The sequence below is a fragment of the Emys orbicularis genome, chromosome 7 (assembly GCF_028017835.1).
Source record: "Emys orbicularis isolate rEmyOrb1 chromosome 7, rEmyOrb1.hap1, whole genome shotgun sequence".
Lineage (NCBI taxonomy): Eukaryota > Metazoa > Chordata > Testudines > Emydidae > Emys > Emys orbicularis.
Window position 1 is genome coordinate 59,413,232 of NC_088689.1, and position 72,089 is coordinate 59,485,320.

Consider the following 72,089-nt stretch of genomic DNA (forward strand, 5'->3'; position numbering starts at 1 on the left):
TCAGGATCCTGACAAAAGGAAGAAAGGAGAGTAGCAAAATACAGACCCTGGACTTCAGAAAAGCAGACTTTGACTCTCTTAGGGAACTGATGGGCAGGATCCCCTAGGAAGCTACTATGAGGGGGTAAAGAGTCCAGGAGAGCTGGCTGTATTTTAAAGAAGCCTTATTGAGGGCGCAGGAACAAACCATCCCGAAGTGCAGAAAGAATAGCAAATATGGCAGGTGACCAGCTTGGCTTAATAGTGAAATCTTCGGTGAGCTTAAACTCAAAAAGGAAGCTTACAAGAAGTGGAAATTTGGACAAATGACTAGGGAAGAGTATAAAAATATTGCTCGAGCATGCAGGGGTGTAATCAGGAAGGCCAAGGCACAATTGGAGTTGTAGCTAGCAAGGGATGTGAAGAGTAACAAGAAGGGTTTCTACAGGTATGTTAGGAACAAGAAGAGGGTCAGGGAAAGTGTGGGACCCTTACTGAATGGGGGAGGCAACCTAGTGACAGATGATGTGGAAAAAGCTGAAGTACTCAATGCTTTTTTGCCTTGGTCTTCACAGAGAAGGTCAACTCCCAGACTGCTGCACTGGGCAACACAGTAGGGGGAGGAGGTAAGCAGCCCTCCGTGGTGAAAGAACAGGTTAAGGACTATTTAGAAAAGCTGGACATGCACAAGTCCAGATCTAATGCATCCAAGGGTGCTGAGGGAGTTGGCTGATATGATTGCAGAGCCATTGGCCATTATCTTTGAAAATTCGTGGTGATCAGGGGAGGTCCTGGACGATTGGAAAAAGGCAAATATAGTGCCCATATTTAAAAAAGAGAAGAAAGAGAACCCAGGGAACAACAGACCGATCAGCCTCACTTCAGTCCCCGGCAAAATTATGGAGCCGGTCCTCAAAGAATCCATTTTGAAGCACGTGGAGGAGAGGAAGGTGATCAGGAACAGTCAACATGGATTCACCAAGGGCAAATCATGCCTGACCAACCTGATTGCCTTCTATGATGAGATAACTGGCTCTGTGGATATGGGGAAAGCGGTGGACGTGATATATCTTGACTTTAGCAAAGCTTTTGATACGGTCTCCCACAGTATTCTTGCCAGCAAGTTAAAAAAGTATGGATTGGATGAATGGATTATAAGGTGTATAGAAAGCTGGCTAGATTGTTCGGCTCAACGGGTACTGATCAACAACTCGATGTCTAGTTGGCAGCCAATATCAAGCGGAGTGCCCCAGGGGTTGGGCCTGGGGCTGGTTTTGTTCAACATCTTTATTAATGATCTGGATGATGGGATTAATTGCATCCACAGCAAGTTCGCAGATGACACTAAATTGGGGGGAGAGGTAGATAAGAGGTAGATAAGCTGGAGGGTAGGGAAAGGGTCCAGAGTGACCTAGACAAATTGGAGGATTGGGCCAAAAGAAATCTGATGAGGTTCAACAAGGACAAGTACAGAGTCCTACACTTAGGAAGGAAGAATTTCATGCACTGCTACAGGCTGGGGACTGACTGGCTAAGCAGCAGTTCTGCAAAAAAGGACCTGGGGATTACAGTGGACAAGAAGCTGGTTTTGAGTCAGCAGTGTGCCCTCATTGCCAAGAAGGGCTGTATTAGTAGAAGCATTGCCAGCAGATCGAGGGAAGTGATTATTCCCCTCTATTCGACACTGGTGAGGCCACACCTGGAATATTGCGTCCTGTTTTGGTCCCCCGACTACAGAATGGATGTGGACAAATTGGGAGAGAGTCCAGCGGAGGGCAGCGAAAATGATTAGGGGGCTGGGGCACATGACTTACAAGGAGAGGCTGAGGGAACTGGGGTTATTTAGTCTGCAGAAGAGAAGAGTGAGGGGGGATTTGATAGCAGCCTTCAACTACCTGAAAGGGGGTTACAAAGAGGAGGGAGCTAGGCTGTTCTCAGTGGTGGCAGATGACAGAACAAGAAGCAATGGCTTCAAGTTGCAGTGGGGGAGGTCTAGGTTGGATATTAGGAAACACTATTTCACTAGGAGGGTGGTGAAGCACTGGAATGGGTTACCGAGGGAGGTGGTGGAATCTCCATCCTTAGAGGTTTTTAAGGCCCGGCTTGATAAAGCCTTGGCTGGGATGATTTAGTTGGTGTTGGTCCTGCTTTGAGCAGGGGATTGGACTAGATGACCTTCTGAGATCTCGTCCAACCCTAATCTTCTATGATTCTATGGTGGGGATAGGCACTGAGAGCACAAGAGAGTCTACAGGCTTTCAGTTCAGTTGCCCAGTGCCACAGCATCTCAGAGCAGCAACTTCAGGGAAAGTCCTGCTCAGACCCTGAAGCCCAGGATGGGGTATGCTCAGTTGCTCTCGGGGGATGCGGCATGTGCACTCTGGTCACATGTAGGAACTGTGAGCAGATGACACATGCCCAGAACTGACATAACCATCAAAGAATTAAGCAGGCATACACTAATCAGTTGCTCTACTGAGCATGTGCAAACAGTGGAGATTTCAAAGGCTCAAAACTTAGCCAAATTTGGGTGTCTTATCATGGGAACAGCAAATGGCCCTTCCCTGACACCAGGGCAATACTCCTACCAAATTTGAAGTTCCTATTCCACAGCACAGAGGTGCCAGAATGTCTAAAACGTTTCTTAAAAATAATTTGTTAGACTGAGGCAGACATACCTGAATAATTAAAGTTTGACAAAGTTATAAGCAACTGAAAACTGGTTCCTAGGTTGTAATGGGAAGTGTTGGGTAACCTTACCTACAGGTATCACTACCTGCACCAGCAGTAACACACACACACACACACACACACACACATGAAATTATGTCAATTGTGATGCTGTGTATAAGAAAGATAACCATTTGAATCATTGTTGCTACCACTGTTATAAAATTGCAGCATATCTTGAACAAAGTATATCATGGAAGGCGTCAATGGAACAGTTATGATTTGCTAAGTATGTAAAAAGCAACAGAGGGTCCCAGGGGGTGCTGGGGCAAAAAGAGAGTCCCCGAGATAGGACAGACTCTTCTGCTGGGTTGAATACCAAATTCTACAGGCCACTTTCCTCAGATATCAGGAATGGCAATATACAAAAACCTGTAGGAGAACACTTCAACCTCCCTGGACACACAATAGCAGATGTAAAGGTAGCCATCTTACAGCAAAAAAACTGCAGGACCAGACTCCAAAGAGAAACTGCTGAGCTCCAGTTCATTTGCAAATTTGACACCATCAGATCAGGATTAAACAAAGACTGTGAATGGCTATCCAACTACAGAAGCAGTTTCTCCTCCCTTGGTGTTCACACCTCAACTGCTAGCAGAGCACCTCACCCTCCCTGATTGAACTAACCTCATTATCTCCATACTGATTTATACCTGCCTCTGGAGATTTCCATTACTTGCATCTGAAGAAGTGAGGTTCTTACCCACGAAAGCTTATGCTCCCAATACTTCTGTTAGTCTTAAAGGTGCCACAGGACCCTCTGTTGCTTTTTACAGATTCAGACTAACACGGCTACCCCTCTGATACTTGCTAAGTATGATTACCCTGTTCATATGTGTGTATTACCTTTGTATCTGAAGTTATGAATATTGTGTATGTATCTTAAACATGTGGCGTATTCCTGAGTGACACCCCCCAGCTAGAGTTACATGTGGACCAGACAGCTGTGTGTTGATGGCCTATCAGGGACACTCCACTCTCACAATGGGCCATTGACAAACCCTCATCCTGTCCAGCTAACTCTTCCTGAGGATGTCTCAGACAGCAAGAAGCCAATGGCCAACCCCCATGATTCAGCAAACCATGTAAGGGCATGTGATATGATCAGGTGAACCTGGACTCCATCTTGGGCCAGTAACTTTCCACATACAGGGGCTGTTGGCTTTGTTTGGGACAGTAATTTTCCATGCATATGGCAGAGGATATAAAAAGACACCTAAAACAGCTCCATGTTGCCTTTGTCCTGCTCTGGACTGTGACTTACAACTAAAAGAAGCATCTTGAACTACGGCTTGAGGACCTTCCAATCTTTTGGAAGTTATCAGACAGACTTTACAAGCCAGCAGCCTGTGACATCAGTGTTACAGACCTGATATAAGGACTTCACAATCATTTGCATGTATATGATCTATTTATGACTCTCTTCTTTTATTATTCAATCTTTAGTTAGTTTACTAAGGATTGGCTGACAGCATGATATTTGGGTAAGATCTGTGCTATATATTGACCTGGGGATATGGGTCTGATCCTTTGGGCTTAGAAAGAACCTCACATATGGTGAAATGGGTTTTCAATAACCTCTTAATATATTAGATTGGGATGCCTGGATGGGAGCCAAGGGCTGGAATGCCTAAAGGGATTGTGTTTGGTTTCACAATGTGGTTCTGCAGAAGCTGTTTTGTTACTTGTTTGGTGAATCTAATTAAAGAATAAACCACCATTTTTGGGGGGATTGTCTGCCCTGAATGTGGCATTCTCAGAGTGGCCTGCGTGAGTCAACCCATCACATCAATGATAGGTTGTTTACACCAAGGAGGAAAATGAGTTGTTTAGAGCTGGTCAAACTTGGAATAATTGGATGAAGTCTAGCACAGGGGAAAAGTTAGGCTAAATAGCAGGAAACATTCCTTAATCATGACATCTATTTGAATGTGTATGGTCTCCCAAGGGAAGTGGTGGAGGCCCCATTGGTTTAGATATTTCAAATTGGATTGGAGATCAGTGGAGAAAACACTATAGGGGATAACCCTGTCCTGATACCCTAAACAACAGACTAGTTACCTATTTGGTTACTATTTATCATAGTGTATGAAAGCTTCAGAAACTGAGCTCGCTATATATAGGCACAAATTGAAATTCAAAGATCACTGTGGAATTAAGTCTTTTACAACTATTGGTTCATAATAGAGGTCTCTCATTAAAGGTAACAAGAGCAAGACAGGTTCCCAACTAGAAGTCAAATACACTTAATTTCCTGATTCTCAAATGTTTCTCTGAAAAAAATCTTTTTCTGAATACATACTTAATCACTGCTTGCTGATACTTCTTGGAACATTTAATTAACTTTACACAGCTGAGTACAGATACCAAGCTTTATGTGCTTTTGTCTCAAAAATTATAGGGCAAATGTCAGTTTTTATAATCTTTAATACATCAGTTCACGTAACAGCCACTCCTGCAGGGGTCAGGAGAATGTAATAATCTTATTAATGATAGTTGAACCCGAAAAAGGTTTAGAAAAGGCCTCCGAACTTCAGGTGTTTATCCAAATTGGTTTTGATGCATTCTAGGAATTAAGAAACTGCACATTTGGGGAGGTTCAAAAAGGAACAGTACAAGAAACCTTGTCCATCTCAGATATAGACAGTCGGGCCTCTGAAATCTAGAGTGTCCTTCATTTTTTCTTATTACTATTTTTGCATTACAGTAGTACCGAGAGGCACGGTGCATACACATATTAAGAGACAACCCTTGTGCCCAATAGCTTTCATTCCAAACAGACAGGAAAGGCAAAGAATGGGAGGGCAAACAGACCCAGAGAAGGGAAACAACTCACCCAAGGTCACACAGCTTGTCAGCAGCAGAACAAGAAACAGAACCAGGGTTTTGGTATTGACTTCAGTGGCACCAAGATTTCACCCAAGCTCTCAAGTCCCAGTCCAGTCTAGTGAACCACACTGTCTCCCTAGGTGTTTTTCAGCACCTGAATGAGCAGGTTACTTTGCACACCAGTAGCTGCATCATTAAAAAGCACCACAAAACATTGCTCCTTTCATGGCCTCTAAGAGAAGAGAACCCACTCATCCAGATGCTGTAAAACAAGAGGAGAAAATAAGCGAAACTCTAGACAGCAGACAGGTCCTGCTGCCTGGTATCCCATGTATCCACATAAAAGAAAAGAGATCACTGGGGAGATGCAGGTACTCAGGCTGAACCCTATGTTAAGTCACCCACAGCGGCCTCAGCATCAGACTTTGGTTTTGGTACAATGTTGAAGTCTGACAAAAGGGGCAGATTTCCTGCTGTTTCCAGGTCTGTGTTTGATTTTGGAAGTATAACCCCTCCTAAATCTGTTTATCACAAGGACGGGTGTTATCCAGCAATCTTCATATAAGGCCTGGTCTACACTAGGAGTTTATGTCGAATTTAGCGCCGTTACATCGAATTAACCCTGCACCCGTCCACACCAGGAAGCTATTTAGTTCGACATAGAGCTCTCTTAAATTCGACTTCTGTACTCCTCGAAAACGAGAGGAGTAGCGCTAAATTCGAAATGGCAATATCGAATTAGGCTAGGTGTGGATGGAAATCGACGGTAATAGCTCCGGGAGCTATCCCACAGTGCACCACTCTGTTGACGCTCTGGACAGCACTTCGAGCTCGGATGCTCTGACCAGCCACACAGGAAAAGCCCCGGGAAAATTTGAATTCCTTTTCCTGTCTGGGCAGTTTGAATCTCATTTTCTGTTTGGACAGCGTGGAGAGCTCAGCAGCATTGGCAACGATGCAGAGCTCTCCAGCAGAGATGGCCGTGCAATCTAATAGAAAGAGGGCCCCAGCATGGACTGATCGGGAAGTCTTGGATCTCATCGCTGTGTGGGGCGATGAGTCCGTGCTTTCAGAGCTGCGCTCCAAAAGAAGGAATGCAAAGATCTACGAGAAGATCTCTAAAGCCATGGCAGAGAGAGGATACAGCCGGGATGCAACGCAGTGCCGCGTGAAAATCAAGGAGCTGAGACAAGGCTACCAAAAAACCAAAGAGGCAAACCGACGCTCCGGATCCCAGCCCCACACATCACGTTTCTACGAGGCACTGCATTCCATCCTAGGTGCGGCCGCCACCACTACCCCACCAGTGACCGTGGACTCTGAGGATGGGATATTGTCCACGGCCGGTTCCTCGTCGGAAATGTTAGCGGACGGGGAAGATGAGGAAGGAGATGAGGAGGACGAGGCAGTCGACAGCGCTTGCACCGCTGATTTCCCCGACAGCCAGGAGCTCTTCATCACCCTTACCGAGATCCCCTACCAACCGTCCACAGCCGTTACCCCGGACACCGAATCAGGGGAAGGATCAAGCAGTGAGTGCTTTAAACATCTAAACATTTAATTTTAACATAACTGGAATATTTATATTGTTAAGAATGGGCTTTTCATTCACTCATTTAAACATAGAAACTTTTATTTATAACAAAACAGGAATATTAACTATATCAGCAATTGGGTGTTCATGATTTCTTTGGCTTACTCAACTATTTAGTCCCAACTATGTATAAAAAATCAAATAATGTCCGGATTTTCATGATTAGTCCACCACAGGACGCTCCACTCTGTAGTCCCTTCTAGTGCAGTTAAACGAAAAGACGGTCAATATGCCCGGGAATTGACAGAGAGTCCTCCTGGGATAGCTCAGCATAGCTCTCCTGGAGGTACCGCTCAAGCATGCGCATCAGGTTCCGTGGCAGGGCGATCTTGTTCGGTCCACCGTGGTAACACACGTTCCCACGCCATGAGTCTATTAAGTAGTCGGGGATCATGGCACGGCAGAGCATGGCGGCATACGGCCCTGGCCTCTGCATGCTCTCCCGCAGCATCCGTCCCCTCTCGCTCTCCGAGATCCTCATTAGCGTTATGTCGCACATGACGCCCTGCTTTAAATGAGGGAGGGGAATGTTAGTATTGGGACTGCTTTACAGCCACGCGGTGGAGGCGGCAGAGGGGCAGCATAAAGGGATCTTTCCCTGGGACAGCCGCGAGGTGGTGGGACAGGGGCAGAGCTCATGCTTCCCTGATTGCTGCCAGCAGAGAGTGGCCTTGCTTTCAGTGCGAAAGGAGCCCAGTGCTACTATTAAATTTTTAAGCTGCCACAAGTCTACGGCTTACCATGTTTTCCTGCAACAAAAGTAGAGGTGTCCTGCCACGCTTCTCTGATCGCAACTGCAAGACCCCAGGCACTGAAGGCGAGGGCCGAAAATTCGACCTTGTCCTGAGTGCGCATGTGAAAGGTGCAGTGCATGGTGTTGTTCACAGAGAAAGACTATGTTCTTTGTTAGCAACTTCATTTATCTGTCTCAGGAATTCACTCCCTTTTTCCCATTCCCACAGACACATCTGCGACTGTCTCCCAACCCAGCCTGGCATCACACTCCCAGAGGCTAGCGCAGATTAGGAGAAGGAAGAAGAAGACGCGTGAGGACATGTTCTATGAACTTATGGACTGCTCACGAGAGCAGGCAGCCCAGACGACACAGTGGAGGGAGAACTTGTCACAAATGCACCGAGCAGTCATGGAACGGGAGGAGAGGTGGCGCCAGGAGGACCAGCAGGCTACTCAAACCCTGCTTGGACTAATGAGGGAACAAACGGAGACGTTCCGGCGCCTAGTGGATGTTCTGCAAGACCGGAGGCAGGAGGACAGAGCCCTGCTGCTGTCTATCTCTAACCGCCCTCCCCCGCCACCAAGTCCCACACCCCCCTCACCAAAAGTCCAAAGAAGGAGGGGCGGCAAGGGCCGTTAAAACTTTCAGTCAGCCCCTGCACACTGCTTCAGCAATAGAAGGCTCTCGTTCCACAAAGTTTGAAAAGTCCTTTCCTACCCATCTCACACAAGCCCCCGTCCAAGTTTCCTCCCCCCCCCCCTTTTCATGTGCGGTTCATAATAAAAAAACAGTTTCTGTTAAGTACTGTTTCCGAGAGTGTCTTTTAGAGGGGATTCTGTCTGAAGGGGGGGAAGGGGTTTGTTACTTGGACAGGACAGTCACCTTTAGCAGGCTACAGAGGCGGGGGCAGGTCCAGCATCAGGACACATACACAGTGCAGTCACCAGTTACCCTGGTCAGTCTGGGAGGCGGTTTTCATGTTCTGGGGTGCGGGGAGGTTGATCTGTGACTTTGTGGCGGGGGAGGGCAGTTAGAGATCTTATGCCGCGGTCCTTATCCTGGATCACAGAGCCACGCAGCAGGGGGTCTGTAACCCTCCACCCCCTGCCAGAAAGTCACTTGGCCGACACATACACGCAGTCCCGCCCAGGACTGCTGGCAGGCTCCGTTGAAACAACCAATCCAGCACTGCAGAGCCTGTCATTCCAGGAGTTTAGAAGCATCATTTGCATCAAAACACTAAACCCGCCCCCCGCCACAGTCTGCGTCCCCGGTTTAAAACATTCCCGCGAAAACAGTAAGAAAGAGAACCTTGTTCATTAACAAAACAGAACAGATTTTATTTGTTGGGAAGGTGGTGAAGGGGGTATGTAACTTGGAAGGATAGTGAACAGTAACTGGGTAAAGAAACGGGGGCAGGTTCAGCATCTGTGTCCACAAACTACACAGTCACTGGAGACCCTGCTCAGTCAGGAACCTGGCTTTCAAAGCCTCCCTGATGCACAGCGCGTCCCGCTGGGATCTTCTAATCGCCCGGCTGTCTGGCTGGGCGTAATCAGAAGCCAGGCTATTTGCCTCAACCTCCCACCCGGCCATAAAGGTCTCCCCCTTGCTCTCACACAGATTGTGGAGCACACAGCAAGCAGCTATCACAATGGGGATATTGGTTTCGCTGAGATCACAGCGAGTGAGTAAGCTTCTCCATCTCCCCTTGAGACGGCCAAAAGCACACTCCACCACCATTCTGCACTTGCTGAGCCGGTAGTTGAAGAGTTCTTTCCCTGAGTCCAGTGTGCCAGTGTAGGGCTTCATGAGCCAGGGCATTAGCAGGTATGCAGGGTCCCCGAGGATCACTGTAGGCATCTCCACATCCCCAACAGTTAATTTGTGGTCCGGGAAGTAAAGACCTTCCTGCAGCCGTCTAAACAGACCAGAGTTCCTGAAAACCCGAGCGTCATGAACCTTGCCCGGCCATCCAACGTTGATATTTGTAAAACGTCCCCGATGGTCCACCAGTGCTTGCAGCACCATGGAAAAGTATTCCTTTCTGTTTATGTACTGGCTGGCCTGGTGGTCCGGTCCCAGGATAGGGATGTGAGTCCCATCTATAGCCCCACCACAGTTTGGGAATCCCATCTCGGCAAAGCCATCTATGATGAGCTCCACGTTTCCCAGGGTCACTACCTTTGATAGCAGTACCTTGACGATTGCCTTGGCTACTTGCATGACAGCAACCCCCACGGTAGACTTGCCCACACCAAAGTGGTTAGCAACTGACCGGTAGCTGTCTGGCGTTGCAAGCTTCCAGAGGGCTATGGCCACTCGCTTCTGGACAGTCAGGGCTGCTCGCATCCGGGTGTCCTTTCGCTTCAGGGCAGGGGACAGCAACTCACACAGTTCGAGGAAAGTCCCCTTCCGCATGCGAAAGTTGCGCAGCCACTGGGATTCATCCCAGACCTGCAGCACTATGCGGTCCCACCAGTCCGTGCTTGTTTCCAGGGCCCAGAATCGCCGTTCCACAGTATCCACAAGACCCAGTGACACCGAGATGTCCTGGGCGCTGGGTCTCATGTTTTCTGAGAGGTCGGAGCTAGTGTCCGACTTCATGCCCTCACGGTGGTGCCGTAGCCTCCTCTCCTGATTTATCTGCAGCTGCCTCTGGTAAAGGTGGATGAGAAGCTGCGAGGCGTTGAGAACTGCCACAACTGCAGCGATGGTCGCAGCGGGATCCATGCTCGCACTGCTGTGGCGTCCGCGCTGTCAGTAATCAGAAAAGTGCGTGAACTGATTTCCCGCCGGCGCTTTCAGGGAGGGAGGGAGGGAGGGAGGGCGGGCGTGACGGACGGATGACGACAGGCACCCAAAAGCACCCTCAACACATTTTTTTACCCAGAAGGCATTTGGGGCTCGACCCAGAATTCCAATGGGCAGCGGGGACTGCGGGAACTGTGGGATAGCTGCCCACAGTGCACCGCTTCCAATGTCGACGCTTGCCCCGGTAGTGTGGACTCACAAAGTCTCACAAAGTCGAATTACTGTCCTTAGTGTGGACACACACGTTCGACTTTGTAATATCGATTCCACATAGTCGAATTAACTAAAATCGAAGTACTCTCGTAGTGTAGACATACCCTAAGAAAAGAAAGTCCTTCCAGCTGTGTAATGAAAAGATAAAATGAACTAAGTGGCTACACTGTGATAATCAAAGATAGATAAAGCCAAGAGAGTTTTGTTTGTAGAATAATAAATCTTCCTTCTTCACAAAATCTATGCCATTCTAGTTGGCATATTTTTGGCCAAGACAAATTTCCAACAATAAGACTTTAAAGAGGTTATTTTGCAAGTGAAGATTCAACATTTTGAAGCACATATAATGGACATTATATCAAGAGTTGCTATTCTATGCCAATTTTGAAGTAGCAGTCATGTTGCACATTCTTAGACTGGCTGGAGACCTTTGTTGTGTATTGGCCTGTACAAGGGACCCCTCCTTTACTGCCAAAAAAATACCCCATTCCCTAATATTGGAACTCAAAGTTTTGCTGAAGCACAGTGTATGAATTGGCCATACAGAGGAGTCCCTACAGTGTAGGATAGGAAAAAGATCACTCCCCGGGATGGTGTAGAGTCCAACATTATGCAGGCTCCCTGGGTAGCAACATCTAGGAAGATCTTGGGAACAGAAGAAGATAGGAGTGGACCAGAGTGTCTATTGCTCTATATACCCTGTGGTATCTCCTTTTCTCCCTGCATTGGTGAGAGAATGGTTTGAGGACACTCCTGGGAAGCTGCTCCACTCGTTGGGGAAGTGTGTGAGAAATTTCTTACCCCCTTCTGCTTATGAGGATTCCCAATGCCCAGCCCAGTTACACAAGCTGAATGCCAAGTAGTAGTAGTGATGGTGTGGGTGTGAGCCAAGGCTCTTTGAAATCAATGGCTAGACTCTCATTGACTTCAGTGGGCTTTGGATCAGGACCTAAGTCACTGCTGGCAGCCCTTTTCTCAAACCTTGCCTTTGCTGGTTTGATGACAGTGATCAGATGTGCGTGTGGTTTGTGTGGGTGTGTAAAATCTATTCAGTTTACACATCAGAATGATATTGTTTGTCTAGTGGTTAGTATGATATAGAAGAGTCATGATAGAATTGTAAAATACTGTAAATGACTCTTTCTATAGTGCTATAGGGGAACATGGTATTTGACACACAAAAACAACATGAGCAGCTTGCAGTATAGCTAAATGATCTATGATTTCCAGGGTTTTCGTTGTGGTCTCCCTTTATAATAACTGAGTTGAATTTTATTGCAGGGTTTCATAGTACACAGTATGGCCTTGGTTCTGCAAAGAGATGCATATAAGCAGGGCTTTGGAACGGAGCCTGGAGCTGGAGCGCGGAGCAGCTCCGGAGCAGTGGAGCTGCAGGTTTTTGCCTGGAGCTGGAGCGGAGCCGGAGCACAGCTCCAAAGCCCTGCATATAAGAGGATACATCACGTATTTCTTCCCTGAAGTATACGTGTGTGCATTTCCTTCCAGGATTGAGACCTGTTCCTCTAATGTTGTTGCATAGTATATGCTGCATTATCCAGGCATGTAACTACAATGGAATGTACAAAGTTCTCTTAGCATGGGACTCCTCAAACACACTAAGCCAAACCCTGAAATCCTTACCTGGAGCTTAATCAGCCACAGTGAGACAAGGCAGAGTTTGGTTACTATAATTAACCCCCGTCTCAAATTAGGGATAGTTCTAGTTACAAATCAATCACCTTCAATAGTTACTATTTCCTTAGTAAGCATCAGGAAGGAAAATATTACACCATGATTTTGTTTCTCTCAGATAAAATAATCACAGAAGACATTAGCTATATTGCTGAGAGAACAGGCTCCTGTTTATGTCTGAGACACAGAATATTGCATGGACTCTGCACTATGAAATTACTGAGAGGATATGCTTTAAAATTCACAAATAGTGAGGCGGTACTGGTCGCATTTTCTGTCATTCCAGCTGCCATCAGTGTACATCTCCACACAGTTTTCCCCTCCTTTGCTATTTGGCTCAGAAGTGTACCAGTTGGTATAAATCAGAGGTTTCCCATCCAGATAATGGAATTCACCTGGAACATCACTCTCTCTTATACCCAGATAAGCATATCTGTTAAACTGTTTCACAATATCCAAAATAGCATTGTTCTCCTCCTTGTTCCTGGGGTGGCGATGGAGCCACCAGCATGTTCGCACGCTTTTAATGTGGTTTCAAAATTGACTTCTTTCCCATTGGTAGCGAGAATTTTCCCGCCCACTTCTGTTATTTTTCCTTCCAAAATAAGGACTGCAAAGGAAAGAGAAAAGATATGGTTGATTTTTTTTGTCTTATTTTATACTATATTTATACTGTCCATGTTGCTACTATACTCCTGGCTTCAAGACTAAGATTGATAAGTTTATGGAGGGGATGGTATGATGGGATAGCCTAATTTTGGCAATTAATTGATCTTTGAATATTAGCGGTAAATATGCCCAATGGCCTGTGATGGGATGTTAGATGGGGTGGGATCTGAGTTACTACAGAGAATTCTTTCCTGGGTGTCTAGCTGGTGAGTGTTTCCCACATGCTCAGGGTTTAGCTGATCGCCATATTTGGGGTTGGAAAGGAATTTTCCTCCAGGGCAGATTGGCAGTGGCCCTGGGGTTTTTTTGCCTTCCTCTGCAGCGTGGGGCACGGGTCACTTGCTGGAAGATTCTCTGCACCTTGAAGTCTTTAAACCATGATTTGAGGACTTCAATAGCTCAGACATAGGTTAGGGGTTTATTACAGGAGTGGGTGGGTGAGATTCTGTGGCCTGTGTTGTGCAGGAGGTCAGACTAGACAATCATAATGGTCCCTTCTGACCTTAAAGTCTATGAATCTATGAGAAACTGCAACAGCCTGTTTGATGTTTATCTTCACGTGCTGCCCAACATGCTGGACATGTACATCACAGTCCTTCGCACTATGCTGTGCCTAGTCCCTTTTGATTCTAGTCTATGTAAGTTCTTCTACTCCGTTCATACATATAGTATGCAGAATGCTCAGTATGTTGTATAGCCCTAAGCACCCGTCTATGTCCCATCTTATGGACAGTCTTTTGCATTGCCCTATATACCGAATAGACACACACACTGACCAATCTTTCTTGGGTACTTATGTGGCCTCCATTACTGCAGTATCTGAGCGCCTCACAAATTATCTTTACAACACCCTTGTGAGGTAGGGCGGTGCTATTATCCCCATGTTATGGTACAGACAGACTGAGTGACTTGCCTAGGGTCATGCAAGATGTTTGTGGCAGAGCAGGAATTGAACCCTGGTCTTCCACATCTGAGGCTGGGCTGCTGGATCACCTTTCCTCTTCTTCCAATGTGCAACAAACACCTCAGCATACTTAATTGGTGTTTGGAAGTAAGTTTTGGTGAGGAAAGTTTTAAAATTGAATAAAGTTTTTGAAATGCAACTTACTTTAAGTTGGGCCATCATGGTTCATTTTGTACATTGCATTTTACACAAGTTGTGAGGAAAAGCAGAAATATTACCTCCTTCCAGTCTGGTAATTCGATGTTTTAAAACCTGGAGGCTTTCTTGCAATTCAGGATCAACAGAAGCAGGCAGGCCTAGAGATAATAATAATTATACAATTGATTTAAACTGGACTTCACTGATATGAAAAATGCATCATATACAATTAATAACAATTTTCCAAAATTGTCTTGTACTTGATGTGTGTCAGTTTCATTTTCTGTGGTGGAAAATTCTATTTCCCTGCATTTATATATTTTCAAAGAAACCCTATCACATATTGATTGTTCTTATACATAATACATAAACTATATGCCTGTTGAAACTCCAGAGAGTTTCAACTACTGGAGAATAGTTACTTAAAGCACATTACATGTGAAATAAATTCAATTTTTCTAATCTGAAGTCTTTTGTGCATGTGAAATCCATGAAAGGGTTAATATTTTAGAAACTGTATCCTGCGTAGGCTGAGCCAATTAGAACTGGCTGTGATTTAAATTTGCAACTTGACAGCCACAATGGAAAACTTTAGTGGGTTTGGAGTTCCTGTGATATTGAACAGAACTGGAATTCTCTTCTCTGATTCCTTTATGGTCAGTTAAACTCTTATAGTTTTATAGTATCTGAATAGTGACTGCAAAAATGTCATTGTAGGGTTCCATGTAGGTTCTCTCCAAAATGACATATGAAATATCTATAGTTTATAGATACAACGATTTTAAAAACAAAAACAAAAAACTCCCAGCATGCAAGTTTTTCATGGGATCTGAGAATCAAGCTGGCAATTTTTGTCATACAAAATCATCACCAGTAATAAAACGTCTGCAGATGAAATTATGCCATCAGTGACACCTGTACAGTCCCAGTGCCATCAGTGGAGTAGCATAACTGTAACTGATTGAAACTCAGTACAAGATTCTGTTGCTGCTGCACAAGGAGGAATAGATTCCTTCTCAGTGTCTCGGAGCTGTGCTGGCTTTGCATTTGTAAGACGAGTAAAAGGTAGTAAAACGTATTTTAGTCAGTACAGTCAGCAGATCTGATAGATACAGGAAGCAGATCAGTTGAATAACAAAGGCACCATTTTTACATAGTCACTTCTAATAGCAGAACTGCACTTTAATAGACTCAGTTACTTTTCCCTGGACTGCTTTATACACAGCACAAGTATCCAGTAATTTGGACTAAACAAAGATTTGTCTTATTCACCTTGTGGTCCAGGCTCCCCTCTCTCCCCCTTGTTGCCTTTTTCACCCTGGGACCCTTTCACCCCAGGAAGCCCATCTCTTCCGGGACGACCTGGCATGCCCTGTGGCTCTGGAGGACCTGGCGAAGAGAAGCACACAAATGAAAAATGTACAAATTTTTTTTTCAACTGATGCATTTTATGGGAAATTCAGAATAAACATGGGTTTAACAGATGCTGGCCAGCAAAGCAACAAACTGCATTGTGCTTCTGAATAACTTCATTAATGCACAAGCCTCAGGTGTCTGTTGGCTTCATAACAGAGGCAAAACACTGACTCCCTGGAATGAGCAACCAAATACATATTAGGAGCCCAACTACTTGAACCTTCTCTTGCATCTGAAGAAGTGAGGTTCTTACCCACGAAAGCTTATGCTCCCAATACTTCTGTTAGTCTCAAAGGTGCCACAGGACCCTCTGTTGCTTTTTACAGATTCAGACTAACACGGCTACCCCTCTGATACCACTGCTGTACAGCCAAAATGCTTCTGAAATAAATGTAGTCAAACTTTACTAATTCTGGGTCACTGAGAACGAAAATGATGCTTAAAATTGTTGATTGGCTCTAGTTTTCAAGATATGCTACTGGGTCAGTATATACGACCCTTGACTTGGGAATGGCGGAGGATAAGTGAGTTATAAAGGGAAGGGATCTCAATTTAAACCAGAAATGACTAAAATACATCTTTGACTGGATCTATGAATAAATCTATGACTGGGTTTGGACAGTACTTGCTTTTTAGGCAAAACAATGAATGATGCAATCTGAAGCTGGTATTGCGTCATACATGATATGAATTGCATCATGTTATTCCTAGAAGTCATGGATGATGTAATCATAACGAAGCTTACATCACTCTGCTGAACAAATTGCCCTATATCAGCTCTAGAAATCATACGGTGTCGTGCTCTCTTATTTGTCAGTGTTTGATTTTGCAAAGGGACACGTTTCTGTTTAGCCAAAGTGAGCAGAGATGCCTCGTACTTGTGTGAACAGTGCAGATAACTTCTGCTATGTTTGTGGTGAAGTGACTTTTGCATCACAAAAGCGCAGTATAACCACTATGGTTAAGAAAGCCTATCACCTTTCTTTTGGCTGCAAAATTGGAGATCAGGACAAGAGGTGGCCCCACACATATGCTGCAACACTTGTGCAACAAATCTTTGCCAGTGGTTGAACAGGAAAAGGAAATCTATGCCTTTTGCAGTGCCAATGATTTGGAGAGAGCCAGCAGATCATACCAGCAATTGTTACTTCTGCATGGTGCCTCCAGTTGGGAAAGGTGTGTCAAAGAAGAAAAAGTGGACTGTGCATTCTCCAAACATTCCATCAGCTATACGCCCAGTACCCCACGGAGAAGGACTGCCGGTTCCTGATGCACCAGAATCATTCTCACTTGAGTCAGATGAGGAAGAGGAAGAGGATGAAACTTCTGGTCCTGAACCATCAATGTCACAGGACCCACATTTTCTCCCATCCTCCTCCTCTGAACCACACCTCATAACACAAGGTGAACTGAATGACCTTGTCAGGGATATGGAACTACCCAAGAGTAAGGCAGAGCTGTTGGGCTCCAGACTACAGCAGTGGAATCTCCTGGCAGGTGATGTTAGGGTTTCCATGTTCCGTGACCGTCAAAAGGATCTTGTCCCATTCTTCTTCATGGAAGGTGATCTTGTAGCCTGCAACAACATCGATGGTGTGATGGCAGCCCTCAACATCGTTCACGATCCAGATGAGTGGAGACTGTTCATTGATTCATCGAAGACGAGTCTTAAAGCTGTTCTACTGCATAATGGCAATGTTTTGCCATCAATTCCAGTTGGTCATGCAGTCCATATGAAGGAAACCTATGACAACATGAAACAACTTTTGAGGTGCATAAACTATGCCCAACATCAGTGGCAGCTTTGTGGCGATTTGAAGGTTGTTGCTCTCTTGCTTGGTCTGCAGACTGGATACACAAAGTACTGCTGTTTTCTCTGCGAATGGGATAGTCGTGCAAGAGATTCCCACTACATCAAGAAAGATTGGCCACTCTGACAGTCATTGGTGCCTGGGAGGAAAAGTGTTCAGCATCCACCACTTGTTGAATCAAGGAAGATTTTGTTACCACCCTTACACATCAAGCTGGGTCTGATGAAGAACTTTGTCAAGGCCATTGACAAAACACAAGCAGCTTTCAAGTACCTCCGTGGAAAATTTCCAAGGTTAAGTGAAGCTAAGATAAAGGAAGGTGTCTTTTTTGGTCCTCAGATTCGTGAATTTCTTCGAGATGATGCATTTGACCATGCGCTGCGTGGCAAGGAAAAGACGGCATGGAAAGCCTTCCAGTTAGTGGCAATAAATTTTGTCGGATACAACAAGGCAGACAACTACAGGTTGTTGGTGGAAAACCTCCTCAAGGCATACAAAAGCCTTGGTTGCATCATGTCACTAAAGATACATTTTTTGCCCTCTCATCTAGATTTTTTTCCACCGAACTGCGGAGCAGTGAGCGACGAGCACGGCGAGCGATTTCACCAGGACATTGCAACAATGGAGAAACGCTATCAGGGCAAATGGAGCCCATCAATGCTTGCAGACTATTGCTGGACAGTGACAAGAGATGCTCCATTTAATGAATACAAGAGACAAGCCAAGAAGCGCCGAGTAGACACTGAATAGGACTAAACTATGTACATAATAGTTTTTTGCCTTTTGTTTCATAATAAATTTTATTTATATAACCCTTTTGCTGATTTTTAAAGTGTTACATAAACAGGACAGGTGAAATATTATCATGTAAAGCAACCATAAACGCATGAAAAGACCTAGGTTTACAATTTATGATTAAAACTCTACTATCTACACAATATACATAGACATAAAATGTAAAAACTTAAATATCTTAGAAACAGTAGCCAATCAGTTGTTTTAATTGTCATATTTGAATTCAGCACATCAAAATACATAATAAATAGCACATTTTATCTCTGAAGCAGACGACTTCTCAAAAATTGTAGACCAGTGCACTGCTCTACAGCCAAAATGCTTCTGAAATAAATGTAGTCAAACTTTACTAATTCTGGGTCACTGAGAATGAAAATGATGCTTAAAATTGTTGATTGGTTCTAGTTTTCAAGATATGCTATTGGGTCAGTATATACGACCCTTGACTTGGGAATGGCGGAGGATAAGTGAGTTATAAAGGGAAGGGATCTCAATTTAAACCAGAAATGACTCAAATACATCTTTGACTGGATCTATGAATAAATCTATGACTGGGTTTGGACAGTACTTGCTTTTTAGGCAAAACAATGAATGATGCAATTTGAAGCTGGTATTGCATCATACATGATATGAATTGCATCATGTTATTCCTAGAAGTCATGGATGATGCAATCATAATGAAGCTTACATCACTCTGCTGAACAAATTGCCCTATATCAGCTCTAGAAATCATACAGTGTCGTGCTCTCTTATTTGTCAGTGTTTGATTTTGCAAAGGGACACATTTCTGTTTAGCCAAAGTGAGCAGAGATGCCTCGTACTTGTGTGAACAGTGCAGATAACTTCTGCTATGTTTGTGGTGAAGTGACTTTTGCATCACAAAAGCGCAGTATAACCACTATGGTTAAGAAAGCCTATCACCTTTATTTTGGCTGTGCATTATCCAAACATTCCATCAGCTATTCGCCCAGTACCCCACGGAGAAGGACTACCAGTTCCTGATGCACCAGAATCATTCTCACTTGAGTCAGACGAGGAAGAGGATGAAACTTCTGGTCCTGAACCATCAATGTCACAGGACCCACATTTTCTCCCATCCTCCTCCTCTGAACCACATCTCATAACACAAGGTGAACTGAATGACCTTGTCAGGGATTTGGAACTACCCAAGAGTAAGGCAGAGCTGTTGGGCTCCAGACTACAGCAGTGGAATCTCCTGGCAGGTGATGTTAGGGTTTCCATGTTCCGTGACTGTCAAAAGGATCTTGTCCCATTCTTCTTCATGGAGGGTGATCTTGTAGCCTGCAACAACATCGATGGTGTGATGGCAGCCCTCAACATCGTTCACGATCCAGATGAGTGGATACTGTTCATTGATTCATCGAAGACGAGTCTTAAAGCTGTTCTACTGCATAATGGCAATGTTTTGCCATCAATTCCAGTTGGTCATGCAGTCCATATGAAGGAAACCTATGACAACATGAAACAACTTTTGAGGTGCATAAACTATGCCCAACATCAGTGGCAGCTTTGTGGCGATTTGAAGGTTGTTGCTCTCTTGCTTGGTCTGCAGACTGGATACACAAAGTACTGCTGTTTTCTCTGCGAATGGGATAGTCGTGCAAGAGATTCCCACTACATCAAGAAAGATTGGCCACTCTGACAGTCATTGGAGCCTGGGAGGAAAAGTGTTCAGCATCCACCACTTGTTGAATCAATGGAGAAACGCTATCAGGGCAAATGGAGCCCATCAATGCTTGCAGACTATTGCTGGACAGTGACAAGAGATGCTCCATTTAATGAATACAAAAGACAAGCCAAGAAGCGCCGAGTAGACACTGAATAGGACTAAACTATGTACATAATAGTTTTTTGCCTTTTGTTTCATAATAAATTTTATTTATATAACCCTTTTGCTGATTTTTAAAGTGTTACATAAACAGGACAGGTGAAATATTGTCATGTAAAGCAACCATAAACACATGAAAAGACCTAGGTTTACAATTTATGATTAAAACTCTACTATCTACACAATATACATAGACATAAAATGTAAAAACTTAAATATCTTAGAAACAGTAGCCGATCAGTTGTTTTAATTGTCATATTTGAATTCAGCACATCAAAATACATAATAAATAGCACATTTTATCCCTGAAGCAGACGACTTCTCAAAAATTGTAGACCAGTGTAATTGTAACCTTGTAACTCTGATTATTTTACCATTTACCATTTTACCATTTAATTACTACTTCATTTATTTTAATAAAAAGTCTTTAAGGCTATATCTGTCTCAGTGTGAGCTTCCTGTGGAGCCTGATTCGGGACAAGAATTTTTATCTTCTAATCAAACATATTGGCGAGCCAAAAACCCATATTATCCAAATTAATATTATTAACACCCTAAATAAGGCAACAGGCTGTTTTAGCAGTTAATATATGCTGCTTCTGTTGCAGAGCCTACGTACAGTCAGTTTATGGATTGTGACGAATATACAAATGAAAGCCTTGACTCTATCTTGTATTCGATGCTGACAGGCTTTGCCATGACAATTCATGTTGGCCTGAGTGGCTAACCAAAAATTCAGGGTCTTGCAGGTTGTTTCAGTTACTAGGAGAAACTGATTATGGAATCTGGCACCTTTGATACGATCTTGTTTACTTACGAGGAATGTGCAAAGCCTCGTTTCCCTGAACACAGGAGGAGCCAAACAGGGGCTCACAGCTCCAAACCTCTTTTTGCCAGCCCCAGCCCCAGCCCCAGCCCCAACAGCCCTTTCTCTAGGTTTTTGCAGGACCACACACTCAATACTTGGTCAGTCTGTGTCTGGCTTTCTGCTCCTTCTGTGTCTGTTTCTGTGCTTACTCTCCCTACCCCACCTCTACACAAAGACAATAACTAGCCAAGTCCTCCACCCACATAGTTCTATTTTCTGGGCAGACTTGCATATATCTTAGTTTGGGGCTGTGACATGCGCTTGTGTTTTGGGTTTAGGCCCCCTTGAGTTTCTTTCATTTAACCTGAATGAAGTGCAGCTGTTAACCTCACCAGTTTCAAAAAGGTTTAACCCAACCTATAATGTTATTCTCCATGGAAAATACAACTCCAGATGGCACTGTGATTAAAACTGTAAGTGCAGATATTGACTCAGTTCCTTGAGTGCAGTGTGGCCACTGCACCACTGCTGGATTCTAGCCCTAACCCTGACCTAACCGGCTATGAAAAGATGACCCTACTAGAGGGGTGTAACAGACTTTAAAGCATTCAATCTCTTTTGAGGTGACAGAGCCCCTTAGCCCCAAAACAATATCAAAACAAGAGAGTTTTCAGCCCCGCTGGGCTCAACTGTTTTCCCCCTGTCCTTATTGGCAGGCTCCCAGGAGCAACATGGTCTATTCACTGGTTCTTGGGCTCCAATCAACCCAACCGTCCAGGTCAGGTCTACCATCCTATCAAGGTCCTCTGGCAGGCCATAGCCCTCAGCCAGTTCCTAGCTTGAGGCCAGCTTCTTGCCTCACATTGGAGCAACCTGTCTGCTCTCCTCACAACCAGCCCTTAATTGCTGGACTTTCCTCCCTCAGTCCTCCTCCCTGGTTCTAGTCCAGCCCACAAGCCTCTTGGGCTCAAGTCATTATACATCTCCCCAAACCTGGCCTCACCAGCTTCCTCCTGGCTAGGCTTCCTCCTGGCTTCAGGCTTTGGCTTCCCAGGTGTGTCTACGCTGCACACTAAGCCCAGGCTTGTGGACTCGGTGGTTCCAAGCCCATGCTTGAGAGTCTACACTGCATTATAAACCTGGGTTTACAATTGCTGGAGCTGGCTCTTACAGCTGTGCTAATGCATCTGTACTGTACAAGGCAGACCTTCTGACTTGAGTCTGCGGTTTGAGCTGCAGCCACACCACAAAATGACAGGGCTTGGACCTGAGTCACAGCAGGACTCAGTCTCTGACGCAACCTTCTAGCAGAGTCCTAGGACCCAAGTCAGACTGATTTGTGTGTGAACAGAAGGGGGACTTTGGGCTTATACCTGAGTCAGATCCTGGATGTAGTGTAGAGTGTAGACATACCCACAGATTTCTCTGTTCCTCAGGCTAGCACAAACCCAGCTTCTTATCTCACATTGGATAGCCTGTCTACTCTTCTCCCCAGTCAGAACCCAACCTCTTTTTAAGTCTCACACCCTGCAAAGATGTAGCAGGGCAGGGCCAAATGAACAGGGGCTGACTGGTCTAGGTCCTCCCAGCTCTTAAAGTGGCAGGCCACCCTGTTACAGGAGGGCTCCAGCAACAGCATAGAGCTGGCATAAGGGTTGTGGCCAGGGTTTCCCTCTTACTGATCCCCAGCTGCTGTACCGGCCCTTGGGGGATATGGGCAGCTGGAGTAACTTACAAGGTTCCTCTAAGTTGTTACTTAGGAGTGACCCGTCATGCAGCCAGCCCAGAGGATTGGGGGAGTGCAAAAGCCAGCATTTTTTACACATGCACACACATCCTTCGCATGGATTTCACTGAGCGCTCGCTGGCCACAGCTGAGAATCCCGGCCGCATACAAACAAGTGCATCATATGAATGTTGCCAAAGTAAATGATTTTCTAGCTTTTGCACAGTCAGCCAACTGTGAAACATTGACTTTTCAGTGGCTTCTGAAAAAATGGACCATATCGTTTTGTGAAACGCAATTTTCAGTGTTCACAGTTTTATCACTTAATTGCCTTGCCTCCAGCTGCTCCCCCTGCCATGCCCTTCGAAAGGATTACCATGCAGAGGTTTGTATGCAAATTCCCACCAGAGGCAAAACTACTTGTATTTCCATTGATGGTTGATTGAGTGTTTTAGTCTAAGTTAGTGATCTCCTAACTGAGACAATACACAAGGGGCAGTTAAAACAAAAATAAAGCTAGCTTCATTTCATAGTTGGAAAGGGGGTATATTAATAGGTTAAAAATAATTAAGGGAATCCTTTCAAAAGAAATATGGCCCATCCTAAATAGAAGTAGATTTGTTTGCAATGCTTATTGTACCAGGTCTCCTTAGCCCCTCACGAAACATTACTTCATCATTTTGCTAATTGTTATTGCAAGGTCATCCATCCAGATAATAAAATGTGGTAATTGAGAATCAGAATCCCAGAGTCGGGAAAATTAGTGCCAAATAACCATATATTTAGGCTCATTTCTTGGAGCTGCAATTTTGCCACTACCTAATTGAAGCGTTTCTTTTTCATGCCTCTCAAACCACTGCATTTCAAATGGTGCTTGCTGTAGCAACTATTTTTTATCATCTACTTGCTTTTTTTTTTTTCCTTTCAGAAGGAAATATCCACAGAAACTACAGAGAACAAAGTCCTGGCTTATTTTCTAAAACGTTCCCTATTTTTGATAGACAGTTATTGTGCTGAATACAAAATGATTCAGGAAATAATATGACAGTAGGCTAGGAAAGCATAAGTAACATTTCATTTGGATTCGTAAACAATCCTAATTTTATGTCAGGGTCATTTTTGGCTTTTTACCATTCAGAAGTGTTAGATGCGAAAAGAAAGACACATTGTAAGTGATGTCAGCAAATTTATCATCAAATTATCATAAAGTCCTCTTCAGGTGGTAAATAGAGTTTAAATTCCCATCTGTGAATCTGGACAGTAGAAAAGGATCAAGGTAAAATTTTCAAAGTCACAAGGCACAAATAAGAGTTCGGTTCCAAACTTTCAGTGGGAGCTGGGTGCCTAAACTGCCATTTGTGCCTTTGAAAGTCTCCCCTTATATCTATGAAGAGGAAGGTGAAAAGCAAATGGAGGGGTAACTGAAAAGAGGAAGACATGAAGCATAGGTAGAAGGATTTTTTTAAAAAAATAATATATTTGGATGTTGGGAGGGAAAAAAAAGAAAAAGATCTAGCAGCATCCCTAAAGAAAGGGTCCATTCCTATTGTCCTTTAAAGTCACTGGTAAAACTTCCTGGACATTATCCTGGCTCCACTGAAGTCAATGCGAATTTTGTCATTGACTTCTGTCAAGGCTGCTTCCCCACTTTGAACTTTAGGGTACAAATGTGGGGGCCTGCATGAAGACTTCTAAGCTTAACTACCAGCTTAGATCTGGTCCGCTGCCACCATTCCCAAAGCTAATTCCCTTCCCTGGGAAGCCTTGAGAAACCTTTCACCAATTCCCTGGTGAATACAGATCCAAACCTCTTGGATCTTAAGACAAGGAGAAATTAATCATCCCCCTCCTTTCTCCCACCAACTCCTGGTGAATACAGTTCCAACCCCCCTGGGATCTTAAAACAAGGAGAAATTAACCATCCCCCCTCCTTCCTTCCACCAACTCCTGGTGAGTACAGATCCAACCCCCTTGGATCTAAAACAAGGAAAAATCAATCAGGTTCTTAAAAAGAAGGCTTTTAATTAAAGAAAAAGGTAAAAATCATCTCTGTAAAATCAGGATGGAAAATAACTTTACAGGGTAATCAAACTTAAAGAGCTCAGAGGACCTCCCTCTAGCCTCAGGTTCAAAGTATAGCAAACAGAGATAAACACTCTAGTAAAAGGTACATTTACAAGTTGAGAAAACAAAGATAAAAACTAACACACCTTGCCTGGCTGTTTACTTACAAGTTTGAAATATGAGAGACTTGTTCAGAAAGATGTGGAGAACCTGGATTGATGTCTGGTCCCTCTCAGTCCCAAGAGCGAACAACCCCCTAAACAAAGAGCACAAACAAAAAGCCTTTCCCCCCCCCCAAGATTTGAAAGTATCTTGTCCCCTTATTGGTCCTTTGGGTCAGATGTCAGCCAGGTTACCCGAGCTTCTTAACCCTTTACAGGTAAAAGGATTTTGGAGTCTCTGGCCAGGAGGGATTTTATAGTACTGTACACAGGAGAGCTGTTACCCTTCCCTTTATAGTTATGACAACTTCAAAGGGTCCGAAATTTTGCCCCACATTGGCATCATCTGGAGCAGAAGGCCCAATGACTGAATATTGCTCTTATGGTTTATGGTGCCACAAGGATCCATTAATAGAATGACAGATGATGTGTAGCTGGTACATTTTTCCTTATATTGCTGCACGGGGGATGCTGTAGCGTAGGCTGTGTCAGCTACAGCTATAAAAATTAGCTCTGGGGTATTTTATTTTAACTCTGCAGAATGTTTTCTTTGTAAGTTAACTGATTAAAATGCCCCAGAGCTCATCTACCAGATAAAGACAAGATGAAGATTCAGAGAAACAGAAAGAAAACAAAAGGGAATGGATAGAGCCATAGAACTTCACAAATCCCTTCACAGAGAATTAGGGTATCTTGGTTATTGCATGAGGCCAGTGCATCATTTATACTGATTTCATTTGTAGTTTTGAAGCTTATGATGTTTTCATAATCAGGAAAGAGACATTTTAAATGATTATTAATACCATTAGCTGCCAATAGAATATGATCCCTCATATTTCAATTCAGTGCTTAATATTCCACACACTAAATTGCAGCACATGTACTGAGAATGCATATACAAATCAACCACTTGTATGTACGAGTGGCCAATTATGTGTCTAACTGGCCATTGTTTACATGTTATGGATAAGTACATGGATTGCAGTAGCATCTATTGACTTCAGCCCTATTGTGCTAATTAGGCAATCATCTTCCTTTGCAAAAACAAGAATGATAGCTGTCAAGTTTGCAGCAGCATGTGTAAGTCCGTGTCCCTTGTAGTTTTTACAGTAGAAATAAGGCTAAGACCAGCTTTCTGTTTAAAACTCAACTCTTCTAAGTGCTCCAAAATCTGTGCAGTTACTCGGACTGCCTTGAAATTTAGTGAGCCTTATGGGGGCATGAGATACAGCCAGTGATCCAAATTTGGGGTCATTTGTCCAGGGTTTCCCATGATATAGCCATCTGGAAAAAGAAAAGCTTTTCTTAAGATGGACACATTTTGGCAATGCGTTTTTGCTCCCAGGTAGAGATCAAACCAGGGCTCAGATCCTCACACCAGAATATCAAACATTCGAGGGTTACCCCACCAGTGCGCATGGCACCCAATAGCCTTTTAGGGGAAATCAAATTAAAATGCTATTTTTAAAAGATTTTGCTTTTCCACGTAGGCACACTCAGGCTATGTCTACACTAGAGACCTGACAGCAGCACCGCTGTACTGCTACAGCTGCGCCGCTTTAAGGTCTCCCATGTAGCCGCTCTATGACAGTGGGAGAGAGCTCTCCCAGCATAATTCAACCACCCGCAACGAGTGGCAGTAGCTATGCTGGTGGGAGAGTGTCTCCCGCTAACATAGCGCTGTCCACACCGGCACTTCTGTTGGTGTAACTTATGTTGGTCAGGGGGATGTTTTTTCACACCCCTGAGTGACATAAGTTTTACTGACAAAAGTGGTATTGTAGATACAGCCTTATGCTCATGAGCCTGTTCTAGTGCCTAATGGATTATTGTGAGCTTCCGAGGACAGAGGAGTTAACAGGATTGTTAGCCTTCAAGGTTTCACACCAGCTGGATAACTCAAGAGGATAAGCAGTAGTCCTTTGAGCCTGACCCCCTCCAGGATATGAAGGCAACTCCCTCCTGGGGACCGTGGTGGAGGGGAGCAGGGCTGGATGTGGGGCACAGAGGTAGGGTGAATGACTATTTAGGTATTATAAACTATCCAACCTTTTTTGGTTCAGACCTTCAAGAAAATTACACTCAAACATTCCCCTTTATTAACTGTGAGAAACCAACTTTGCCAAATTAGTTGTTCATGAGGTCATAATCGCATTCATTCTGAGAAATGCAGCCACCTATGTTCAGGGGGCGAGACAAGGCTGCCTAATAGCTAGTGCTGCAGTATGTATTCTTTCAAATCGCTATCTGGACCTCTTCGTGTTGGCATAATTACCAGGCCCATTAAAGGCAAGATAAATGGGTCTCCAAAATTCCTTACAGCATAAGAATCAAAGCTATTCTGCAGCAGTATATTTTGTTAATTATAATCACACAGACTTTTCTTTCTGTTTGCTAGGGGCAGGAAAGAATAAACCTCCCAGAGAAACACAGAACACTAGCATATGGTGGCATGAATAAGAAATGTAATACATACCCATTTTTCTATTATATATAACTCTATGTCACTCTGTACCACAATGCTAAACACCAATGCAGCAGGTCATGAAGCAACAAATTAACATTGGTTAGTGAACGTAAAGGAATGCCATACTGCAGGCAGTAAAATCAATATAGGCCTGTTCAAAACCAAAGTAGACAAGCACTTAGCATTATAGAACACCATTGCACAGATTATCAACTGTACAGCTGTCACCCTCGTCACGTAGCTGTGAGCTCAAAGGGCTCTCCAGCCCTCCTTCTGACCTATGACATTACTGTTTTTGTATGCTAAGCATGTACCAAATATCAGCCCATTTCTTTATTTTAATTTTTCTTTTTCAGTGCAAGTCTCCTGCCTCACCCATATGTGATTAAGACAGTTGATCATCCTGGTGACTCACTGTTTTTTTTTTTTTTTTTTTTTGGTAGGTGACCTGTATTTGAGGCAGCTACAGCCTAGACCAAACATTTTAGCATTAGGTGAGTACATTTCCTGCATCACTGAGAATCCTGCAGTGTTGCTATTCCTATATAAAATATATTTTTTACCTAATATACAGGAGATTTAGTCCCAGTATTAGTCACCAAAGTGGATTGAGCTTTAGGTTTTCAGTCTGCTTTAGAGAACTCTGATTTCTTTGTTATCTTATTATTGTTTGTTTTCTATGGCTATCAGGCTGCTTGAATACTGTGCTATTTTTTGTAGCAGATTTGATAGGACTTGCATACGAAAAGAGAGTTCAAATCTTTTATCTTTCTTTTAGACTAGTTTGATAAGGTGCACGTAGTGCCTTTGCTAGTTTTGCTCAGCTGTGTGACAGTTTACAATTAACTTTTATCTTCTGTCCCTATTTTTTAAAACATTCAATGAGTGCAGCTAACTTGCCTCGTAATTCTGCTAAATTCTATGGAAAACACATACTTCTCTACAAATAATGAATCGTGTTTGTGGTGTGAGATTGGCGGATCAGACCTTCCTTCATATCAGTTGTAATTTCGAGCATCTTTAAATTGTTTGATAACTGCAAATAGTCTTCTTTGTTAAAAGTCACTTTTGCAACTGTAATTTGATGTGTTAAGTATTTGTAAAAACATAAAAACGGAAATTAGCAAGAAGGTAAAAACTCTATTGACGTTTATATCTAGGAAAATGTATACTGCTCCTTTTTGAGTAACTGCTATATTAAGCATGTTTTATTTGTACCATTCCTACTTGTTTTCTGTCATTATGTACACTATTTATGTCTTATTTAATTATGTTTCATTAAAGCAATCACTGAGAGGAAGGGATTGAAAAAAAAGCTAAAATGCAGTTTGACTATAAAAAATAAACAGCCTTGAAATTACTAAGGTCTGTTATTTATAGCTAGGAAAACACCAGTGTAATGATGCTTTTTGTGCTTCTTACACTTTTTTTTACTGTGGTCTGTAAATTAAACTGCTTAATTGTTCAGGGATCCTATGATATCAGTAGTACTTGTGGCACCTTAGAGACTAACAAATTTATTAGAGCATAAGCTTTCGTGGGCTACAACCCACTTCTTCGGATGAGGTTGTAGCCCACGAAAGCTTATGCTCTAATAAATTTGTTAGTCTCTAAGGTGCCACAAGTACTCCTGTTATTTTTGAGGATACAGACTAACACGGCTGCTACTCTGAAACCTATGATATCAGTGTATATGTAGATATTAAATTCACCATGTCACAATAAAGCATCTAGTTTCTTTTATAGATCCTCCATTCCCTTCCCTGTTTCTATAAATTTAAAACAGTTTTTTCTTAGTCACATAGTGCCACATTTGTATGTAAATCTATCACAAGAAGTTATACCTAAAATAACCTCAAGCCCGTCTCAGAACAATGTCCACATTCCCAGCACTCAGATCTCCTGATATAGGATTCTACTATCAAGTTTCCTCAAAGGCGTTAATAAAGAACACACCTTTAGTGAATAAGATTTAAATACAGACCAGTATACAGAAAGCTGTAACAATAGAAGGTCACTCTGTATAACTATTTTCAGTGCAACATAAATGGAAAAAACAGGTATGTACTTGACTTTGACATTTCCCATGCTGATGCTATTCAATCTGAAGACATGGCAAGCTAAGGTGACGCATTCAAATAGGTGAGTAGAAAACGTTACTATTGTATGTTGTTGTATACTGTTTCACAGATGCTAACATTTTGAGACTGAAATGCTGTGCAGTATTGAACAGATGACTGACACGTTTGATGTGTATATTTGTTACCCTCATTAACATTTGAGGGAGGTAGTACAGAATTAAAACCTGAACTGGGACTCATCTTTCTGGTCCTCCGCCAGTGCCAGTGGAGCATTCAATAGCCACTAGGGGTTATCCACATGCATGGCAGCTGCATTCAATGTGTGAGTGGCAGCTGTATTGCATGGTTTAGGCAGGCGGTGGGCCACACTGGCAGAGGTGTGTTGGTGAGCTGAGGAGATGGCAATTAGTTTCAAGAGTCTCACAGAATGATTGTGATCTGAGGGTAGGTCTACACTACGAAATTAGGTCAATTTTATAGAAGTCGATCTTTAGAAAGCGATTTTATACAGTTGATTGTGTATGTCCCCACTAAGCACATTAAGTCGGCGGAGTGCGTCCTCAATACCGTGGCTAGCATTGACTCACGGAGCAGTGCACTGTGGGTAGCTATCCCACTGTCCCCACAGTCTCCGCTGCCCATTGGAATGATGGGTTAAGCTTCCAATGCCTGATGGGGCAAAAACATTGTTGTGGGTGGTTTTGGGTACATGTCATCAGTCTCCCTTCCCTCCCTCCCTCCATGAAAGCAATGTCAGACAATCATTTCGCGCCTTTTTTCCTGGGCTACCGGTGCAGACACCATAGCATGACAAGCATGGAGCCCGCTCAGCTCACTGCTGCTCTTGTGAGCATTGTAAACACCTCACGCATTATCCTGCAGTATTTGCATGGCCGTTCTTAGTTGGTGGAGCGATTTGTCTGGATTTGCAGAACCTGGCTAGGATCCACCAGCATGAGGATGATTGTGAGGAGGACATGGACACAGACGTTTCTGAAAGCACGGGATGTGACAATTGGGATATCATGGTGGCAGTGGGGCTGGTTGATACAGTGGAACGCCGATTCTGGGCCCGGCAAACAAGCACAGACTGATGGGACCACACAGTGTTGCAGGTCGGGGATGATTCACAGTGGCTGCGAAACTTTTGCATGCGTAAGGCCACTTTCCTGGAACTTTGTGAGTTGCTTTCCCCAACCCTGAAGCGCAGGAATACCAAGATGAGAGCTTCCCTGACAGTTGAGAAGCGAATAGCGATAGCCCTGTGGAAGCTTGCAATGCCTGACTACTACCCGTCAGTCGGGAATCAATTTGGAGTGGGCAAATCTACTGGGAGGGGCTGCTGTGATCCAAGTAGCCAATGCAATCACTGACCTTCTGCTATCAAGGGTAGTGACTCTGGGAAATGTGCAGATCATACTGGATGGCTTTGCTGCAATGGGGTTCCCTAACTGTGGTGGGGCGATAGACGGAACGCATATCCCTATCTTGGCACCGGACCACCTTGCCAACCAGTACATAAACCACAAGGGGTACTTCTCAATGGTGCTGCAAGCACTGGTGGATCACAAGGGACATTTCACCGACATCAACATGGGGTGGCCGGGAAAGGTGCATGACGCTCGTATCTTTAGGAACTCCGGGCTGTTCGAGCAGCTGCAAGAAGGGACTTACTTCCCAGACCAAAAAATTACCATAGGGGATATTGAAAAGCCAATAGTTATCTTTGGGAACCCAGCCTACCCCTTGCTCCCATGGCTCATGAAGCTGTACACAGGCAGCCTGGACAGTAGTAAGGAGCAGTTCATCTATAGGCTGAGCAAGTGTAGAATGATGGTAGAATGTGCCTTTGGATGTTTAAAAGCTCGCTGGCACTGTTTGATGACTAGGTTAGACCTCAGAGCAACCAATATTCCCACTGTTATTACTGCTTGCTGTGTGCTCCATAATATCTGTGAGAGTAAGGGGGAGACGTTTATGGCGGGATGGGAGGTTGAGGCAAATCACCTGGTGGCCGATTTTGAGCAGCCAGATACCAGGGCGATTAGAAGAGCACAGCAAGGCACGCTGCACATCAGAGAGGCTTTGAAAACCAGTTTCATGACTGGCCAGGCTACGGTGTGACAGTTGTGTGTGTTTCTCCTTGATGCAAATCCACCCCCTTTGTTGATTTTAATTCCCTGTAAGCCAACCACCCTCCCCACTTCGATCACAGCTGGCAAAGGAAATAAAGTCACTATTGTTTTGAAACCATGCATTCTTTCTTTATTAATTAAAAAATAAGTGAGCTAACTGACAAGCTAGCCCGGGTAGGGTGGGGAAGAAGTGTAGGAGGGAAGGACAAGGCCACATTGCTTATTGTAGCCACACTACAAATCAAAACTGTTTGAATTACAGCCTTCTGTTGCTTGGGCCATCCTCTGGAGTGGAGTGGCTGCGTGCCCAGAGCCTCCCCTCCCACGTTCTTGGGCATCTGGGTGAGGAGGATATGGAACTTGGGGAGGAGGGCATGCGGTCACACAGGGCTGCAGCGGCGGTCTGTGCTCTTGTTGCTTTTCTTGCAGCTCCACCAGATGCCTGATTGTGTCCGTTTGCTTCCCCATTAGCCTCAGCATCGCCTCCTGCCTCTTCTCATCACGCTCACTTAATTCTTTCCTGGCCTCTGTCACTGAATGCCTCCATGCATTCAGCTGTGCCCTATCAGTGCGGGAGGACTGCATGAGCTCAGAAAACATGTCATCGCAGTGCGTTTTTTTTGCCTTCTAATCTGTGATAACCTCTGGGACGGAGATGATAGGGGAGCATAGAAACATTTGTACCTGCGGGGGGATAAAAAGGAAGAGTAGAATTTAAGAAGATACATTTCTGAGAACAAAAGGGAGACTCTTTCACAGTGAACCAAGCAATTCATAGCAGACAGCACATGTGCTTTAGGTACAAGGTCACCTTTTACCTTTTATATTGAGCGCCTGCCGGTATGGTGACACATCACACACGGCTGGGCAACAGAATTCGGTTTCCAGGCAGCCATGGTAGGCCAAAGGGTATGCGGGGTTGGCTTCTAACGCCTTCATAACATGTGGGAATGGTTTCAAACTGCAGCACCCTCCTTTCCCATAGCAAGCAATGCCGGTTGGGTGTGCCATTTAAAGGGAGGGGCTGCGGTTTTCGGGTGGATGTGCAGCACACCCCTCCCCCTACCCCACTGTGTGGCTATTCTCTGGGATGATCCCTTCACCCCTCCCCCCAATGCGTGGCTATTCTCAGGGATGATCCCTTTTAGCCAAGCGCAAACAGCCCAGCATGAACGGGGTCCTTTTACTGTTCCCTTACAAAAATTCCCCTATTTCAACCAGGTGACCATGAATGATATCACTCTCCTGAGGTTAACACAGAAAGATATAGACTGAATGTTGCTTAAATGTGACCAAACCCAAGACCATTCGCTGCCATGCTTTGTGTTGCAATGATTCCAGACTACTTGCTACTGGCTTGGCGTGGTAAGTGTCTTACCGCGGAGGACGAAATAAGGCAGCCCTCCCCAGAAACCTTCTGCAAAGGCTTTCAGAGTACCTCCAGGAGCGCTTCATGGAGATGTCCCTGGAGGATTCCCGCTCCATCCCCAGACACGTTTACAGACTTTTCCAGTAACTGTACTGGCCACAAATGCATCCCGATTCTTCTGGGCAAATGAAACATTAAACTCAATTGATTTTAACCCCTGCAGTATAGTTACAAATGTGCACTCACCAGAGGTGCCTTCTCCGGCTTCAGGATCTGGGAACCCGCCTTGGGAGGATATTGGCTCCAGGGTGATGAAAAGGTCCTGGCTGCCGGGGAGAACAGATTTTCCACTTCCCTGCTGCACATTCTCCTCCTCCTCTTCCTCATCTACAAAATCCTCCTCCCTGTTACGTGAGACGTCCCCCTTGCAGGTGTCCACGGACAGTGGTGGGATAGTGGTAGGGTCCCCCCCTAGAATGCCATGCAGCTGATCATAGAAGCGGCATGTATGGGGCTCTGACCCGGAGCGACCATTTGCCTCCTTTGTCTTTTGGTAAGCTTGCCTGAGCTCCTTAACTTTCACGGGGCACTGCTGTGTGTCCCTGTTGTAGCCTCTCTCCACCATGTCCTGGGCGATTTTGGCATATATATTAGCATTTCTTTTTTTGATCGGCGTTCGGCCTGCACAGATTCTCCTCATACAGCAATCAGATCCAGTGTCTCCTGTTCGGTCCATGCTGGAGCTCGTTTGCGATTCTGGGACTGCATGGTCACCTGTCCTGCTGAGCTCGCCACGCTGACCAAACAGGAAATGAAATTCAAAATTTCCCGGGGCTTTTCCTGTGTACCTGGCTAGTGCATCAGAGTTCAAAGTGCTGAGCATTTGAACATTGGAGCACTCTGGGTTAGCTCCCGGAGGGCCAATACCATTGAATTGCATCTGCACTACCCCAAATTCGACCCAACAAGGTTGATTTTAGCACTACTCCCCTCACCGGGGAGGAGTACAGCAGTTGATTTTAAGAGCCCGTTAGGTTGACAGAACGGGGTTGGTTGTGTAGATGATTTGCTTATAAAATCAGAGCCGTAACTAGCTATTTTTGCGCATGAGGCAAGAATATAAATTTGCGCCCCCCCCACAGCGCCACCCAGCCCCCCCGAAACACCCCCTCCCCGAAACACACACCCCCCCCAGCGCCTCCCGCCCCGCGGAAACAAACCCTCCTTCCCCAGCGCTGCCTCCCCCGAAACAGCTGTGGGCCAAAAAGGAAGGTTTGGGGAGGGGGGGGGGAGAAACGGCACGCATAGGGTGACCAGATCACAGCAGTAAAATAGGACCCGCCCCCTCCCCACCATCACACCCCTCTTCACCTCTTATCCCCCCGCTGGCTTGCTGCGTCCCTCCTAGTCAGTCCCCCACCCACCACTTGCCTCCTTTCACCTTCTCCCTCCCCTGCCAGAAATCCCCATGCCCGCCCCTAGGATCCCTGCTGGCTCACCGCTCGCCTCTTTGCCCACCCGCTCGCCCCCGACTCGCCGCTCGCCCCCCCCAAGTATAAAGTCTCATACAAAGACCCAGGGGTCACTATGTTACTGCACACAGCAGTCAATCAATGCAGTTGTAGATAAATCTCTGCATTATGCATTTTTGTATAACTTTTATATGACTTTATATTGAACCTTGGTAATATGTTATAGCAGGCCCCTAAGGTAGTATAATTAAGGTAAAAGAAAAATGTCTTTTTGCTAGAAGTAGAATAAGATCTTCCCCCCACTTTGTAATCAATTGCCCTGTTGAATGAATGAGGTGTGAATGAGGAAGGTGTGGAAGGCAGGCACCTCCAGACAGCTGCAACCCTTGGAGAGGGGCTGGGAGCCAGACCAAGGACAATCAAACTTGTCAAGTGGTCTGACTAGAGAAGAGCAGACATAATGACGGCCAAGGGGGTTAGAAGCAAGCACCTTCCTTTGGGAACACCCTCTTTGCAGCATTGGGACAACCCCCACCCCAGAGAAAAGCAGCAAAAAGGACCAATAGACACAGTCCCAGATTTTGAATCTGGGAGATTTGCCCCCCTCCAGCCACCGACTCACTGCTCGCCTCCTCCCCCTCGCCCCCAAAGTATAAAGCCTCATTCAAAGACCCAGGGGGTCACTATATTAATGCACACAGCAGACAATCAATGCAGTACCAAAAATTAAAATACTGAAAATGGATGGTTTGTAAAAATTTTGGTGGTGTCCAGAACACTCAGAGCCCACCCCACCCCCAAACTCTGTCCCCCACCTGCCTAAGGCTCTGCGAGGGGGTTTGGGTGGGGGGAAGAGGTCTGGGATGCAGGCCCTGGGTTGAGGCAGGGGATTGGGGTGTAGGACGGTTGAGAGGTTGGGCTCTGGGATGGAGTCTGGGGTGCAGGCTCTGGGAGGAAGTTTGGGGGCAGGAGAGGGTGTGTGGGAAGAGGTGGGGGTGCAGGCTCTGGGACGGAGTTTGGGTTCTAGGTGCAGGCTCTGGGTTGGGGCAGGGCCTCTGGGTGCAGACTCTGGGACAGAGTTTGGGGGCAGGAGAGGGTGTGTGGGAAGAGGTGGGGGTGTAGGCTCTGGGATGGAGTTTGGGTGCTGGATGCAGGCTCTGGACTGGGGCAGGGCCTCTGGGTGCAGGAGGGGGGGAGGGGTGCAGGCTCTGGGACAGAGTTTGGGTGCAGGAGGGGGTGTGTGGGGAGGGGGTGAGGGGTGCAGGCTCTGGGACAGAGTTTGGGTGCAGGCTCTGGGACAGAGTTTGGGTGCAGGAGGGGATGTGTGGGGAGGGGGGAGGGGTACAGGCTCTGGGACAGAGTTTGGGTGCAGGAGGGGATGTGTGGGGAGGGGGTGAGGGGTACAGGCTCTGGGACAGAGTTTGGGTGCAGGCTCTGGGACAGAGTTTGGGTGCTGGGTGCAGGCTTCGGGCTGGGGCAGGGCCTCTGGGTGCAGGATGGGGTGGGGGTGCAGGCTCTGGGACAGAGTTTGGGTGCAGGAGGGGGTGTGTGGGAAGAGGTGGGGGTTCAGGCTCTGGGACGGAGTTTGGGTGCTGGGTGCAGGCTCTGGGTTGGGGCAGGGCCTCTGGGTGCAGGCTCTGGGACAGAGTTTGGGGGCAGAAGGGGGTGTGTGGGGAGGGGGGAGGGGTGCAGGCTCTGGGACAGAGTTTGGGTGCTGGGTGCAGGCTCAGGGCTGGGGCACGGGGTGGGGTGCAGGATGGGTGGAGGGGTGCAGGCTCTGGGAGGGAGTGCAGAGGGCTGGGTGCAGGCTCTGGGACAGAGTTTGGGGGCCGGAGAGGGGGTGTGGGCTCTGGGAGGGGGTGGTGGGTGCTGGTGGGGAGGAGACTGCCATCACATGTGGCTTCCTTCCTCCCATGCTGCCCCTCGCCATAGCCTCACTGGGGGTGGGGCATGGGGCTGCCCCTTGCCCAGTTTGCAGGAGTGGTGGCTGGGGGGAGGGGTGTTTACAGGGTCAAACACTCACCGAAGCCCCAGCAGCTGCTCAGGTGAGTGAGGTCCACTGCCGATGATCCTGTCTCCCACCGGAAGCCCCCTCAGCATCTCCTCCAGGTGGGTGCCGGGGGAGGGGAGGGCTGCGAAGGACGTGTGTGCCGCCTCCTCCTCCCTCCCCCTCCTGACGTGCAGCAGCTGGCTGCTCGCCCTCAGCCGGCCAGCATCTCTTGTTGCCATAGAGGCAGCAGCAGCCGGGAGAGCCACGCAGCTTTCCTTTCGGCAGGGACACTCCGGCTTTTCTGTGCTCCTGGGCTTTGCGTGCCCGAGGCAAGTGCCTCACTCGCCTCGCCCTTGTTATGGCACTGTATAAAATCAACCTAACGTGGCTAAATTCGACCTAACCTCATAGTGAAGACCAAGGCTGAGATCAGGGCTTGTGCCCCACCCCCATGTGTGTGGAAAGGGGAGCACGTGTACCTGGAGGAGCTCGTCTGCATCATTTATTGCAAAAAGGTGTGGTTGTTGCACTAGCAAGGCACTGGGTGGGAGGGGAAGCAGCCTGAGAGTTTAGTGATGGGTAAGGGAAAGTGTAGGTTCAGGAGTGCAAGGACAAGGCTTCCCTGACCCACTGCTAGGGTGACCAGATGTCCCGATTTTATAGGGACAGTCCCGATTTTTGGGGCTTTTTCTTATATAGGCTCCTATTACCACCCACCCCCTGTCCCGATTTTTCACATTTGCTGTCTGGTCACCCTACCCACTGCAGCTCCCTGCCAGGCCAGATGAGACCAGCCTGGCTTGCTCCCACAGCCCTACCTAAATCCTAAACCCTCCCTGCTGGCTCAACACTTCCTGTCAGGCCCTGGCACTGAGAGGAGCTGCTGGGGGCAGTATCTATAGGTGAAAAGAAGCACAGCTGTTCCTAAAACGAATACTGAAACAATCAGCCCTTCTAGCTGATCGTGTTAGTCCCCATGAAGTCCCCCAAAGTCTGTGCTAGAGCAATAGCCACATATTAGCCTGTAAAGTGATCAGGTACCTACTTTCCCAGCTAATAATCTGGTATGCCGCTTTCCCCTCTCTTCTCTATCTCTGGTCTGCATGAGTCCTCAGAGTCCTTCCACACCTGCAGCCCGGCATGCCAGCCTCTCTCTCCGAGGCTGATCCTCCATATTACTCAAAGCGAAAGAGATCTCTGTGTTCAGTCTACGCAACAGGCTATAATCTTTGACTGCCTGGATTTGTTACAGGGAAGGAAACATGAAAAAAGAGACATGTCTCACCAGGGGACATCAACAAGGGGAAACTCGGAACATGGCATTGTTAGATATTGCTGTGGAAGGATGTTTCTTGTAGGGAGCGTTACACTTATGATTAAATCCACCTCATGATCGCTTAGCTTTACTCTAGCCCAGAGGTGGGCAACCTATGGCCCGCAGGCCACATCCGGCCCACGGGACCCTCTGGCCCGGCCCCTGAGCTCAGGGCCCGGGAGGCTAGCCTCTGGCCCCACCCTTCTGTCCCTCCTCCCCCGCAGCCTCAGCTCACTGTGCCGCCGGCGCAATGCTCTGGGCTGCGGGGCTGAGAGCTCCTGGGGCAGCGCAGCTGCTGAGCCGTGGCCTGACCCGGTGCTCTGTGCTGCGTGGTGGCACGGCTGTAACGCCACCGGTGCTCCAGGCAGTGCGGTAAGGGGGCAGGGAGCGGGGGTGGGTTGGATAGAGGGCAGGAGTTCGGGGGGGATGGTGGTCGGGGGTGGAGGTGTGGATAGGGGTCGGGGCAGTCAGAAGACGGGGAACAGGAGGGTTGAATGGGGGCAGGAGTCCCGGGGGGGCAGTCAGGGGACAAGGAGCAGTGGGGGTGGATGGGGCAGGGGTCCTGGGGGGGCTGTCAGGGAACAGGGGTGGTTGGATGGGGCAGGAGTCCCCAGGGGGCCATGAGGGGGCGAGAAGCAGGGGGGGTCGGATAGGGGGCGGGGGCCAGGCCACGCCTGGCTGTTTGGGGAGGCACAGCCTCCCCTAACCAGCCCTCTATACAATTTCCGAACCCTGATGTGGCCCTCAGGCCAAAAAGTTTGCCCAGCCCTGCTCTAGCCACTGTCACCAGAGTGATCCAGGCATCTAAAGTAGAGAATAAGCCCAGGGTAGATTTTTGCTAACTATGTCCTTTTAGAAGTTCACACCTCTGCCCGCAAAGCCAGGCAATACACCCACAATGGTATGTACTTTGCACCAAGGGAGAAACCTCTCAAAAGTGAAGAGTGGGTGCAGTTTGTGAGTGTTAAGATTTAACAGCCACTTTTCCAGGGAAAAACTGCCTCCAGACAGTGCGGCTCAGCACCGAGCCTGCCTTCTGAGCAGATCAAGGGCCCCATTTAGGCTGATCTCTCTTTTGCAACATGGATGTGTTTGGCAATAATCTAAAGATCAAGTGGATTATAAGTATGAACTTTTTTTATTCATTTGCAAAACCTTCAGAAGACGATTGCACTTCTGAATGTTACATTGTTGGGGTTGGTGAGCAAATATTGCGTTGCCAGGCTACTTGTACTGAATGTTGTGCTCTAGTTCTCTCCCTTTTCCTGGCCCAGGCCTCTCGTCGCCCCTCTAAGTCTGTTTCTTTGGCTTTCATTTTCAGATACATCTACACACAGAAGAGACCTGATTCTCTACTAGCCCTGGCCTTATTTAATCATTTACATCTCTGCTAAGTGAGTGTAAAATGCTCCTGAGATGGGGGTAAATTATCCACAACTATTACCTCCCCCCCACTCCCCCACCTTTCCTGAGTCTCTGCACAATGGCTGAGGCACAGGCTAGATTCAGAGAGCATTGCACATAGATAAACGTCAAGGCTATTTTACCCAGAACCCTGAATGCAGGTGTGAGTGACAGCTCCCAGCCAGCTTTAAAGAAAGGGGACTGCACAATTCTTCATAAGCACACCCAAAATACACCCAAAATACAAACAGTGTTTGGAATATTTCTTAAATAGCCTTTAAAGCCTAAAGCCATTGGGTAAATAAGTCTGCCAGTTTTTCTTCCTAGACAGAGTCGCACAACTCTGCTGCTCTTCCTGATATTGCCAACCCAAAGTGTTCAAAAATTGCAAGTCAGACCCCGCTTTGTATTTAGGTTCTCGGCTGTGAGCCTTTTCTTGGGTCACATTTGTAAACTCATTCCCCACAAGGGCTAGAAACTTACTTTTATCTGAAATGAAAACTGAGATTTTCACCATTGCACCAGCAGCTTTGACTTTAAGATAAACACCACATATCAAACACACATTACAATCTAAAATTGCAGCATAACATCAGCATTTCTATACTTTAGCACAGGGGTTCTCAACCTTTTTCTTTCAGAGGTTCCCCAACATGTGATAAAAATGCCACGTCCCACCTATGCCACAACAACTGGTTTTCTGCATATAAAAGCCAGGGCCGGCATTAAGGGGTAGCAAGCAGGGCAATTGCCCGGGGCTCCATGCCATAGGGCGCCCCATGAAGCTAAGTTGCTCAGGCTTCTGCTTCAGCCCCAGGTGGCAGGACTCAAGGCCCCAGACTTCAGTCCTGTGCGGCAGGGCTTAGTCTTTGTGCCCTGGGCCTCAGCGAGTCTAATGCTGATCCTGCGTGGCGGACCCTCTGAAATCTACTAACTGCCCCATAGGGGACCCCAGACCCCTGGTTGAGAACCACTGCTTGAGCACACAAATGTCAACACCAAAAGTTGGTTTCTCTTCTTGCCCAGATGGAAACTCTTTCCTTAATTACCAAACCCAGCAAGTTTGATAGGATGTGACAAAGTCTATGCTTGGCTCTCTCTGCAGGGATTAACCTCTTCCCTGTCTAACCAGCAAGGGGCGTGGTCAGTTCATCACAGTGCATACTGGGTGAAAGTTTCCCCCATGCAGAGTGAAAAGTGCAAGGTCATGCATTTAGGGATTAATAACAAGAATTTTGGTTATAAATTGGGGACACATCAGTTGGAAGTAACAGAGGTGGAGAAGGACCTTGGAGTATTGGTTGATCACAGGATGACTATGAGCCGCCAATGTGATATGGCTGTTAAAAAAGCTGATGCGGTCTTGGGATGCATCAGGCGAGGTATTTCCAGTAAAGATAAGGAGGTGTTACTATCATTATACAAGGCACTGGTGAGACCTCATCTGGAATATTGTGTGCAGTTCTGGTCTCCCATGTTTAAGAAGGATGAATTCAAACTGGAACAGGTACAGAGAAGGGCTACTAGGATGATCCGAGGAATGGAAAACCTGTCTTATGAAAGGAGACTCAAAGAGCTTGGCTTGTTTAGCCTAACCAAAAGAAGGCTGAGGGGAGATATGATTGCTCTTTATAAATATATCAGAGGGATAAATATCAGGGAGGGAGAGGAATTATTTAAGCTTAGTACCAACGTGGATAAAAGAACAAATGGATATAAACTGGACATTAGGAAGTTTAGACTTGACATTAGACGAATGTTTCTAACCATTAGAGGAGTGAAGATCTGGAACAGCCTTCCAAGGGGAGTAGTGGGGGCAAAAGACATATCTGGCTTCAAGACTAAGCTTGATAAGTTTATGGAGGGGATGGTATGATGGGATAGCCAAATTTTGGCAGTTAATTGATCTTTGATTATACAGGTAAATATGCCCAATGGTCTGTGATGGGATGTTAGATGGGGTGGGATCTGAGTTACTACAGAGAATTCTTTCTGGGTTCTGGCTGGTGAGTCTTGCCCATATGCTCAGGGTTTAACTGATTGCCATATTTGGGGTCGGGATGGAATTTTCCTCCAGGGCAGATTGGCAGAGGCCCTGGAGGTTTTTCGCCTTCCTCTGCAGCGTGGGGCACGGGTCACTTGCTGGAGGATTCTCTGCACCTTGAGGTCTTTAAACCACGATTAGAGGACTTCAATAACTCAGGCATAGGTTAGGGGTTTGTTACAGGAGTGGGTGGGTGAGAATCTGTGGCCTGCGTTGTGCAGGAGGTCAGACCAGATTATCATAATGGTCCATCTGACCTGAAAGTCTATGAGTCTAGGGCCAGCAATAGCCTCTGAGTCACTTAAATCACATTTGGGCCAATTTTGAGAGATTATGAGGGAGTCAAGCCCTTGGATGTAATGTAACAACATTGAGAGTCTCCTGCCTTCTGCTGCATTCAAATGGTGAGCCGCATTTTCTGTGTGTCAAACTAGATTGTCAAAAGAGCATCTTCCTCTCGGATTGTAATTTTGATTATACATAGGACACATTTAAATTTATTTTAATATTTTATTCTTCTTTTGACCAGATACAGGGCTTAAGATCTCTCTTATAGCATGTTGCAGTTTTCCCTAGCTGCATGGAAAACTATTAAAATGGTTAATACTCCAGGAATACTCTGCATGTTAATGATTTTTTGTTATGGAGCATAAGGATCCATAGGACATAATAGCATTCAAGCTTCTACATGATAATTATTTCAGTTAATTTTAGTACTAGAGTAAACACACATTAGGAGCCGTGTCATCACTAAAGGCTGAAATCACTTGGACCCTGGACATTATGCACTGCCAGTTATTTACATACAAAAAGGGACAAGAATGTACCAATAGCGTGATGTAGTCAGAGTGCTCCAAGTTTGCATCTTAACTGTAAGCTGAGAACTGCGATTGTTCCTAGAGAGAAGAACCACGGGATGCTGGTTCATTAGCAAAGGCTTTCCTCATGCTTAATTACACAGGAACCCCGAAGAAGGTACATCAACCAGCCATCTGAGTACCACTCATTAGCACTAGTGCTATTACATTCAATGCAACTTAATTCCTAATGAATGAACAATTACCTTTAAGTTTTCATTAGGGAATTCTAGGCTGAATCTCCCTATGGCAAGGAGAAAACAACTGTCAAGATGCTGTTTTTGGTTACTCGGTGCCCTCTTTAGGGAACATCCGGTGTGCACAAAGCACTTCAGAACAAACTGTCACCGTTTCTAGGTTGTGTGGGGACAGAAGAGGCCTTCCTGCCTGACCACAAAGCAAGCAATACTGCATAGCCACGCCCTAGATATTTGAGTTGCTGCTTTGGTACATGGTCATCTGCACCAGTAACCATTGACAGAGAAAGAAGCACTTCTTACAGTGCAGGGTACCCAGGGGGGTGACAATACTCCAGGTTAATGCAGAAGCATGAGCGAGACTAAATAACTATACAGGAGTTCGTCCTTAGATGGCACATTATTTGAACAAGAAAAATGATGACACCTATTCAACACCCTTCCCAGCTTTTGAATATACTTTGCTCATGCCAGACACTGGAAATGTTATCACCTTTGCAGCCCTTTGTCATCCAGTTATGATCTGCAGCTCTGGATCTCTTGCACTCTAAATACCCTTGCGATTAGACTAGATATAAAACTCCCTGATCCCTGAATTAAACTCTGGGGCCCTTAGTCCATTAGTAGATCAGGGTGAATTCCAGCAAATAGATTTTTTTTTGTCGAAAATGTCAGTGATCCAAAACTTTTTGAGAATTTGGGTCAAATTTGACAAATAGTAAAAAATGATTTTTTTAAAGTTGAAACATTTTCATTTTGACCATGTCAAAACGTTTTGTTTTGGCATTTTGTTCCAAAACAGCATTTCAAATTCAAATCTCAGCAATTGAAAAGTACCTGAAAACAATCAAATCCAAATGAATAACTTGAAAAAAAAATTGTTGCGAATTCACCAAAACATTCTGGTCAAGGCTAAATGAAATTTTTTCAAGTTTTACAATGAGATGGAAAATTTAAAAAAAAAATTGCTGCTGAATTTAACTCTCCCCCAGCCCAGATTTTTCAGTTTGGTCACTGAACTGAAAAATCCATTATTTATTCAGCTCTACCCAGTAAGTCAATTGGAGCATTTCCAGTGCTTTAAATGGACTTTGGAATGTGACAGAACGAACGTATTATGGGAAAAGATTAAAATTCACAAATAATTGATACTTCTCAATTTGAACAATCCATGTCATTCCACTTTCCATTGTCATACATTGCAACACAGTCTTCGTTCTTTTTATTGTTTGATTCTCCTGTGTCCCAGTTTGTGTAAAGTAACAGGTTCTCCATTCAGATACACAAATTTGCCTTCAATTTGCATATCAGACATCCCTAAATATGCTCGGTCTGAATCCTTCATTATTTCTCACAAAGCTGAGTTCTCAGCCTGATTGTGTGGACAGGCGAGCGCGCCTCTAGCTTTTGCACACAGGGATTGTCCATTTTCATAGGAATCTTTTGTGCCCGTTGACACAAATGTTTTCTTACCAACACTCTTGACCCACCGCAAAGAAAAGAGATCATTAAAATGAAAATTGTGCATGCGTTATGGGGGAAGTTAACCTCTCTGTAAGAATTTACCCACAAAACACTAGGCACATGAATTGCACTTTGTAAGTAACAAACTGGACTGGCCAGTTGTCTAGCTGCTACCGTATGGGTGGGCTGCATGATGCCCTAACCAGGGGTGGCCAACTCCCAAAATATTCACAACATGACTACAGCTGGGTGATAACTGATTTTTTGGTTCACTGGCAGTTTTGTGATTAAACAACAAGAAGAACAAAAAACAAAAACAAACAAACAGATAAACAAGCCCCCACATTTTGTGAAAAATGTGTTATTTTAATTTTGAGCTTTTAACATTTTTAATGAAATTGAAGGAAAATTTAAAACAAAAATAATTTTGAATAAAAAACTTGGACTTTCATTTAAAAAGTGTCAAAACAAAACATTTCAGACTTTTTCAGAATTTGTTTGTTTTCCCCAACCAAAATAATTGAGTGAAATTGACACAGATTTGCAAAATGTTTTGGTTGACCCAAATCAGCATTTGTTGTTGAAAAAAATTTTGGATGAAAAATTTCACCCAGCTCTAAAAATAACATCTTTGCTTTCTTCACTGGGAACCCAAACATCATTTCAAACTGGGTACTGGTACACACACTAATAAGATGGGGATCTTCTCTCTGTCACTGGTCACCACTTCCACTTAATCAGAATCAGTCATCTGTGTGTGGGGATAGCTCTAGGGATTAATTTTTTCCAGTTAGAATGTTTTTTTAAAGTGTTTCTACAGAGTAACAAATGTGTTCCACACAAAGATGGAAAGCAAAGAGAAAGCATGAATGGGAAGAGGAGCAAAAGGGAAAAAAGTATCAGTTATCTTAAAAGAGGAGGGGATAAAAATAACACATCCCCTAGAGTTTCCTCTGTAGGCAAAGGTGAGTCATGTGAACACATTTCAGGGACTATTTCCATATTGCTTGGGTTTGTCCCCTGTTCTGCTATACAGTAGTTGTGCCATGTCGATTACCATTCATTCTCCCCAAAGCTTTGGGAGAGCTCTTCACCCCCAAATAGTGATGAAAAGAAATACAGGACATTGCCATGAGCCTACCAAATTTCTCCATGCAAAACGTGACAACAGATATTGACCAGAATACCTGAGTCAGAGAGAGTCGACTTCTCACTTGCACTTTCTCCTTTTTGTCCTTTCTCGCCTTGTGGTCCTTGATCTCCTTTTGTTCCCTGAGGTCCTGCCTTTCCAGGGAAACCCTGCAAACCCCTCAGTCCTGCTCCTAGTGTTTGGTTAAAAAGAAATCAGTTAGCAAAAAAAAATTTTTTTGATGAAAAATTCCTAACCAGCTCTACTGCGATATTCAAAATTGGACTGGACAAAGCATTCAATAATTCACTTTAGGAAACAAATCTGCTGTGAGATCTACAAATGAGCTCTAACTTCTGTGATTCTGTGAGAATAACTGTTAATCAACTATTCTTATTATAAATCACATATACATGGAATAGCATTGTAAATGCATTACAGTGCTTTGTAAACATGGGCCCTGATCCTGCAAGCTGCTCTGTGCAAGCAGATCCCCACATCTGTAGATGCCTAGTAGAAGTTAATGAGGCTCTGACTGGGCACAAGGGCCTGCCTGCAAGAAACAGCCTGCAGGGTTTGTGCCAAAGCTAGAGGGGAAAGTGAAACTGATGGATGGTTTTTCTCATGATGGGGCATAAGAGCCTACTTAAAAGCAGCCAGAGGAAAGAGAGAACATTTAAAGTTCTAAGAGAGAGACAAAATCAGAGACTGAGCCAGGGAAGGCAGAAGACAAAGGATGGGGACTGATAGACGGGTCACAGATATAATCTTGGTAAATGACTATAGCACTGTACCTTGGTCTCCCTTTTCTCCTTTGGGACCCTCTTCCCCATCTCTTCCATCTCTGCCTGGTAAACCATTGGTTCCAGGAGCACAACATTGAATGACTGGGCATGCATATATGTTATCTTCATGTTTATTTATATCCAAACCTGATGACATCATCAACGCCATGGCCAGCACCAGAGCTTTGAAAGGCTGACAGAGATGCATTGTCAAGCCTGTAGATCTGTGACTAATAAAAAGGGAATAATCACATAAGTGTCTGTACGTAGGTTGTTCTATCATCACTGTGTAGGAGATACACCTCCGAGGTCAAGATTCTTAGGACCTGGTTCTCATTTGCATTATGGCCCCTTTACACCACGCTAGCAGTGTAAAAGAGCCTTAAAAAGAATGATGGCAGGATAGTAGTGAGGGGAGACTTCTGAGAGCTATTTGGGCCTTGTTGATTCATATTGTGAGCCGTGATTGGGGAAGGGGAAGATTTGGAAGTTCAGTTCAAAGAAGCCCAATAAGAGCTACAAGTTAAATAATCTGGGAGGCCCCAGGTTTAGTCAGTAGTCTGTTGTAGACTACATGATGAAGTCTATAGCAGACCATAGATGTTAGACCGGGAAAACACCTATTAGAATAGGTCTTCCAGTCCATTCTCCTGCCAGTTCATGAGCTTATTAGTGTTTTGTTCTCTCTTATTTTAAATCTAAAAGTACGAGGGGATTCATTCTCCTGAAGGACTCATATGGAATTTGAACCAGGGACTGCTCAAACCCAAAGCCAGAATTTAAACCAACCAGCTATTGTGCCTGAACATGTGATTATCAGGCTCCACAGATATCAGGAGTGAAGTACATCTGATCACGTTCTTTTCCTCTACATAGCTACTCATCACTAATCCCAATGCAAATAAAAAATAAAATACCAGTTTGAGTCATTGTTTTCACATAGCTGCTGCCTGATTGCTTCCCAATTAATACTTGACGAGCAATTGAATTTTGCATGTGTCAGGGCTGAATCCGCACTCTGTCCCTCTGAATGCAGAAGTTGGGGGCCCACGAGGATTCTAAAAATTAATACTTGCCACTCCAGCCTTGTATTAAACTCCCAAGGTTACAGCTTTTCTCTGAACTTGGCTTGGTAAACGTGGCCACCACCCAAATGCAAAAAACACCCTTGGACCCAGGAAGGAGCACTTGGGAATTGCTCCCTGTGGGGTACCCTCAAGCCCTTTCATCCCCTCCCCCCGGGGAAGAGCTGAGAGAGAAAACAAAGGAAATTAGCTGTTGCCACCAACTAATCAAATAGCATATGCACAAACCTCTTAGGACACCAAAAATTCAATCCTGTTCTTAAAAAAGGTAAATTTTATTAAAAACAAAAAGAAAGAAAATCCATCTGGAATTTAGGCTTTTGCTAGATTTTAAAAGAGCAATTCCAAAAATCAAGCACCCAAAATAGCTTTCTTGGGGGTTCAACATAAAGGTTATAAACAAACAAAAGCATCTGGGGTTAGCACAGAGGAGTCCACAAGCTAATAAGAAATAAAAGAAATAGTCCTAATCGCGTCTTTTTAGACATTCCCTAATTTTACTTACATATCTGAGGCTCCAGATAAGTAGGCTCAAGGTATGAACTGATAATTTATAATTATACCTGGCTTAAAGCTGGTTACTGCATTACTGCTCCATGTCCCTGCAACCCAGAGAACAACAGACAAAGGGAAAGTTTCTTTCCCAATTTTAAAAAGTTCTACCTTCCCATTGGCTCTTTTGGTTAGGTGCCCACTCCTTTTCTTTTACCTGTGGGCTTGTTAACCCTTTACAGGTAAAGTAAGCAGAGAACAGACCAAGAGGGATTTTACAGCTAATTGGCTGGCTGGGTGTCCATCAAAGGGAGGTAATCCCCTCCCCCCCTTCATGTATCACAGCATGTAAATAAAGTATGTCTCTGTCTCATTATCCTCCTCAAGTAGTCTTGGATTCCAGGCTTGGTGACTCCAGGGGACACATATCAAAGCGATGACAATAACAGAAGTCATTGTGTGGCTAATTCTCTGCAAAAGGTACTCACTAATTGAGCTTGATTAATGAGTCTCTAATTTGAAGCAATCAGGTCCGGGAATTAAAATATTTTGTGTAGAGCTGAAATAAACAGTAAACTGCCATGAATACCAGTTTACTTCAACTATTAGGTCGTTGGGCCAAATACTGAAAGCCAGTGATTCACCTCTCACATCTGCCAGTCAGTGTAAAATCAGGAGTAATGCCAGTTAAGTCAGTGAAGATCTAGTTAGTATAAAACTTGTGTAAGGGAAAAGAAAATCCAGCACAACGGGACTTTTGCCATTAACTTCAGTGGGACCGGGATCTAATGCTCTTTCTTTTTAAGCTTCACAAAAAGTTATCCAACCCTTAGCCTGACTCCCATATTTCCTTTCCCCAAAGACTAATGTACAATCCTTCCACAGAGCTAGAAACAGAACTTACTTCTGGACCTACTTGTCGAGTACTGAGCTCCTTGGCACTAGCTAACAGACCACTGACCCCCAGAGCTAACAACGTGATCTAGGAAATCACAGCCTTGTTTCTTCCTGCTCTAACCATTAGGGCACATTTTGTCCTGGAGTTGGGAATAGACACGACTCGTGCGTGATAATTTGCTAATCTTCCAACAAAAAGTGTTCCTCTCCAATCTTCACCGGCTTCCCATGCTCTCCTCCCTTCATCTCCAAACAAAGAAACAGTGAGAAATTAAGAGAAACAAGAAAAGTGAGCACTGAAGGAAAAACTCTTTGCAACCCATTGTTTCAATAACAACTGATGAGGCCATAAGGTAACAGTGAGGACAATTTCAAAATAACAAATTATTCATCTCTCCAAAAAAGCCCTGATGCGGCCCCTCCAAAAATCGTCCCTCACCTACTCCCTCCCTTTGCTATTTGCCTGCTCATCTGCCAGTGCTTAAGACTCCTTCTGATGTTTTGCAGCTTGCCTGCCCTGGCATCCCACACGTACGTACCCTCTTATTCGGTTCTCTGCTGCTCCTTTGTTCGTCTCATCTCCATACACAGAGAGCTGAAGTGCCTGCCTAGCTACTGCAAAATGGTGTTAAGACTCTCCAGCTGGTCCCATCACTCCCATTAGCTTTGAAAATGAGTAGCAGGCAGGATCTCATTTCAGTAGGTGAAGTTCAATAGATCTTTTTGTTGTACCATCAATAAGCCACTTATGGAACAATGTGTGCTCACGGTGACACAGCCAAGTACTCTGACTACAATTCATCAACATATAGACACCCACCACTGACACCAAGGGTGAGGGGACAGGCAACTCAGGCCACTCTCCCAGACCTGGGCGTAAAGATAAGGTGAGGAAGGGGGGGAGCTGAGACTGGCATTACCTCATTGTCAGGTCTAGGGTGCTGTAATTACTTTGGAGAGCCAATACAGGGGGTGAGTGCTGGTGGAGATAGCGTGCTGTATGCACTCACACAGCACCAGGAGCCCTGACCAGCCCACTGCTGCCATGGAACGATTACATTGGTACAGGGACAAGGGTGGACAAAAACACAGAGAGAGGAGAGAACAGAAACTGGTAAGAGGGGCCAGAGAGAAGGGGGAACAGCGAATGGGGACAATACGCTGGGTGAGGGGACAGAGGCCAGCAGTAGGAGAAGGAAACACCCAGGGAGTTGGGACAGGTGAAGGGTTGAATTCTCTGAGGCAAGAGGGAGTGGAGCAAAGAGATTGGTACGGGATTGTTGACTCTGTGGGACAGGACCACAGTAGCCCTGATTCCGCTTCTGGGCTTGGGCCCTGGAAATCCCAGTGGCAGCCCCATAGACACAAGAGTCACGACAAATGGCCATTATCCCAGAAGCCTGAGATTCTAAAGGGGAAAGTCCACAAATTCAGCTATTAGGGAGAATTTATCTCCAAACAGAGTCATCATCATCATCATCATCACCTTTCTCGTCCTGAGGTCACTGGGAAGCAGCAAGACCCAGAAATCAGCCAGTCACACCTGCTTGCAGAATAACTGTCTGAATTCCTTCTGACCCACTGTATCCAAACTGGAAAGTGAAAGCTTTAGTTTGCTCAAATTTTAATAATTACCTACCAGCACCTACCTCTACTTGCCCAATACACAATGAAGCGATGTGACGCACTGCCAGCTAATCTGACTGGTGATGTAACTGAATGCAGTGTACAAGAAACCTTAACAAATCCAGTGGATTTCTCTCTAGCTGCATAAGAAAGCAAGAGTATGTTAGATTTGCTAACAGAGGCAGTGAAAAGAGATTTATATTGACAAAAGGCATTTCCTTGTTATCACTGTCCTTGCACAACTCTATGGCTTGCACAACTGAACCCGATATCTCACTATTTACTGGTACTAGATGTGGTTTTTAGGAAAATATTTGCTGTTGACTGCTTCACCTCATGCAGACCTTGGCCACATTGCAGTTTAATTTAAAAACATCAGCCCTCCCCTCCCTCCACCCCCGCCCAACACTGCACATTTCTATCCTGAACACTTTTTTCCCTCTCATTCCAGTAAATGGAGCTGCTTTTGTGTAAGGAAATCCAAGAGTACACAATGCCCTTCTCCTAACGCTCTGTACCATTCGACAACATCCAGCTATGTCTGGCATTCCCTGCAGCAGGGTCTTAACTAGCTGTGGGAAATATTTGTCTTGCTAAAAACCTCTTTGATTATTTTTGTTTACTGATGAGAAGTCGGGTAAGATCAACTTCTGGTAAAAGGTTTAAGCAATCAAGGCCATTTTAAATTAATTTCTTCACTGCTGTGTGCTTTCTAAGTGCCAGGCACCAGCTGGCAGTGTGAAAGGAGGTTGGATCTCTCAGTAGTGGTGAGAGAGAAGGGCAGCTTGAGGTTGATTGGAGCTCTGGTTGTGGGGAACAGTTGATGGCAATTGAAATGGGAAGGGTTGGCATTGCCGTGGGCATCTTTGTGTAATGAATCAAAGCCACAGGGATAAGACATTATGCTGAGATGCAGGAGTGACTGGCAGTAGCAGTGGCTATGCCACCTCCGCCAACTTCACGGAACCTGGCCCACAGTATCCATGTACCTCCTTACTCTAGATTTCTCTCCCCAGCAGGGAGCTAGTTCCAATAGCAGGGTCATCTCCTTTCCCATGGTTTAGTTTCTGGGTCCTAAAGTTCTCTCAGGCCAGGGGAGAAGGGAGGAGTCCCTTAGCTGGCCGCTCAGGGTCAAACCATAACTGATTTTTTTTTTTGCCAAAATGAAAAGAAAAGGGAAAAATTAGTTTTGGGTCAAACAAAACACTTAGTTTGACCAAAACAATTTCCCCTCCTTAGCTAAATTTCTAAATGAAGCACTATTCCGAAACAAAAAGTCTAAATGTTTCATTTTGAAATGATAGGAATGAAAAGTTTTGGTGAATTTACCATTTACTGAAAAAAAATCGCCCAGTTCTAATCCAAACAACAAACACTGTCCTAGTTTGCATTAGAAAAGTTTAACTGAATAGATAGCAATAAAATTGATCTAGTTAAACCAGTGCAACCCTTGGGATGCGACTCAAATGCTTCTAGAGTTCTCCATTTCAACGGTGACTTATTAAAAAGGTTGTAACAAGCAGATCCTAGATATTGAAATGCCTGTAAATAGAGATGGAAGGGAATCCTGCCACTTGACTTTTCATCCCAAGTCCCTGCCTGTCAAGCTAATGCATTGCCAGGTGGCTCTATATGGAATAAAGTGGACATCTTGTAGCCTTTTAAGTTACAAACATGCCATGTATCTAGTTCCTATGGATTTCCCAGGATGGGTCCTTGTATGGAACGGTGGCAATCTGAAAATGAGTGGGCATCAGCCATCTCACAGTATTTATAATATATCCCCATTTTTAACCAGCTCAGTTCACTAATCAGTGTTGCATGATTATTTTATTGGACCATGATTTTCCACATATAATAGACAGCTGTATGTTTTACATTACTGATGCAGCACCATGTCCAAAACGTAGGGCTACTGTAAATTGATATAATTAACAATATGTAAAGCTGTATGTACATTTGTACTAAGTGACAAATAACCAAAAGGGCAGGTAGATTAATATTCACAAATTATTAAACATTTCTCTGCACAGGATTTGTCATTCCACTTGCCACTTGAATGCGCTTCTACACAGTCTTCTATTCCTTCCGAATTATCTGGTTCGTTTGATGCCCAGTTGGAGTATCCTAATGCTTCACTATTTAGATGCTTAAATGTGCCTTCTGTCTGTATGTCATTTATTCCAAGAAATGGCATTTTTTTATGCCTAGCTGCTATTTGTTGGATTGCGCTGTTCTCTGCAGAATTCCTTGGAGAAGCAAGCAGGCCTCCAGCTTGGGAACACGCAACTTTTGAAGTCTCAAAGTTGCCTTCGGAGCCCTCAGTTTTGAATATTTTTTCACTGACAGTCATGCCATTTGGGAAAAGCAGAACTAGGAAGACACATTTGCAGAGTACATCCACGTTACTTTCATCACACTATAATGGGGAAGCTGCTTCTGGGAGCCTACGTAGGAAAAGAGGGCTCTTTTGTGGCTAACCCTAATGTCAGAACTCTGTGTAGAGATGCACAGCTATTTTTTGCTGATGTGTTCTGATGCCAGGGCAGCTGAGTCCTATTAGCTCCAAACCAGGAGTTTAAAAGGGGTTTAATCTTTTATTGAGAGACCTAGATGCAGGGACTAAGGGGCCCTGAGGGGGAAACCCTTGGAACAGACACACACAGGAGAAATCTCACAGTTGATGTATTATTGTAATTTAAGGACTGGATAGTGACTTTTGGCACAGCTCTGAAAGAGGGTGTGTATGTATGGTGAACTATCCAGGAACAGTTCTGAGATGCACTGGGGCTCAGAGTCACCCCTCCTCCCCTGTTTCCTCCTTATTCCTAGGGTGTAATAATTTACTGCTGGGCTATACCACCAATAAATCACTATTCACACTGCACTGGCACAGTTAGTCTGGTCAGCGAGAAGGGTGGAATGGAGCCAAGGTTCTGTCCCTTTCCCTTCTCTCTTTCTGCCCACCTGCTCCAGGGAAGAAGTAAGCAGGTGAGTGGCCTCCCTTGAGCAGGTGTATAGTGAGTTACAATCTTGCCCCAAATTATAATAAAGGTGAACCCCAGAAACGGGATAAGTTTGGGGATTGTTCTTTTGTGTCCACACTGTGTGAGGAGCAGGGTGGGGACATCACCTGCGCATGCACACACGCATGGATGTACAGCTAGGTAATATGAGCAAACACTGCAGCAGTACTATTGTAAGCTGTAGTGTTTTTGGAATAGAAGTGTAGCACTTATTCATAAGGTTACACCCATCGAGAGGGGTAGGGCACAGGGAGAAGCCTGCGGCTTTCAGCTCAGTTTACATTAACGCATGTCCTAAAAAATTTCTAAGTTGGGAGATCCCTCAAAACTGATCTTGTTCCACAAAAACGATCAGTTTCTTCAATATTTGTAATGCACAACTCAAGCTTGCCTACATCACTTATCTCTGTCTCTTTTGTCTCCCTTTGCACCTCCTGAACATTTCATCCCCTTTTGGCTGAGGGGAGCCTATGATTCCCGGTGAACACTGCAAATGTGTGATTCCTTGTAGCCCTAATGGGTGAGAAAGGGAATGAGACAAACAAAAACCCAACATTTTATTTTCAGGTGTTCATTATTATATTACATATCTACTGATAAGAATAAATCTGGGCTTTTCTATGTGATGATAGACTTTCTATGACTGAGTGATGAACGAGTGACTAAGTAATAAAGGGAGACTTGAGGAGAATGCATAATTTGAAATCTAGCACCAACATGTAATAGTAAATTTCAGAGCAACATTTCTGATTGCTTTCTGGTGCAGAGCTGTTCACTGTCAAACTATTCCATAAAAAACAGATAGTTCAAATGGAACGTGAATAATTCCCACACAACATAGCACATTAACATTACACACGTCCAACTGCAGAATATCCCACAATGATCTATTTCTGAATACAGCACCGTTAAACTGGAAGCAATCACTGATATGTGCAATGAAGCCTAATGAAACCACTTACCCTCTCTCCTTTTTTCACCTAGTGAAGCTTTATCCCCTTTGGCTCAGAAGGACAGGTGTTTTCTGGGTCACCCTTCAAACCTGGGACACCTCGCAGTTCTGATCAAATAGAACAGATTAAAAGGGTGTAAGTAAATGTTCCTGTATTTTATTATTTTGATAGCCCTATTGTCACTGCTTGGAAAGAACAGATTTTTTTAAAAAACAACATGTGACTAGTTGCCACTTTTACATGTGGACAAGAAACTAAGATGCTGAGAGTTGCTAAATTAGAATGTGATAACACACGATCACTAGTCAATTCAATACTCAGGAAAAGCTCTTTTTGGTACAAAATTCTTTACTCCCTCATTTTTCCAATGCAAAGGGGTTCAGGTAGCAATCAGATAATTATGACAAAAGTTAACATTTCATTTAAAATCTTTTAAAAAAAGTCATGCTCAACTCAGTTCTGCAGTGTGTGAGACACTGTTTCTTTATGTGATAAAATATTAGAAGCTACAAACAGGAAAGCCCTGTCTGGTAGGACACACATGAAATATCTGCAATTAAACAATATGAAACTCACTTGGTATCATATCTAAAAATGAACGCACAGCTAAGACCAGGCCCAATGAGAAGTTTATTACATTTCCTGGCTTAGTATTGAGTAAACATGTCCTAGTCTTATTTATGGTTTAGCATGAAAACCATGTGAAATTTGCAGTTTTGCTAAAAACACTGGTTGAACTTTAACGTAATAACTTGATTGATGAGAATTACATGAATCAAGACTGGATAAAGTCTTCATCTGAATTCATGTTAAGCTAAACCACTGATCTTTACTGATTTCTACTATTAGGCTCAAACTAAGCCCTGCATCCAAATTTCATGGTTTAGGCTCATCTCCACTATGAGGACATTTATTCTATCCCCTAGGGCACCATAGGATTGTTCCATTACAGTATATTTGCTAGGGCTTTCTCCAGGTTATTTATGACACTGGATTTCAACCACAGCCTTTAGGAGATTATTCCATGCTCTGCTACAGCACAACTCATTGCTAGGGTTTTTTTCTTGATATGCAGCTGTCATAAATATAATGCTAAGGGTAGCATAAAATCCCTTCTGAGTAGCGGTACTGAATTGCCTTACCTGTAAGGGGTTAATCAGTTCAATTAACCTAGTTGGCACCTGACCAGAAGGACCAATGGGGAAAGAAGATACTTTCAAATCTGCGGGGGAGGGGGAAGGGAATGTTTTATTTGTTCTCTCTTTGTAGGTTCCCTCTCAGGAAAGAGAGAGAGAGAGACCAGCGCAGGAAAAAACATCTCCTAAAAACATCCCTGAAATGAGCATCTCAGATTATTAAAATTGTAAGTAAGGCAAGGAAATGCGTTAGATTATCTTTTGTTTTATCTTGTAATTTCCCCCTATGCTAAGAGGTAGTTTTAGTCCTGTTTTTTGTAACTGTGAAGTTGAGTCCAGAGGGGAGTCCTCTGTGTTTTAAATCTTTTTATTACCCTGTAAAGTTACCTTCCATCCTGATTTTGCAGGTGCGATTCCTTTACTTTTTTCTTTATAATAAAGTGCTCCTTTTAAGAACCTGATTGATTTTCAGTGTCCTAAATACCAAGGGGTTTGGTTTGTGCTCACATTGCAACCAATTGGATAGTATATTATTCTCAAGCCTCCCCAGGAAAGGGAGTGAAGCAGCTTGGGGGGGATATTTTGGGGAAATAGGGACTCCAAGTGGTCCATTTCCTGAATTTTTGTCTAAATCACTTGGTGGTAGCAGCAATACCGTCCAAGGGCAAAAAAAGGATTTGTGCCTTGGGGAAGTTTTTAGCCTAAGCTGGTAGAAATAAGCTTAGGGGGTCTTTCATGTGGGTCCCCACATCTGTACCCCAGTGTTCAGAGTGGGGAGGAAACCCTGGCAGCAGCCTAAATTTTCTTTCTTTCAGTTATAATCCCAGTAGTGTTGCTTATAAAACTTCTAGGACATCCTTCTGTCTTAATTAATAGGTAGTTTAAGGACCATCTTTAAGGAATCATTTAGCTGGGGTAAATATCATTTTTGGTTTTTAAATCTTTTATAAGTTATATTATTTGTATTATAATAGCCCCTAGCAGCCCTAGTGATAGACAGAGTGTTAGTATCTAATGTTATTATTAACCTTCCCAACCAAAATAATCATCGTACTTACCTCTATGTCCAATATATCCTTATTCTCCTGGTTAGCCCCCCTCTCATACTGGTCCAGCAGGGCCCATCTCTCCTGGGGGACCTTGTGATCCCTTTGATCCTGGTCATCCTCATGTCTGATTATATGAAAAACAGATTTTAAAAACGACAGAAAGGTGAGTGAGCAACAAAAGAGTTGTAGATGAATAGGAGGAGGTTTGATCAATTAGGGCCAAATTCTATTTGCAGTTCTACTCTGACAATTCATCTGGGAAATCCAGGGTGTAAATCAGGTAAGAACTTGGCCCTTGAAATCCAATAATAAAATATAAAGTCTGATGTGTTCCCATGGTAATGATAAGCTCATTAACTGAGTGACTGAGTGATTTAATTCAGATTAAAAGAATTCTCACAACAAACAGGAAAACATTTTGAAAAGGGTGAAAGGTTCTACAATACATTACCCATCCCAGAGGCATACAGTTCTGTATAGTAACAAGCTTCATTTTCACATTTTAAACAATACTGTCAGCTTAATCTGCACCTTTTAGTAATTACCAACAAGAATTTAAGAACCTTCAGAGTTTACATGGTTTATTATTATCTGCAGTTATAAACCTTTTTGTACAAGATTTGCAGAGCTCCATGGTTTGTGATAAGCATCCTTTTAAAGAGGAGTGGTTGAAAAAATTGCCAATCCGACATGTGTGAACAGTAAGTACATAGTTCCGGTGAAGTAAATAGTTCTATACCTTGGTCTCCCTTTTCCTATTTTGAGCCTTCCTTCCCATCTCTTCCTGATAGTCCATTCTGAGCAGGTCTGCATACAAACAATGTATATGCAGTCAGATCCCATTGTTGGACAACGTGGCTTGGATCTGTGATGAATGTTGTCATTAAGGATGCTCATAAAACTAAATGCTCAAAATTGGAAGCAGCGGCACTGTTCCAGTTTCCAACCTGTGAAGACTCATAGACACAGTTACCCGAAGAACATTTTGAATTCATGTAATCTATTTATGCGGCATGCTGCAAACTGATTATTTAAAGAAATGATAAACGCCTACATTCTGCATTATTTGTACTGGTTTGCAGTTATTTTACATAAAACATCGGGGCTCAGGGAAAACGCTTTATTAAATTCTGAAAAGATCTTAATGAAGCTATTTTTTTGAGTTTATCCTTTGTTAAATTATTCACCATGAAAAACCCAAAGCAGCGGAATTTAAGGCCCATCGTGCCATCCACGATTTAAGTTTTTGCAAACACCCTGATCTTGTTTCTTGTGCCATGTGGACAGGCACCTATGTGGTTCCCATTCTGCAGTCAATGGGGCTCCAGGCAGGTGCAGGGGTCCTTTTGTGTAGGATAAATTTCCTGGAGCAGGCCACAATTCTTAAGATTTAAGTGAGCAACTGTTTTTTAAGAAAGTGAATTGGGTTGAGCCTTACTCAGATGCACTGCACATGCTGGGGAAGTGGGCACACAGGCTGGACAGGATTGCTGTCCTTGTAATTCAGGACACAACTGCAGTCCTAGTCACACAAACGTTGGTGGGGGCAGGGGCCTCCCTGGAGGGTGCAGGAAAAGGACGGAGTAATGGTTCTCTGCCCCGTATCAGCCAGCAGAGAGGACCCTGCTGAGCACTTGCTGCACCCTGTCTAAAAGTAGCTCAGTCCCCACATGCTCCTGCATCCATTGTCTGCTGAGGCATACTGGCTCCAAGGCGTTTCTGCTGGGCCACTGCGCTTTACACAGGCTGGGCCGTAAAGTGACAACTGAACCCTTGAAATCCATTTTCTTTTTTAAATCGGAGGCTTGGTTGTTCACATACTGGATTTCTCCTTTTTTGCTCAGAAGATGTAAATACCCTGTTTGCATCTCAGCTCAGAGTCTCTCTGGAGCCCAATGCTTGTTACAGTTGCAGAAAAATATCTGCATATAGAGCGAAACATATTGAGGAGATATATATACACACATACAGAGAGCATGAACAGGTGGGAGTTGTCTTACCAACTCTGAGAGGCCAATTAAGTAAGTGAAAAAAACTTTTGAAGTGATAATCAAGATAGCTCAGTACAGACAGTTTAATAAGAAGTGTGAGAATACTTACAAGGGGAGATAGATTCAATGTTTGTAATGGCTCAGCCATTCCCAGTCCTTATTCAATCCTGAGTTGATCGTATCTAGTTTGCATATCAATTCCAGCTCAGCAGTCTCTCGTTGGAGTCTGTTTTTGAAGTTTTTCTGTTGTAAGATAGCCACCCGCAGGTCTGTCATTGAATGACCAGACAGGTTAAAGTGTTCTCCCACTGGTTTTTGAGTATTATGATTCCTGATGTCAGATTTGTGTCCATTAATTCTTTTGCGTAGAGACTGTCCAGTTTGGCCAATGTACATGGCAGAGGGGCATTGCTGGCACATGATGGCATATATCACATTGGTAGATGTGCAGGTGAACGAGCCCCTGATGGTATGGCTGATGTGATTAGGCCCTGTGATGATGTCACTTGAATAGATATGTGGACAGAGTTGGCATCGGGCTTTGTTACAAGGATAGGTTCCTGGGTCAGTGTTTTTGTTCAGTGATGTGTGGTTGCTGGTGAGTATTTGCTTTAGGTTGGGGGGTTGTCTGTAAGCGAGGACAGGTCTGTCTCCCAAGATCTGTGAGAGTAAAGGATCATCTTTCAGGATAGGTTGTAGATCTCTGATAATGCGCTGGAGAGGTTTTAGTTGGGGGCTGAAGTGTATGTGTGTATATATATCTCCTCAATATGTTTCACTCTATATGCATCCGAAGAAGTGGGCTGTAGCCCACGAAAGCTTATGCTCTAATAAATTTGTTAGTCTCTAAGGTGCCACAAGTACTCCTGTTCTTTTTGCGGATACAGACTAACACGGCTGCTACCCTGAAAAATATCACAGAAGATTTCACTAACAGCCAATTTACAAACTCTGTATTTTAGTAATTGGCAGCCAAGAAACTAACAAACATAGCAGAGTTTGTGTCTATTGTACAAACATTCACCCAAGCACGGAAAGGGATTAACATTAATTAACCCCTGACATGTTACTATGAAGGCTGCTAAAATCAAATGAAGCAATATACCATCTATTTAATAAGCAAAAGATGCATTATAGTGTATCTTGAATAAATAGGATAAAACTATCGCTAACATTACTCAGTATCATTAAATACAATTCACCCGCTATACTGAAAAACTATATAAATAATCAGTGTGTCACATTCAATAATCCATATTTAAGTAATTCCAAGTATAATCCTTCTTACATGCTGACTGCAGATTCATCATTAAAGAATAAAATTAAAAATAACCGCCTTCATACCATCCTGCCACTTACTCTCTAATTTCTGGTACTCTACAGAAGCCTTAACAAAAAAAATTTAGTAGGAGTTCATCCCACAATTTATATGCTCTGACTAAGGTAATATGGAACTCTGGTTTCACACCCATGTCACCTGGGAATTTTAGTTTGCTTAAGAATAGTTTGAGTCAGGAGCAGATAGTACAATTTGTCTTAAAACGCTGGTGGTAAAGGTGGCAGGGTATGTGTAAGGGGACGTCAACTGATGGCAAAATAAACAGAAGGAGGAATTGATGTGGCCAAAAAAGTTGCACTACAAAACCTAAGCACCTGCACTAGTCAAGACCACAACCATAAGTGTCATGCTATGCCAATGCACTCTTCTCTCCCTTCCCCTCCTTCCCCCCCACATGGTACTGATGCTCATAGAGCAGAAGTGGCATTCTGCAAATCCACGTTCAATGAGGTCTGTGGTGAACAAGCTTTGTTAGCATTAATGTAGCAAACTAACTGTGATGCTGTGTATAAGAAAGGAGACCATTGTTACACAATTTCCATAAATCTTATATAAAGTGTATAATGTAAGGTATCAATGGAAAAGTTACAATCTATCAAATATGATGATTATCCTGGTTAAATCCATATATCATCTTTGTACCTGAAATTATGAATATTGGCTATGTACTTGTATTTTACACGTGTTGCAATCTTGGGTAGCAGCCCCAGATAGAACTTACATTAGAGCAAGACAGCTATGTGTTGATGGCCAATTAAGGACACAGCTTATAATGGGCCATTGAATAAATTAATCTGCCCAGTAAACTTTTCCTGTGGATGCCTCAGAAAGAATATGGGCAATGGCTGCCTCTGTGAGTCAACAAAGCATGTAAGGGCATTTGATATGCTCAGGTGACCCTGGACGTCATTTTGCCTAGTACATTTTCCATGCACCTGTGCTATTGTGGGTTTTGTTTGAGACAGTAAAAGTCCATGCACATGGCAGAGGATATCAAAGGCACCTGAGACACTTCCATTTGGGTTTAATTTCCTGCTTCATTTCTCTGGACTGAATTTCTAACAAGGAAGCTTTAAACAAGGACTGATGACCCCCCAGTCTGTTTGGGCAATTGCAGAGACACTTTTGCAAGCTAGCAGTTTATTCCATCACTGCTGCAAACCTGATAAAAGGCCTTAGCAATCACACATATGTATATGATCAATTAACCATTTATATCTCTCTTCTTTTCTTTTATTATTAACCCTTTAGTTTTTAGTTACTAAAGGATTGGCATCAAGGTGATTATTGGGTAAGATTTGAGTTATATATTGACCTGGCTAGGTGGCTGGTCCCTTTGGATTGGGAGGACCCTAGAATTGATTAAATTGGTTTTCAGTAACCTCTCATCATGAAGTCTAGTGTCTAGGTGGTGAGCCAAGGGCTGGAATGCCTAAGGAGATTGCATTTTTGACTTCTTGTTGACCAGTGTGGTGATTACAGAAGTTCACTTTTGTTACTGGCTTGGTATAATCTAATGATAGAGTAACCACCAGTTTGGGGGTGAGACTATGCTATTTCTCAGGTGCCTGTCCTCAATTTGACAGCCTCAGTGATGACCCACGGAGTCACGGTGACACTAACATGTCCTTCCTGGAAGCAATACATCCAGCTACCTGAGTTTCAAACATTATATGACATCATTTGGAGTGCCACGAAGCAGGGTGGTATTTGAAGGTGTGGGTAAGTAAGTATGGGTACTAAACCAACTAGCTTCCTTCACCAGACTATATAAACTTAAGGGACAGTTTGGGTTTTAGTCTGGCATTTGCTGACAAAAATCCTTCACCTTAGTTTTTGTGGCACCGTAGAGACTAACAAATTTATTTGGGCATAAGCTTTTGTGGGCTAGAACCCACTTCATCAGATGCATGAAGTGGAAAATACAGGAGCAGGTATAAATACATGAAAGGATGGGAGTTGGCATACCAAGTGTGAGGTCAGTCTAATGAGACTATTCACTTAACAGCAGGATACCAAGGGAGGAAAGATAACTTTTGAAATGGTAATGAGAGTGGTCCATTTCAAACAGTTGACAAGAAGGTGTGAGTAACAATAGGGGAAATTAGTATTGGGGAAAATAGGTTTTAGGTTTCTGTAATGACCCAACCACTCCCAGTCTTTATTCAGGCCTAATCTGATGGTGTCCAGTTTGCAAATTAATTCCAGTTCTGCAGTTTCATGTTGGAGTCTGTTTTTGAAGCTTTTTTATTGAAGAATTGCCACTTTTAGGTCTGTTATTGAGTGACCAGAGAGATTGAAGTGTTCTCCTACTGGTTTTTGAATGTTATGATTCCTGATGTCAGATTTCTGTCCATTTATTCTTTTCTATTCTATTCTTCATCATGCATCTGATGAAATGGGTTCTAGCCCATGAAAGCTTATGCCCAAATAAATTTGTTAGTCTCTAAGGTGCCACAAGGACTCCTCGTTGTTTTTGCTGATACAGACTACGACGGCTACCACTCTGAAACCTGTCACCTTAGTTTGTGAGTCATATTTGCAGAGGCTAACTTAAAACAAAACAATTTCAAAGTGAATTTAGTTACTATAAATAGAGCTGGCCTGAGTGTGCTGGAGATGAAATTCTCCACTTTATTCACTGAATAGATACAACCGGGTAAGCTGTGTGTCAAGCTTCTTCTTAGACATCACTTGCCAATGTGCTTCAAGTTCCAAACCTGAACTGACAGGGCTAAACTCCCAGTCTGCCTAGGGCCTGGCAGTTAAGAAGAGCACCAAAGATGCATGGGTACTTTCTGATATTGATACGTGAGGTGACATGTACATTGTATGAGGTCGATATATGTCCACTGAGCACTAGACTTTGACCAGCAACTCATTTCTCTTTGCCAGTAAATAACTCTCATATATTGCAATGAATCTCTGTGACTACTGACCTGACCTAGATTTGACCCAGCACTTGAGGGATGCTCTGATTTGCATAACCAATTTATTGACTCATAGAATAGAATAGAATCATAGAATATCAGGGTTGGAAGGGACCTCAGGAGGTCATCGAGTCCAACCCCCTGGTCAAAGCAGGACCAATTCCCAACTAAATCATCCCAGCCAGGGCTTTGTCAAGCCTGACTTTAAAAACCTCCAAGGAAGGAGATTCCACCACCTCCCTAGGTAACCCATTCCAGTGCTTCACTACCCTCCTAGTGAAAAGGTTTTTCCTAATATCCAACCTAAACCTCCCCCACTGCAACTTGAGACCATTACTCCTTGTTCTATCATCTGGTACCACTGAGAACAGTCTAGATCCATCCTCTTTGGAACCTCCTTTCAGATAGTTGAAAGCAGCTATCAAATCCCCCCTCATTCTTCTCTTCTTCAGACTAAACAATCCCAGTTCCCTCAGCCTCTCCTCATAAGTCATGTGCTCCAGCCCCCTAATCATTTTTGTTGCCCTCCGCTGGACTCTTTCCAATTTTTCCACATCCTTCTTGTAGTGTGGGGCCCAAAACTGGACACAATATTCCAGATGAGGCCTCACCAATATCGAATAGAGGGCAATGATCACGTCTCACAATCTGCTGGCAATGCCCCTACTTATACAGCCCAAAATGCCGTTAGCCTTCTTGGCAACAAGGGCACACTGTTGACTCATATCCAGCTTTTTGTCCACTGTAACCCCTAGGTCCTTTTCTGCAGAACTACTTCCTAGCCATTCGGTCCCTAGTCTGTAACAGTGAATGGGATTCTTCCATCCTAAGTGCAGGACTTTGCACTTGTCCTTGTTGAACCTCATCAGGTTTCTTTTGGCCCAATCCTCTAATTTGTCTAGGTACCTCTGTATCCTATCCCTACCCTCGAGCGTATCTACCACTCCTCCCAGTTTAGTGTCATCTGCAAACTTGCTGAGAGTGCAGTCCACGCCATCCTCCAGATCATTAATGAAGATATTGAACAAAACCAGCCTCAGGACCAATCCTTGGGGCACTCCGCTTGAAACTGGCTGCCAACTAGACATGTAGCCATTGATCACTACCCGTTGAGCCCGATGATCTAGCCAGCTTTCTATCCACCTTATAGTCCATTCATCCAGCCCATACTTCTTTAACTTGCCGGCAAGAATACTGTGGGAGTCCGTATCAAAAGCTTTGCTAAAGTCAAGGAATAACACATCCACTGCTTTCCCCTCACCCACAGACCCAGTTATCTCCTCATAGAAGGCAATTAGGTTAGTCAGGCATGACTTGCCCTTGGTGAATCCATGCTGACTCTTCCTGATCACTTTCCTCTCCTCTAAGTGCCTCAGAATTGATTCCTTGAGGACCTGCTCCATGATTTTTCCAGGGACTGAGGTGAGGCTGACTGGCTTGTAGTTCCCCGGATCCTCCTTCTTTCCTTTTTTAAAGTTGGGCACTACATTAGCCTTTTTCCAGTCATCCGGGACCTCCCCCGATCGCCATGAGTTTTCAAAGATAATGGCCAATGGCTCTGCAATCACATTCGCCAACTCCTTTAGCACCCTCGGATGCAGGGCATCTGACCCCATGGATTTGTGCTCGTCCAGTTTTTCTAAATAGTCCTGAACCACTTCTTTCTCCACAGAGGGCTGGTCACCTCCTCCCCATTCTGTGCTGCCCAGTGCAGCAGTTTGGGAGCTGACCTTGTTTGTGAAGACAGACAAAAAAAGCATTGAGTACATTAGCTTTTTCCACATCCTCGGTCACTAGGTTGCCTCCCTCATTCAGTAAGGGGCCCACACTTTCCTTGACTTTCTTCTTGTTGCTAACATACCTGAAGAAACCCTTCTTGTTATTCTTAACATCTCTTGCTAGCTGCAACTCCAAGTGTGATTTGGCCTTCCCGATTTCACTCCTGCATGCCTGAGCAATATTTTTATACTCCTCCCGGGTCATTTGTCCAATCTTGCACTTCTTGTAAGCTTCTTTTTTGCGTTTAAGATCAGCAAGAATTTCACTGTTAAGCCAAGCTGGTCACCTGCCATATTTACTATTCTTTCTATACATCGGGATGGTTTGTTCCTGCAACCTCAATAAGGATTCTTAGAAAAATCCAGCCAGCTCTCCTGGACTCCTTTCCCCCTCATGTTATTCTCCCAGGGGATCCTGCCCATCAGTTCCCTGAGGGAGTCAAAGTCTGCTTTTCTGAAGTCCAGGGTCCGTATTCTGCTGCTTTCCTTTCTTCCTTGTGGCAGGATCCTGAACTCGACCATCTCATGGTCACTGCCTCCCAGGTTCCCATCCACTTTTGCTTCCCCTACTAATTCTTCCCAGTTTGTGAGCAGCAGGTCTAGAAGAGCTCTGCCCCTAGTTGGTTCCTCCAGCACTTGCACCAGGAAATTGTCCCCTACACTTTCCAAAAACTTCCTGGATTGTCTGTGCACCGCTGTATTGCTCTCCCAGCAGATATCAGGGTGATTGAAGTCCCCCATGAGAACCAGGGCCTGCGATCTAGTAACTTCTGTTAGTTGCCAGAAGAAAGCCTCGTCCACCTCATCCCCCTGGTCTGGTGGTCTATAGCAGACTCCCACCATGACATCATCCTCGTTGCTCACACTTCTAAACTTAATCCAGAGACTCTCAGGTTTTTCTGGAGTTTCATACTGGAGCTGTGAGCAGTCATACTCCTCTCTTACATACAATGCAACTCCCCCACCTTTTCTGCCCTACCTGTCCTTCCTGAACAGTTTATATCCATCCATGACAGTACTCCAGTCATGTGAGTTATCTCACCAAGTCTCTGTTCTTCCAATCACATCATAGTTCCTTGACTGTGCCAGGACTTCCAGTTCTCCTTGCTTGTTTCCCAGGCTTCTTGCATTTGTGTATAGGCACTTAAGATAACTCACTGATTGTCCCGCTTTCTCAGTCTGAGACAGGAGTCCTCCCCTCTTGCACTCTCCTCCTTGTGCTTCCTCCCGGTATCCCATTTTCCCACTTACCTCAGGGCTTTGGTCTCCTTCCCCCAGTGAACCTAGTTTAAAGCCCTCCTCACTAGGTTAGCCAGCCTGCTTGCGAAGATGCTCTTCCCTCTCTTTGTTAGGTGGAGCCCGTCTCTGCCTAGCACTCCTCCTTCTTGGAACACCATCCCATGGTCGAAGAATCCAAAGCCTTCTCTCCGATATCACCTGTGTAGCCATTCGTTGACTTCCACAATTCGACGGTCTCTACCCAGGCCTTTTCCCTGCACAGGGAGGATGGACGAGAACACCACTTGTGCCTCTAAACTCCTTTATCCTTCTTCCCAGAGCCAAAAAGCAAGATTATATTTACCCTAACCTTAAAAATATTGAAGCCTAAGTTTCTTCTCAGGTGGGGGAGACTCAGGGGTAACTCTGACTTCAATGGAGGGATGTGAGTGTAAAACTAGTATAACAAAGAGAACAATCTAGTAATTGCTACCTGTTCCCCTGCTTTCCGGACCATTATTTCTCCAGTGTCAAACTGAGGAGCCAAGTGAGGCTTATGGCCCTTGGCAGGGGAAATGATGGTCATAAGTGCTAAAACATGGCCTGGAAAAGTAGTAGAGTAGGGAAACCAAGAAAAAGGCATTATCCCCTACTACATGGTCCCCTCGTGGAACAGCTGTATCCACCTGTTGACTCTTGAGCTATTCTTAAATTGCAAGTTTCTTTGGGACAGGGCTGGTTTTTTGGTGCTGTGTGTGCACGATATGGTCCTGGTCCATGACTGAGGTTCCTACTTGCTATGGAGAAACAAATCATGATACCACCAATATTGCTCCAGTAGGGTTAAACATAACAGTACAGTGATTGACAGCACTAGGGCTTAAGTGTCAGTTCACAATCTGCCCTGAGTAGCTGCACTGCCCCAGGAGCCGATCTAAGAGGAAATTAACACTCTGATTTCTGCACCCTGAGCAGGTGCACAGGGCAAGCCATGGATCGTGCCCATTGTATTTTTCTGCAGCCTAATAAGCAATAGAGTGGGTTAATGTCACTGTTCTGATCACATGGAAACACGGTACTACGTAATATAAACAATGTTATTGGTACGGCAAGGGATGCATGTATTGCCAAAGTGAATACACCAAACAGTGGTGTGAGGAGTCACACAGGCACCAGTTTGTTCAACCAGAACTAGGTCCTGGTTCAGCACTAGAACTCCAGCTTTAACCACCTGTGGTAGACTGGCTTCACCACTAGCGAACCCTCTCCCCCTCCCGCCATGGCTGCGTGTGAAGTAGCATTGCCTCCTGTCAATGGTTGCTCTGGTCCTGCTCTTCTCCTTGTGATTTGGTTCTCTGTCCCCGGAATGATCTAGTGCCCCCCTTTAAGTGGGGCGGGGAGGGGTGCGAACAGAGAGTCACATCCGACAAACAAGTCCAACCCCTTGTGTCAAGTCTCTGGCCCTGACTCTGGGCCCAGTGTCATCACACCCGTATCTTTGTGCGCTGAATTGTGCTAATCCTTTCACATCAGGGCACTTCACGCCGCTTTCCCAGTGACTGGTAGGGGAACCCAGGCCCATCCTCTCCTCCGTTAGATACCTTGCCTCTGCCACCCTGGAATCCTTCCTACCATTAACCTTCAGGCCTTTTCCCAAGCCTCTTCCTGGGAGCTTTATAACAAACCACCTCCCAGAGCTCTATCCAGGTCTTTCCCTTGCACCAGGGGTGGCCACAGGTGCTTGCTCTGGTCCTGTGTTATCAGGTAGCCTCCTTCCCCGGGCAGCCTTCTCACCCCGCAGGTTTTTCTGTTCCCTATGGCTCGCTCCATAGCTATAATCCCAGTTCTCTGAGAGTGACTGCAGAGTTTGCCTCGCTTTCTCACTGTAGCCCTTCACCCTTTAGTCTGAAATATCTCCCAGGCTTTAAGCATAACTGCCTTGGTCTTTTCCACCACCAGCTTCCGCCTGGCTCAGGCAGCCCCCACCACCTCTGGCCCCAGGAGTCAGTGCCCCCAGCCACCGGCTGCCTGAAGAAAGGGGTCTGGGAGCTGAGGAGCAGCTTTAACTCCAGGCATCAGCAGGCGAGAAGGGAACACGGCCGCTGCCTACTCCATGGCGCCAGCCAGAGCAGCCGCTACCTTGCACCGCCCAGTTCCAGCTTCCCACCTTGGAAATAGCCGGGGGGAGGGGGAGGAGAAGGAAGTGTGTGGTGCTGCCCCCAGGACTGCCCGGCTCTTGCACTGCAGTTTAGGGGGAGCAATGCTCCCCCATGCACTTCAACTCTGTCCATGGGCTCAGAGCTTCTGCCCCACGGGGAGCACCAGGGCTTGGGGCTCTGGGATTCAATCCTGCTGCTCCCAGCCTCAGCCCCATGGGGGGCGGGGGATTGGGGCTAAGGCTCTGGGTTTGAGCCGTGGGACCCCATGGCCCCCCTGAAAGGGTACATGGACCCCCAGGGGGGCTGAAGATCCACCATTGAGAACTGTTGACCTGAGGTATGGGATAGCCTGGGTCAAATCCCTGACACCCCCGCCCCCATTCCTGTTAAGAACCAGTTTGAAGGGGATCACTTAGTGCCAGGTGTGTGGGCTATATACCTCTACACCAATAGCTGTAGAGTAGCCCACATCAGCTTATGCCTTAGTATAATGATTGGAGCACTCACCTGAGAGATGGCATTCCCCTGTTCTAAGCCTGGCTGCCGCTCACTGGGCAGGAGATTGAACCAGCATCAACCCCTGCACCTGGTGAGTACCCTAACCACTGGGTAAAGCTGAGGTGGGAGCACTGCTTCTTCTCTCAGAACACTCATCTGGGAGGAGACAGCCCCCACCCCCCAAAGCCCTTTTCCTCAACAGGGAAAGCAAAGAAACTGACCCATGCTCTCCAGTGTCCTGAGTAAATACCCTAACCATTGAGCTAACGGGTCTGTCTCCTTCTCGACCACCTTGTGTGGTGTTAGGCAGCCGCTGAGTCTACCAACCAGCTCTAGTCCCACAGGGAAGAGAGGCAGCACAATGCCTGTTTGCCCTGGGCTTGGGGCATAGGCATAAGATAGGTGTCTGGTGCCTACAGGGAAGTAGCCGTACATGTGCTCAGCTGCAGAAACATAGGTGCCTAGCCACTGTTTGGAGCAAAAACTTAGGTGCCAAGTGAGTTTAGGCTCATATATGGTTGGAAAGCAGCCGAGCAGGGTTTTTGTGGCTCACAGTGGTGCCTAAAACTGGAATTTAGGTATCTTTGTGGCTCTGGCTTTGTGTGCCTACGGTACATACTGAGCATGCATAGTCTCAGTTCAGTCCCCAGCTCAGCACTGCATGCCTGCTGCGTCAGGACTCACTGCACCGCTGACTAAAACGTTACTGGAGTTCCCTGTGTAGTTTGCCCCATTGTTTAAAAAAAAAAGAAAAAAGGGAAAGGGGAGGAGTTCTTCACCAAATGACTCCCAAAATTGTACCCCCCGACACTATTCTGCCTCTTCGTCTAGCATACCATTGCTCAAGCCAATGTAGTTCTGCATTTGCGAGCACTTTAAAATTAAACACAACTCATTTATCAGGAGGGGAAGGGAGCTGTAGCTCTGGCACCTCTTGACCATGACCCCAAATGGTACTCAAGGCCTTCTACTAGCATACAAATTTCAAAGCCAATCTGACTGCCTAACAACTTTAGAGCGTGTTGAAAGTTTAAACAGCTATGTGACTGCAGCCTGCGTGTGGCTCTTTGGCAGCCCATGCCTTGCTCACAGCAGCCCCACTTGGTAGAAACAATATTTTGATTATTGCCTTTGGGTGTTGGGGAAAGCTAGTGAGAGATGATCTATGTGAATCCTGCTTATTTTTTCCCTGGCATTGAGCAAAAGAAAAGTGATCCCATCCCAAGAACAAGCATGAACCATCATTTGTGGTGTCAGTAAAATAACCACATGCTGTTAGTTATAAGCCTACTCCTATTGGTTTTGAGGGCAAAGAGCAGAAACATTCTGACGCAGTCACACAGCAACGCCGATACGACAGTTTAGCAGGTAGCTATGTCTCTGCCTGTTGATGGCTTTAAAAATTAGGACCATTATTTTGAATTCATGGCCTGGACAGACCTGACCTAACCAGAGAGTTAATGAAGAACCAAGCAGTAGCTGAATCAGTTAAGTTCTTGCTTGGTATCACTAGCAGAATTTGAAGGTAGGTGACTGCAAGGCAGCTTTTTCAGACTCAGCGGCCTGGGTCTCACTGGTATCTTTATTGTACTGTGATGGGAAGCAGGCACCTTTGGATAATGTGAGCTACAAATTGTTTGCTAAGAAGAACATACCATTGAGAAACTACCACCGACAATGAACTCCTTCAGACAGTACCTGAAACATGCAAATTATCAATCATACATATGGACTCATGCAACAGTTAGTATCTTCAAGTGTCCCCTGTAGCACCGGACATCTTGTTCCTAACATACTGGTGCTGCCACCTGTTCCAGAAGCTATCCCCACCTTTGTGCAGTATGGCTTTATGAGTATATGTGCAACAAGGAGATGCAAATGTCAGAGAGAAGATTTGGTGTATTCTGATGCATGAAATTGTGGCAGTGACGAGTGTAGCAACAGAGTACCGTACTCATCAGTCACAGGTTCGGCGAGGGAGTAGTAATGTTGCATCAGACATTCAGTAGCTCATAGTTATATGTTGGGGTTCCATAACAGCACATAGTTATACTTTGTAATTCACATCATATATTCATACAAGACATTCTACAGCCCTCTATTAAGAGTCATTACTGTTATATAAGTAGTTTACATGTATTGTCATTGTATTCAGTGATAGTAAGGAGATAATTACAGGTGTACCATGAGTACTTTAGACTTGTGTCTTCAGTTGAGCGAATAATAAAAAAAAAGTTCTATAATTAGGTGGCAGGGGTCTTATTGTCTGCATAACTTCATAAAAATAGCAGATGGAAAAACTGTTCTCAAATCAGTCTATTCTACAGATAATGACAAAAAGTTTTATGCATTATATGGTACAAACAAGCTCATATTTTTGTGTTACTACAGACAAAGGCAAAGTATGGGGAAATAAATAATCTGGAGCTAAATATTTCCCAAACTTTCCAAATAGTAGTATTGTGAGTACATAGTTACATTATTAATTGTATTTAGAAGTTTTCTGCCAATTTTGGTCAAAATTAAACTATGTTTCTACGAGTTGTGGCCCTTTGTGTGATTTTATGACACTTTTGGATTGGATGCTCACTAACATTTAACATTACATGATGTAGAAATACTGCATCACTTCCAGCATCTATATCCATCCTGGTGATGATGACCAGATATGTGCCTAACTTGTGATAACAATACAATTTTTCTTGTTCATAGGTTACCCCTTAGTGCCCCAAATGGGTCCAGGCTGGTAGACTAGGCTGGCATATCATAACTGTAATTAAACATTGCAAATTCTGCTTCTAAATGAAACCAGCAGCCCAGTGGGGTTGAGAGGAATCCTGTAAATTAGTCAGTGCTGTGGTTACAGGTAGCTCTCCCTTTTTGGTTAGCAGGTTAGCATTGCCTTAATGAACATCACGAAGGAAGATAGTGCATCATGACTTTATTGATTTTCATTTTCTCATACAGAATAATCACAGAAGTCACTAACTACAATGCTGAGAAAACAGATTCTTGTTTGTGGATGAAAGAAAGAATTCAAAGGACCCTACAGATATCCGACATTTTGAAGGAAAGGTAGGAGCAAGGATTAAAATTCACAGATAGTGAGGCGGTACTGGTTGCAACTTGTGCCATTCCAGGCACCGTCAGTGCACATCTCCACGCAGTTTTCTTCCCCTATGTCACTGGGCTCACCTGCATGCCAGTTTGTATAATTTACAGCTGTTCCATCCAGGAAATGGAATTTACCTGGAATCCCACCCCCCTTAATGCCCAGGTAGGTATATCTGTTAAATAACCTCACAATACTGAAAACAGCATCATTCTCCCCCTTATTCCTGGGAGATGCAATGGAGCCGCCCGCCTGTTTGCATGCTTCCAGTGTGGTCTCAAAATCGACTTCTTGCCCATTGGTAGCAAACATTTTTTTCCCAAATGTCTTTATGGTCCCATCCATGGCAAGGACTGTAAAGTAAAGCAAAAGATCTTGTTAAACTTTTTTGAATAATTTTACACTCTCATGATTACTACTATACTGGGACTCCCTCTTTCTGTATACTTCTATAATAAAATAACCCGTCTGAATAAAATAAGGAACACAAATTGCAAACTTCATACAACTCTCTCTCCCTCCCCACCCCCAGATTAAAAAAACCCAGAGCATGGGCTATGTCATGCGATCCTACCAAACACTGCCCTCTGCTGGATGGAACATCAATGACATGCTAAATTGAGTAGACTATTGCTCCTATCTAGTGACTTCAGAACAAAGAGAATATAAACTCAAGAAGAGAGGAGAATGGAGGAGGGGAGTTGAAAAGAGAGAAAGAGAAGAGACGGGGAGGAGAATTGATTAGAGATAATTATAAGACTAGAAGGGAATAGGAGATGGGAAAGAGATGGAAAAGGAAGGAGAAATAGATGAAGATGATGGAGAAGTGGAGAGAGAGAGAAAATAAAATGAAAAGGAGACAAAGGGAATGTGGATGGGTGGGGAAGAAATGAAGGAGAGAAGAGAAGAATTTTAAATAAAAAAAAAATCCACTTTGCTCCTTAGGCTCCTATCATTTAAGGCAGGGGTGGGCAAACTATGGCCCACGGGCTGGATCTGGCCCGCGAGCCATTTTAAGCCGGCCCGCGAGCTCCCGCTGGGGAGCAGGGTCTGAGGCTTGCTCCGCTCCAGCTGGGGCACAGGGTCAGGGCTGCACTACACAG

The 72,089-nt window shown here is 44.7% G+C and overlaps 1 protein-coding gene and 2 pseudogenes across 1 annotated transcript in view; all 3 read right to left on the reverse strand.

Annotated features, from left to right (window-relative positions):
• Nucleotides 1-12,821: 12,821 nt before the first annotated feature.
• LOC135881539 (pulmonary surfactant-associated protein A-like) lies at nucleotides 12,822-32,610 on the reverse strand (annotated as a pseudogene).
• A 10,864-nt stretch (nucleotides 32,611-43,474) lies between these two features.
• LOC135881541 (mannose-binding protein-like) lies at nucleotides 43,475-45,905 on the reverse strand (annotated as a pseudogene).
• A 25,057-nt stretch (nucleotides 45,906-70,962) lies between these two features.
• Nucleotides 70,963-72,089, reverse strand: part of LOC135880785 (pulmonary surfactant-associated protein A-like) — a 5,856-nt gene continuing 4,729 nt past the window's right edge. Inside the window, exon 4 of the mRNA XM_065407122.1 lies at nucleotides 70,963-71,339. Within this exon, the coding sequence (XP_065263194.1) occupies nucleotides 70,963-71,339 (377 nt within the window). The remainder of the gene's footprint in view (nucleotides 71,340-72,089) is intronic.